At 35.2% G+C, this 65,576-nt stretch overlaps 1 protein-coding gene across 2 annotated transcripts; it reads right to left on the bottom strand.

Moving 5' to 3' along the window:
• Window positions 1-14,512: 14,512 nt before the first annotated feature.
• On the bottom strand, window positions 14,513-26,129 carry SPINK6 (serine peptidase inhibitor, Kazal type 6). Of its 2 annotated transcripts, XM_012504644.2 has the most exons (5): window positions 26,012-26,111; window positions 25,751-25,884; window positions 22,846-22,868; window positions 15,621-15,736; window positions 14,516-14,745 (listed from the first exon to the last, which is right to left on the bottom strand). In XM_012504644.2, the coding sequence occupies exons 2-5, from the start codon at window positions 25,806-25,808 to the stop codon at window positions 14,700-14,702; spliced, it is 243 nt and encodes an 80-aa protein (XP_012360098.1). In that variant the 5' UTR covers window positions 25,809-25,884; window positions 26,012-26,111; the 3' UTR covers window positions 14,516-14,699. The 2 variants fall into 2 exon arrangements, with proteins under 2 accessions (XP_003266655.1, XP_012360098.1); XM_003266607.2 differs by having other exon boundaries at window positions 14,513-14,745; window positions 25,751-26,129.
• Window positions 26,130-65,576: the final 39,447 nt, after the last annotated feature.

The following is a 65,576-nucleotide window of genomic DNA, read 5'->3' on the forward strand; positions in this document are numbered from 1 at the left end:
TCTTTGGAACCAGACATTGTGAATTTCACTTTGTTAGACACTGGATTTTTAAAAATTTTCTTTAAATGTTCTTCATCTTTGTCCCTGGATGCAATTAAATTGCTTGGAAAACGTTTGATATTTTTGTGTGTGTGAGACTTGCTTTAATGTTTTGTTAGATGAACCAGAGTAGCCTTTATTCTAGGGCCACTTGTACCCGCACACTACAGAGGCAATGCCCTACCGAACACTCCACATGCTACTCGTGTATTATGAAGTTTTTCACTCTGCTGGTAGGACCACAAAATATTTTCAGTCCTGTGTGAACTCCAAGGATTATTATCTCTGTCCCTCATTTTGGGGGTTCTTTTCTTGGCCTCGTGTAGTTTCCTAACACACACATCATGATCAACATTGAGCTGAAGACTAGAAAGGGTATCTCTGCAGAGCCCCCAACCTCTCTGATTCTGCCCTCTGAACTCTTGTCTTCACCTCATGGATATTTAAGGTCTGCTTGGGTTTCACGTTCCTCTGCTTTCACCTGAAAAATCTCCAAGGAGCAAACTGGTGCCATTTTAGTTCTCACTTCATTTATTTCTTCCCTTGAGAATCAATGTCCTGTGCCTGGTGTCCAATGTATGAGAAACACTGTTAAGTATATTTTGTCTAGTTTATTAGTCTTTTTAGGTATGAGGGTAAAACCACTCCCTCTTACTGCATCTTGGTCAAATCTAGAGTTTTATGCCAAAGACTTGGGTTTATCCTATTCTTACTATAAAGGTGATGAGAGTCATATAAAAAGCATCATGATTAAAAATAATTTCAAAGATCATTTCTTCCACTTTGTGGAAAATTACTTGAAGGGCATAAGGGTTGTGGGGCACTGGAGTGTATTTGTGAAATTATTGTCTAAATATGCAGTAATAAGTGAGAGCTTGTATCCTCAACTCACATATTAAATATTGAATCTCACAACTTATCCTCTCTAATTTATTGCATCTCATACCAGTATCATCAATAATTCAGAACCCAGAATAAAAGTCACATACCTACAGCCATAAAGTCAACGAGAAATACACTGGGGAAAGGACACCCTATTCATTAAACGGTGCTAGGAAAACTGTATAGCCATATGTAGAAAAAAGAACTGGACTTCGATCTCTCACCATAAACAAAAAATTAACAAAAAGATGAATTAAAGTATTAAATGTAAGACCTGAAACTATAAAAATTTCAGAAGAAAACCTAAGAAAAACTCTTCTGCACGTTGTCCCAGGCAAAATGTTCATAACTAAGACCTCAAAAGCAAATGCAACAATAACAAAAGTAGATCAATGGGACTAAATTAAACTAAAATATTTCTTCACAACAAAAGAAATAATCAAGAGAATGAATAGAAAACCCACAGAATGGGATAAAATATTTGCAAAGTATTCATTCAACAAAGGGTAACTCAAACAACTCAACAAGAAAAACAAACAAACAACAACAACAAACAAAAAGTGGACAAAAAACATAGGCATTTTCCAAAAGAACACATACAATTGGCCAAAAAGGCATATTTTAAAAAAGCACAACATCACTAATAATCAGAGAAATGCAAAATAAAACCACAATGAGATGCCAGCCAGAATGGCTATTATTAAAAAGTCAAAAATGAGCCGATGTTGATGAGGATGCAGAGAAAAGGGAATATTTAGACACTGTTAGTAAGAATGTAAATTAATACAACCTCTATTGAAACAGTGTGGAGATTTTCAAAGAACTAAAAAGAAAACTACAATTCAATTCAGCAATCCCGCTACTAGGTATCTACAAAAAAGAAATCATTATATCAAAAAGTTACCTGCACTTATATATTTATCGCAGCACTATTCACAATAACAAAGATATGGAATCAACCGTCAACCTAAGTGTCTATAAGTGTATGTCTGCATAAAGAAAATGGAATACTACTTAGGCATAAAACATGAAATCGTGTATTTTGCAGCAACAGGAACTGAAGACCATTATCTTAAGTGAAATCATTCAGGAACAGAAAGTCAAATACTGCATGTTCTCATGTTCTCAATTATAAGTGAGAGCTAAATAATATGTACACATGGATATAGGGAGTGGAATAATAGATACTGAAGTCTCAGAAAAGTGGGAGGGTGAGAGAGAGGTAAAGTATAAGAAGTTAACTAATGGATACAATGTACAGTACTGGGGTGGTGGTTACATTGAAAGCCCAGACTTTATCACTATGCAAAAACTCACATAACAAAAATGCAGGTGTACACCCTATATCTATTTTTTAAGTGAATATTCTCCTTTAACATATTTTTGCTTTACACAGTCTACTTACTAAACTACACACTTCTGTTCCTCTCAGTGTATTTCTACCGTGTCATATTTCTCATCTAAGCACAATAGTACAGCTGCTTCCTACAAACCACATATGTACATTGCTTATTAGCAAGTCGAAGTGAGTTTCTTTCCAGATTCTAGGATTTTAGAAACAAAAAGCTAGTGTTCTTAGAGGGGTGGGAAGGAATTCATACACAGTGATGTGTTTATGAGATTCTTATGTGTTTATGAATATAAAACAGTAAGAAAGTTTTCAGTAAGTCCCAGAAATCAACCTATAATTAGTTATGACACATATAGGAGGGGCTGGATACATCTTTAAAAACTCAGTAAGAAAGTATTTAATGACGTTGGCTTAAGCCTATAAAACTTTCCAAAGCATTGCTCATCCAACAAGATCAGTGCCACAGAATGAGTTAGATTTTATTGGGTGAGCTAACAGTTTCCTGTGAAATGAGAACTTAAGGACTGTGCTTATTAAGTCCAACTATTCATATAATAAAGTAATTTAGGTGATTGCCATTGTTACTCTGACCTGAGATTTGTGAGATTCTCTCTACTACTACCATTTTTGTTGCTCAGCAAATGACCTCATATACTTTTGTAGCAACAAAGTTGAGAGTTAATTTTCTTTATTTCTCACTACTAGTTTTTTGGCATCCACTCCTGTACCCTTACTCCATTCCTGAATATCAACACATCTCTGACTGCTATATATTTCCTATTCACATTTCATCCTTTTAGAGATTTTTAGTTTAAAAAGTCGTCTTGGTTGTATTCTTTTTTTAATGATTTAATTCACAAGTTATATTTCCCCAAGTGTTTAAAATTGTTTATATATCCATATATATATCCACATATACATATACACATACACGCATTTATATATATATATATATATATATAATTTTTAATATTAGAACACACCTTCCCCTAGTGGAAAAGCGTGAGTTTCTAAAGCAGCAGAGATAACATGGACTGAACCTAGTTCTCATGTTTTCTGTTCTATCTTTGCTGCTATGGTTTTTGTCTTAATGGGGCATTTAGTTTACAGGTCACCACATTTCTTATAATTTCTAATATCCTATCACCAGGTGCTTTACACCAGACTGGACTCTAGACATTTGATTTTTTAAAAAACTTTACTATACAGGCCAAAGTTGTTAACCATTAAATATAACAAATCTCCAATAACATTCCAATGTAAATTTGGTTATAATTTAAGTTCTTGAGCCTACATCCCATTTATTAGCATTACGTGTGTATCACTCATTGCCTTATAGATTGAGGATACAATAAATAAAAGACTAAGAATATTCCAACTCTCAAAATACCCCTACCCAAAAGAGATAAAAAAAAATAAAAGGTAAAAGTTATTAGTTCTTTGGGAAAAATAAAGCTATTTATAAAATATGTGTTACTAGCCAAGCATTCATAACAAGATTGGTAGTTATGAAATATCTATGTTGGTGCATTAAAAAAAAAGAAGAATGAACTCAAATCAATTACCAAGCTGTATAACTTAAATGACTGGACAAAGAAGGGCAATCTAAATCCAAAGCTAACTGAAGAAAGGAAAAAAGTAATGATGAAAGTAAAAATACATGAAATAGAGACTAGAAAAACAATGGAAAAAATCAACAAAACCAAAACACGGCTTTTCAAAATTGATGAAGCTTTAGATATATTGACTAAGAGAAAAAGAAAGCTCTCAAATTACTAAGATCAGAAATAAAAGTTATATATTAATACGAATCTTACAGAAATTTTTGAAAATTAAGAGAATACTATGAACAAGTGTATGCCAACAAATTAGATTAACTAAATAAAATGAATGAGTTTCTGAAAACACACAATCTACCAAAATTTAATTATGAATAAATATAAAATCTGACTAAACCTATAACTACAAGATTTAATCAGTAATCAAAACCACCTATTGAAGAAAAATTCTTGATCAGATGACTTAACTAGTGAATTCCACCAAACATTTAAAGAGGAATTAACACCATTTTTCCCAAATATTAAAAAGGAACACTGTCTAACTCTCTCTATGAGCCCTGTATTACCCTGATATTAAAGATAGGTAAAGAGAGTACACAAAAAATAGACCAATAACTTATATGAATATTGATGCAAAAATTGCTCAACAAAATACTAGCAAACCATAGTCAGCAGCATTTTTTTTTTTTTTTTTTTTTTTTTGAGAAGGAGTCTCGCTCTTTCACCCAGGCTGGAGTGCAGTGGCGCAATCTCCGCTTACTGCAGGCTCCGCCCCCCGGGGTTCACGCCATTCTCCTGCCTCAGCCTCCCACGTAGCTGGGACTACAGGCGCCCGCCACCTCGCCCGGCTAATTTTTTGTATTGTTAGTAGAGACGGGGTTTCACCGTGTTAGCCAGGATGGTCTCGATCTCCTGACCTCGTGATCCGCCCGCCTCGGCCTCCCAAAGTGCTGGGATTACAGGCGTGAGCCACCGCGCCCGGCCTCAGCAGCATATTAAAAGGATCATATACCATGACCAAGTGGGATTTATTCTTTGCTGCAAGAATGGTTCACCATATAAAGTTCAGCCAATGAAATACACTACATTAGTAGAAAAAAAGGGAGAAAAAAAGCTCATGATCATCTCAATTGATGCATATTTGACAAAATTCAACATGACTTTATGATAAAAAAAAACTCAATAAACTAGAGATACAAGGAAGCTTTCTCAACTTAATAAAGACTATATATAACAAACTCACAGCTAACATCAAACTCGGTGGATAAAGAATGAAAGCTTTTTCCTTAAGAGAGGAACAAGATAAGGATGCCTATTTTTACTACTTCTATCCAATACGGAATTGGAAGTTCTAGCCAGATAAACTAGGTAAGAAAAAGCAATAAAATACATCCAAATTTGAAAGCAAAAAATTAAATTATTTATGTTTGCGGATGACATGATCTTATATGCGGTACCCTAAAGAGTCTATAAAAGAACTTTTAAAGCTAACAAAAATATCGAAGTTGCGAGATCCAAAATCAACACACAAAAATCACTTGTTTCTCCACATTAACAACAATCCCAAAAAATGAAATAAGAGAAGTTCACTTACAATAGCATCAAACAGATTAAAATACTTAGAAATAAATTTAATAAAGAGGTGAAAGTCTTGTACATTGAAAACTACCGGTTCCGTCCTCTTCCACTGTCCCCTTGGTTCTCAGTTCCTTCGTCTGTGGGAGGAGCGGCAGTGGCCAGGCAGCTCAGCTTCACCAAGGCTTTTGGTGCACTGGGGCCTGCAGGCATCCAGCACTTGTCCTCCCAAAGGCAAAGATGCCCAAAAGAAGGTCAGCTCAGCCTAATGAAGGGGCGGTGAGGGAAGAGCCCAAGATCTGCCTAGTTGTCAGCTGAACCTGCTCCTTCAAAAGTGGAAACAAAGCCGAAAAAGGCATCAGGAAAGGATAAATCTTCAGACCAAAAAAAGTGAAAAACGAAAAAGGGAAAGCGGGAGCAAAGAGAAAACAAGCCAAAGATGTAACCAGGATATTTACCTGCTTAAAATGGAGAAACTAAAACCGAGAAGAGTCCCACTTCTAATGAAGCCAGAGAGAGAAGCCAGGTCTGATTAAAACTATATACCATGTTTTATCAGTGGTCCTTGTCTCTCTACATGTACAATCCAGAGGAATATTTTAATCAACTATTTTGTAAATGCAAGTTTTTTAATAGCTGTAGAAACATATTTAAGAAGGAGGGAATCCCACCTTCCCATTATTTAGGTGTAAGTGTCTTTTATTTAAGACGTGAAATGGTTCACTGGTAGTTATTTTGGGTACAACCAGAAACTAGTGTGGGGTATTGAATTATGGGAGGCGTTGACTGAGATGTCAGCTTAACATTCCATAGATGGTGGGTTAGTTTTTACATCCTCTAATACAACGCATACACTAAATGGCAATATGGAGTCACAGTCCTGCATTTAATGTCTTCAACATTTTAAATTACGTCTATTCCCATGTTGTTTTTCGTAGAATTGTTTGTTTCCTGAAGAAAACCACTCTTGATTATGGCTCTCCCTGTCAGAATTGTGTACACTCTGTAACATCTTTTTGGTCATGGTAGTCCTGTTTTCCTAACAACTTTGTCAATGTGCTGTGAAAGATTAAAGTTTTGAGTATGTAGTATGTGTATTAGACTGTGAATTGGTGGGACATATCTAATAACTTATCAACATGTGAAATACTGGGACTTTATAGCCTCTTATGGAAAATTTGCCTCCAAATTTTTTTTTATTTTTTATTTTTTATTATTATACTTTAGGTTTTAGGGTACATGTGCACAATGTGCAGGTTTGTTACATATGTATCCATGTGCCATGTTGGTGTGCTGCACCCATTAACTCGTCATTTAGCGTTAGGTATATCTCCTAATGCTCTCCCTCCCCCCTCCCCCCACCCCACAACAGTCCCCAGAGTGTGGTGTTCCCCTTCCTGTGTCCATGAGTTCTCATTGTTCAATTCCCACCTATGAGTGAGAACATGCGGTGTTTGGTTTTTTGTCTTTGCGATAGTTTACTGAGAATGATGGTTTCCAGTTTCATCCATGTCCCTACAAAGGATATGAACTCATCATTTTTTATAGCTGCATAGTATTCCATGGTGTATATGTGCCACATTTTCTTAATCCAGTCTATCGTTGTTGGACATTTGGGTTGGTTCCAAGTCTTTGCTATTGTGAATAGTGCTGCAATAAACATACGTGTGCATGTGTCTTTATAGCAGCATGATTTATAGTCCTTTGGGTATATACCCAGTAATGGGATGGCTGGGTCAAATGGTATTTCTAGTTCTAGATCCCTGAGGAATCGCCACACTGACTTCCACAATGGTTGAACTGGTTTACAGTCCCACCAACAGTGTAAAAGTGTTCCTATTTCTCCACATCCTCTCCAGCACCTGTTGTTTCCTGACTTTTTAATGATGGCCATTCTAACTGGTGTGAGATGGTATCTCACTGTGGTTTTGATTTGCATTTCTCTGATGGCCAGTGATGATGAGCATTTCTTCATGTGTTTTTTGGCTGCATAAATGTCTTCTTTTGAGAAGTGTCTGTTCATGTCCTTCACCCACTTTTTGATGAGGTTGTTTGTTTTTTTCTTGTAAATTTGTTTGAGTTCATTGTAGATTCTGGATATTAGCCCTTTGTCAGATGAGTAGGTTGCAAAAATTTTCTCCCATTCTGTAGGTTGCCTGTTCACTCTGATGGTAGTTTCTTTTGCTGTGCAGAAGCTCTTTAGTTTAATTCGATCCCATTTGTCGATTTTGGCTTTTGTTGCCATTGCTTTTGGTGTTTTAGACATGAAGTCCTTGCCCACGCCTATGTGCTGAATGATATTGCCTAGGTTTTCTTGTAGGATTTTAATGGTTTTAGGTCTAACATTTAAGTCTTTAATCCATCTTGAATTAATTTTTGTATAAGGTGTAAGGAAGGGATCCAGTTTCAGCTTTCTACATATGGCTAGCCAGTTTTCCCAGCACCATTTATTAAATAGGGAATCCTTTCCCCATTTCCTGTTTTTGTCAGGTTTGTCAAAGATCAGGTAGTTGTAGATATGCGGCATCATTTCTGAGGGCTCTGTTCTGTTCCATTGATCTATGTCTCTGTTGTGGTACCAGTACCATGCTGTTTTGGTTACTGTAGCCTTGTATTATAGTTTGAAGTCAGGTAGCATGATGCCTGCAGCTTTGTTCTTTTGGCTTAGGATTGACTTGGTGATGCGGGCTCTTTTTTGGTTCCATATGAACTTTAAAGTAGTTTTTTCCAATTCTGTGAAGAAAGTCATTGGTAGCTTGATGGGGATGGCATTGAATCTAATCAATAAATGGAATCCAGCATATAAACAGAACCAAAGACAAAAACCACGTGATTATCTCAATAGATGCAGAAAAGGCCTTTGACAAAATTCAACAACCCTTCATGCTAAAAACTCTCAATAAATTAGGTATTCATGGGACGTATCTCAAAATCATAAGAGCTATCTATGACAAACCCACAGCCAATATCATACTGAATGAGCAAAAACTAGAAGCATTCCCTTTGAAAACTGGCACAAGACAGGGATGCCCTCTCTCACCACTCCTATTCAACATAGTGCTGGAAGTTCTGGCCAGGGCAATCAGGCAGGAGAAGGAAATAAAGAGTATTCAATTAGGAAAAGAGGAAGTCAAATTGTCCCTGTTTGCAGATGACATGATTGTATATCTAGAAAACCCCATCATCTCAGCCCAAAATCTCCTTAAGCTGATTAGCAACTTCAGCAAAGTCTCAGGATACAAAATCAATGTACAAAAATCACAAGCATTCTTGTACACCAATCACAGACAAACAGAGAGCCAAATCATGAGTGAACTCCCATTCACAATTGCTTCAAAGAGAATAAAATACCTAGGAATCCAACTTACAAGGGATGTGAAGGACCTCTTCAAGGAGAACTACAAACCACTGCTCAATGAAATAAAAGAGGATACAAACAAATGAAAGAACATTCCATGCTCATGGGTTGGAAGAATCAATATCGTGAAAATGGCCATACTGCTCAAGGTAATTTATAGATTCTATGCTTCCAAATTTTAAGTTAGAAAGCCACTGGAATAACTTTTTTAAAAAATTACAATGCATGGCTTTTTAGATTTTCAGTTTGTATCTTAAGAATTGTGTACAAATTGAAATGTCTTTGTACTGACTTTAAACACATCCAATAAAATCTCAATTATGAAAGAAAACTACAAATCACTGTGATAGAAACTAGAGAAGACATAAATATATCACAAGACATCTTCCACTCATGGATTGGAAAAGTTATTGCTAAGCTGACAGTGCTAAGAAAGTGATGTAGAATGATTCCAAGCAGACACATAGCTCTGCTTTATTACTTGAATTCTTTTAGTATGCTCATCAAATCTGAAGGGTAGCTGCAGTGAACTAAACGGGGCCATTAAGAGTACCTGTTTTTATTAGGTCTAAATCTTCTCTAACTAAATCAGGGGAAATCTGTTCTGCCTATCTCTCCCTTTACTCAAACTGCAGAACTGATATAAACTAACATTTTAAAAAGTCACAGGTCCTAAAGCTAGAAGAGAAAAGAAAGTCCAAGAAAGAAAAGGGCAGTTCATTAGGTGTCCAGTGGAGAGTTAGTCAGCCCATTTGAACACAGGCCTTCTCAGGATTAAACGGTAGTCCCATCCCAAAATTAACATAATAGTGCACATACTGGAAATTATGGCTGCTACGTGTCACCCTCTTTAAACATTCGCTTAAGGCTTTCTTGAATTATGAGTATTTCTATTTCTGATGTCACCAAATGTATAAGACTAATCTGTCCAGTTCAACATCTACATTCATGTCACTCAATTTATCATAATTATGTGGCATATAGTTTAGAAAATGGGATTGATACTAAGTATCTTAAATTTAAATTCAGTAAATTTAAACTCAGTAAATGGGTTAGTTGACACATAGTGATGAGTTATTTCAATGTTTATCTTAGTTATTTTTTCTCTGACCTTTTTTTCCCATGTTGTACCCTTTTTAACTTGTGTGTGTGTGTGTGTGTGTGTGTGCATATTTTGCTTAAAAAAACCTTCACATCGTCGTAGACAGACAGGAAGCCTCCAGAGAACCCCTTTCACTCAAGCCTAATCATTGACACACCACATCATTTTTGTCATGAATTTAACTTCAAAAACAAGTAAGAAGAGAAAAGAAATAAGTGTCTTGGCATCAATTGTAGTGGAGGAATAAGGACAGTTAATGGTTAAAGATCTGGAATGATTTAATTTTAACAATGCTGCCATTGTCATCTGAAGGCATAATAATTAATATGGATGTTGAGATCAAATAAACTATCTTTTTATGCTTTGAAGTTTGAATAAAAACCATATGTGAAACAGCATGTTTTGTACTGGATATCACAAAAATGAGGAACATAAACAATTGCAAATATCTGACCCTGTTAACACAATCTCTCTGTGTGTGTTTTGCCATTTTTTAAAATTATACTTTAAGTTCTGGGGTACATGTGCATAACATGCAGGTTTGTTACATAGGTATACGCGTGTCATGGTGGTTTGCTGCACCCATCAACCTGTCATCTACATTAGGTATTTCTCCTAATGTTGTCTCTCCCCTATACCCTTCACCTCCCAGCAGGCCCCAGTGTGTGATGTTCCCCCCCCGTGTTTATGTGTTCTCATTGTTCAACTCCCACTTATGAGTGAGAACATGCAATGTTTGGTTTTCTGTTCTTGTGTTAGTTTGCTAAAAATGATGGTTTCCAGCTTCATCCATGTCCCTGCAAAGGATATGAACTCATCCTTTTTATGGCTGCATAGTACTCTATGGTGTATATATGCCACATTTCCTTTATCCAGTCTATCATTGATGGGCATTTGGGTTGGTTCCAAGTCTTTGCTATTGTGAACAGTGCCTCAGTAAACATATGTGTGCATGTGTCTTTATAGTAGAATGATTTATAATTCTTTGGGTGTATACCCAGTAATGGGATTGCTGGGTCAAATGGTATTTCTGGTTCTAGATGCTTGAGGAATTGCTACACTGTCTTCCACAATGGTTGAACTAATTTACACTTCCACCAACAGTGTAAAAGCATTCCTTTTTCTCCACATCCTCTCCAGCATCTGTTGTTTCCTGACTTTTTAAATGATCGCCATTCTAACTGGTGTGAGATGGTATGTCATTGTGGTTTTGATTTGCATTTCTCTAATGACCAATGATGATGAGCTTTTTTTTTTTCACGTTTGTTGGCTACATACATGTCTTCTTTTGAGAAGTGTTTGTTCATATTCTTCACCCACTTTTTGATGGGGTTGTTGGCCTTTTTCTTGTACATTTGTTTAAGTTCTTTGTAGATTCTGGATATTAGACCTTTGTCAGATGGGTAGATTGCAAAAATTTTCTCCCATTCTGTAGGTTGCCTGTTCACTCTGATGATAGTTTCTTTTGCCATGCTGAAGCTGTTTAGTTTAATTAGATCCCATTTGTCTATTTTGGCTTTTGTTGTCATTGTTTTTGGTGTTTTAGTCATGAAATCTTTGCCCATGCCTATGTCCTGAATGGTGTTGCCTAGGTTTTCTTCTAGGGTTTTTATGGTTTTGGGTCTTACATTTCAGTCTTTAATCCATTTTGAGTTAATTTTTGTGTAAGTTGTGAGGAAGGGATCCAGTTTCAGCTTTCTGCATATGGCTAGCCAGTTTTCACAACACCATTTATTAAATAGGGAGTCCTTTCCCCATTGCTTGTATTCGTCAGGTTTGTCAAAAACAAGCAAACTACAATATGCATAAATCTTAAATGTGTGTTCACCGAGATTTGAGAGTGTGGATATCTCTGTAGCCCAAATCTGTATATTTTGACTGTTGACTTCTTTTTTTATGTGACTTGCTTCTTTCCAAGAAATATAAGTCATCTAGTCTTCTGTGGTTTATTTTTATATGCTTTCCCTTCATTTCCAAAGAATAGGTCAGAATTAGACGAGAGATACTTTATGACAATTTTCAGATACAGCCCCTGACATAAGCCTGACAAAATAAATGGTGCAATTAGATTCAGATTTATATGAGAAAAGAAGAGTTAGGCAGTGTGGCAGAAGATATCATAAAAGACATTTCAGATAGGCAAAGGCAAAGTGGTGAAACTGAAACTTTTGTGTGGAAGATGGCTGGTAGGAATCTGGTCTGGCTGGTGGGGAGGGTTCCAATAGGAGATATAAGTACTTTCACCAAGGCCCAACATGGTGGCTCATGCTTGTAATCCCAGCACTTTGGGAGGCCAAGGTGGGTGGATCACTTGAGGCCAGGAGTTCGAGACCAGCCTGGCCAACAGGGTGAAACTCCGTCTCTATTAAAAATACAAAAATTAGCTGAACATAGTGGTAGGCACCTGTAGTCTCAGTTATTCAGGTGGCTGAGGCATGAGAATTGCTTGAAGGAGGGAAGTGGAGGTTTCAGTGACCTGAGATTGCACCACTGCCCTCCCACTTGGGTGACAGAGTGAGACTTTGTCTCAAAAAAAAATTAAAAAAGTACTTTCACCAATGCACAGTTATTCTATTATCAAACTATACATAATTTTCTACGTGTTTACATTAAAAGTAGCTAAATTGTTTCACAGAGTAGAAACTCAAGAAGAGATTTAGGCTTACTTTTCCTATTGAGCATGGAATTTAGTCTACAAAGAGAATGGGAAGGTGGAGAGAAACAGCTGAGATGAGCAATTCCAAAAATTGTGAACGTAGAGATAGACATTTTTAGACTAGGAAATAGAACACAAAAAGATTCTGATCATTGAAGACAATATAATGCTGAAACTGATGACAGAGCTTAATAATAACAGCCATTAACTTCTTGGCTTTTGTTATGTATTAGTGATTAAGTGCTTTACATGCATCATATCCTTAGTCTTCATCATAAAACGAGAAGGTAGATATTATTATCTCTATTTTTTAGATGAAGAAATAATGATACAAAGAAGTCTAAATGACTTGCTCAAGGGCACATAACTTACATCATAACCATGATTCACATTCTGGTCTGTGTGACTTGAGTATACTCTCTCTTATCAATGCTGTACCCAAATAATAGACTATGTGTTCATTTTTATCCGTCAAGGGGAATAATCTTTAACCATGGAACAGAATGCTCATACAGTTTTTCTAGCATAATCTAATCTATTCCCTGGCTCTTTATCTAGATACTGGACACATCTCTCAGTCTGGCCAGGTCAGTCTTCTTTAATTATGTACAATTAGGGGTAACATCTATGTGCATAAAATATATTTGAGATTTTAAAATCAGAAATATAATCTTAATATGCATTGTTAAAAACACATTTCATATATCAAGGTAAAAGAAAAAATATTAACAATAACTACAAAGTCTTCCCTGAATCAGGCTCATTCCTGTTTTACATCTTCTATTATTTGCCCATTTAGTCTTTAGTCAGTCCTCTTCAGTCACCAATGCCTTCTTGCTAAACCTTGAACAAAACAGTCATGCTCCACAACCTTAATGGCTATTTTTAGCATCTCCTTTTGCTCTTCTCCAATATATGTATTTGGCCAATTTCTTCATCTCTGAGTCTGCCACTAAAAACTACTGGAACCAACTGATTTAGTACTGCACATGGTTACCACCTTTCCCTAAGTATTTTTTATCCATATTAACATATTCTTCTTTTTTTTCTAATAGCCCTTATAACCTTCTATCTTATTATGCCATTTATTATTATATTTATTGTTTTAGTCTATTTCTTCCTGTTGGAATTTAAACATCATTAAATATTGAAGGGTCGTTGGCCCTTCTCACTACCATCCACACTGTATCCAAGGCACCTAGTACAGAATCTACCACAGAGCAGGCCCCAGTAAATCTTTGTTGCTGGAGTGATGTTTATTACATTGCAGCTAGAGATGTATTCTGTCTGAGTTTCCCCAGTAAGGTGTTACTTATAAAAGCATGCTTTACTACATGAAAGTACTCAAAGAAAGAGTTCTCAATACTTCCATGTGAATGTTCAGAATAAGATATGTATGTATCAAACTGTGGATTTTCATAGGGTTGAGGCAGCTACGTGGAGATTGAGCTTGTTATCAACAGAGCTGTGCTTTAACCTTCAGTCTTCTTTTAACTACAGCTGTTTTATTTGCCAAGTGACTGATTTTATTGAACAGTCACCATTTATTGTATATTTTGTTGCATTATATCTGGTATACCTTATGATACTGCTACTGCAGAAAACCAAATACTATATGTCTTTAGAAATTATATAGTCTAAATTTTCCATTCCAGATGCCTAAAAAATTGACCTGTAGAGAACAAATATTTTTCTTTTATATAACATGCTTTTTATGAAATTGGGAAGAATGAATATTATGTGATCTAATAAATGATAGATATTTTAAGTAACTGTAAGCATAACATATGGTCATGTTGTCAAAATCCTTCATTATAAACATGGAGATTCTAAGAATAAGAGAAAGGAAGGGATTTTCCTAAGATCTCACAATGACTGGATGGTTAACTTAGATCAGGAAAATAGGTTTCTTGATCCAAGTTTATCCCAGTTCAATTATTCTCTGTTGTATGTATATATTTTCTTGATCTCAAAGTAAGAACACAGTCAATGCTTTTGCAAAATGTACTTTATTGACAAGTGAATCAAGAGAAATAGACATACATTGAACTCCTCCAGACCCAGGCAGAGTAGGTATGTCTTTATGAATTAAAAGAATCCACTAGCAAAAGTATAAGCAGAAGTGAGAAAAGAAGGCCACAAGAGCTGGCAAGTCACCAAGAAACATTGGCTTTAACTCAGCATTTTCCAGGATGCTTTAGGCTAATCTTTCCACCACTTTTCCTACAAAAAAGAAAGACAAATATATACTCAGCGCAATATCGTAAGTACTCACCACAGAGGTTCGAAACAGGTTTAACAATGGCACCGTCCATTTAATTATTTGATTCTGTAAATTCTATTTATATGATTCAGAAAATGTTAATTAAATGCACTCTGAGGTTACGTCTGGCCTAGCTGTGGAAAGTATGAATCTTAAACAAATCTCAGAGTTTTCATAAGTCTTAGACTTTTTGGTACCAATTGTTCATTCTCCAAGAGTAAGTATGTATACCATTGAAAAGGTAGAGGTCACAGGAGAAATAATGACAAAGGGACTATAGTTCTTTTCTGACAGAAGATGTAAGAAGTTGAACCAGATATTCAGGCGTTTGACATTTTGGAGCAAGTGACACATTCAAGCCCTCTCAGTAATATGCATCTATTAATTCAAATCTCATATTACACCACTGACTTTCTCCTGAGGAAAGTTTGGTATTAATTAGTCAGATGTGTTATATGTAAGTGTAGACATATGTTCATTATGTATTGATATAGCAGGTTTTAATTAGAAACAAATGAAAACATTAAAACATATCAATATTATTAAATATAAGTTATAATGTATAAGATGTGTGAATGTTTTTGAAAACTTCTCTAAGACAATCAAAATTAATAATAACAAAGCAAAGCGATTAAGATTATGTTTTCAAATAATTTAGTATGTAATGCTTTTGTTGCTTTTGACCCATCTGTTTTCAATCAAATTGCCTGAAGCTTGTTTCTTCAGTCTTTATGGGGAGGTATGGGTGTTTTCTATAATACCTCAAAAAAGTGTCTTAGTCTTATTCTGGAAGTTTGTGTTGGCAAGGGTCAGCTTTGATGAATATAATACTTACACCATGGCCTTGCAGAAGGCACATTTATTGCCATATGTCTGGCCATCAGAGCCACAGTGTGGGTTAGATTCCCGAGTGCAGTAGACCTTGGGGTCCTGGAACTCACCACAGTCAACCTACCAAAGTAAGCAAAGTGACATTGACATCAGTGCATTCTAAGAGACCATCCTTCAGAACAGAAGCTTTAGACAGCAAACTTTAAAAACTATATATAAATAGTTGTGACATAAAGCATTCTGAAATATAAAATAGCTCTCCTTATCTAATGTATTCTACTTACCTACTTAAGTAGAATACATTAAATATACTCGAGACATTTTGTTTGAGTCACAGGAAACTCATTACAAGGAATACAGATTGTATTCAGGAGTAAATTAATGATGTAATCAAATGCTATATGGGTAAAACTTTTTGCTCCCACATTAAACTGTTCCAATTGAGAGTGGTTTTTGGTCATTAAATGACTTTTTAAACATCATATTAATGTGCTCTAACAGCACTCCTTCTGTATTGCTATCAAAACATGGATGGGCCAGGTGCGGTGGCTCACGCCTGTAATCCCAGCACTTTGGGAGGCCGAGGCGGGCAGATCACGAGGTCAGGAGATGGAGACCATCCTGGTTGACACGGTGAAATGCTGTCTCTACTAAAAATACAAAAAAAAAAATTAGCCGGGTGTGGTGGCGGGCATCTTGGGAGGCTGAGGCAGGAGAATGGCATGAACCTGGGAGACGGAGCTTGCAGTGAGCCCAGATCGCGCCACTGCACTCCAGCCTGGGCGACAGACTGAGACGCCGTCAAACAAAAACAAAAACAAAAACAAACAGACAAACAAAAAACATGGATGAACCTTACAAGGGGCACCAGACATCACCTGATGCTTGTTACTTTTCCCTGCGGATGCAATATCCATCCATAAGCTCTTGAAAACAAAATTCTAATGTGTTTATGTATATACACATAAACTAATGTATATATAGGATATGCATATATAAAGTGTATCTCTAAAGTATATATATACTCTATCTCTAAAGTATATAGATACTAAATATATCACTTATATACACATAAACTAATATATATACAGGATATGTATATATAAAGTATATCTCTAAAGTATATATATACTGTATTTCTAAAGTATATAGATACTAAATATATCTACTTACGTATATTATAAATATATATTTATATACTAAATATGTATACTTTAGAGATAGTCTTGCTATGTTGCTATATATATAAAATATATAATATATAAAGGTATACAATATATACTTTATATACAATATATACTTTATATAAAATATATATACACACTATATATATATATATTTATTTTTTTTTAGAGATAGAGTCTTCCTATGTTGCCCTGGGTAGTCTCAAACTCTTGGCCCTCAAGACATCTTCCTGCCTCAGCCTTCCAAGTCACTAAGATTATAGGTGCATCTAATGTCATTTTATTACCTTACCCTGTTTCAGAGTCTGTGGAATTTGAACTTTTGTGCTTACTACAATCATTTAGTAATGGCTGCCTAAGTTGCTGTGTTTAAAATGATTCTAAGGTTGCACTATTGTTCAGAACATATGTTATGACTGATTAATAATTATTATTATGGGCTCCACAGTAGGAATGGTAGCACCTGTGCCACTAACATATCCTTTCAACTATAGCTGTTTTTCAAAAGTAGTCTGGAGTTTTAAGATTGTTTTCAACACAATGTCAATTAAATCCATATTTGGTGTGTAAATGACATTTGAGCCATTATTTCAAGAGTAATGACAATAAGCAATAGGTTAAGCTGAACCCCTCCAAATATATCTCTGTGGAATGAAGTGACATTTACATATGGAGAGAGGAAACTTGCTTTATCTCTATCTAAAATAATACTGCCTTGTGTTTATCAATTGCTTCAAAATATTCAAGCTACTTTCACATAGATTATCTCAGTTGAGCCTAGCACAACTGAACCCATACCCAAGTATTTTCTTCCTCTGCCCCGTGGAAGAAGACTAGGAAGAGCAAAGCATTTCAATAAATGAAAGCAAATCAATCAAGTGGCATATGAACAAACTTCCATAGAACAGATAAATATCATACTCTTAAATTTTAGTGGCCTTCAATGATCTCTGAAGTAAGCTAAGAATCATGTTTTAGAACCTGTTCTGCCATTGACTGTCTGTGTTATCTTGAACAAAGGACTCGATGCCTGCACCTCAATTTTCTAAACCAAGAGACAACAAAGAACACATGTCATGCCTAATTTTCAGATTCCCAAGGTTTTTATAAGGAACAAATGTGGTCATATGAAAGTTGTAGAGAGTTAATATAGAATATTTGAAATAGTTCTGGGTTAGGAGTGTAGAAAGTAACCTTATTACAGGTCTATGCTAACTACAGTAGCTCTGAAAGATCTCTGTAACTCATAGAAAATGGTCAACACCATGAGATTAAATGGTATCTCGGATTCTTCTAGCTTTGATGGTTCAAGATTTATCAGTGAACACTTTCAGTGATGTGTTTTAAATAAAGCTGTTATGTCTTTAACTTCAGCTGGGTGAGAGAAATAGCAACTTTTACCCGAATACTTCCTCCTTTAATTTTAGAGAGCCCTCTAAACTCACTCTGTGAGACATTTTAACATGGTGGCTGGGCAGGAGAGGACCACTCTCTGTGGGCCCCAGGGGTTGGAGAAGGTGCAGAATGCTTCTGGAAATTTGAGTTTATATGGTCATTAAGTCAACTAAAGACTCAGGATTATTCATACTCAAGTCTAGCGTTTTAGGTTTACAAGTAAAACCAATGAAAATTTGCAACCACACAAACATGGATTTGGGATATAGAATAGCATCTCTTCTTTATATTACTGACAAACACTACCTATGTGGTTAAATAATTTCCATTCTTTACCATATCTGTTTTCTTAATTGCTACCAAGCTTGGCTTCCCCTCACTCTTATTTCCCTCCCCTTTCTACTCTACAGAAACTGCTCTCAAAAATACAGAATACATCTATTGGTTGTTTTAAAACTTTCATGATTTCCTTATGACATGTGCTACTCTTGATCACTCCTACCTTTTTGAAACTCTTTCCACACTTTCATTATATGTTGGTTCTCTTGTTCTCTGTTTCTTCTCTCTCTTGCTGTCTTTTCTTTTTTCCTCCAGAGTATTAATTATGGTCATTTCCTAGATAGTTTAATATACTTGGTTTTCTCTTCCTAATGACATATACTTTCCCATATGGTACTGAAAAATCCCAGAATATTTTTTATAGGTTTTTTATAAATATCTCAAACTAACTCTCAATGGTCAAATATATATACACATATATACATACATGTATGTGTGTATATATATGTATATATATGTGTATATATATAACCTTTTACTCAATAATTTCATTCATACTTAAGACGTTTATGTGCAAAATACAACTCTTTCCTTCCAAACTAGTTTTGTATTCTGTTTTTCTGTTTTTTCCATTTTTCATGATAGCAGCATTTTTTTAGATTCTCCAACCCTCCCTCAGATGGAAACATTGCCGTTTATTTTCCCTTGTGTTACCTTCTGCATGGCTTTACCTCATTTTCTTTGCCAGTTCCAAATTTACTGCCTATACCAGTTCTCAATATTTCTTGTCTGAACCAATAAAATAAGTTTTTATCTCCTTAATTTTGGCTGGGTGAAAGAAATAGCTACTTTTGCCCAAATACTTCCTCCTTTAATTTTAGACAGCCTCTAAAATCAATGTGTGAGACATTTTAACATGGTCTTTTCCTCATTTTCCTCCTAATTTCAAATTCTTTCTGCATGTGGACACAAGTTATCTTATTTGAAACTAATGTAGTTATCATATTATTTGCTTAAGTGAGAATAGCGATCACTACCTTATATTTGCTTAAGAAATTGTACCGCTCAAAGCTCTTTCACATTCACTACACAATGGCCCTCTATTGCTGATTAAAAGCAGTACACAGCCATGGAAAGCTCACTCCATATGGAGTCAGGAGTCTTGAAGTGTTGACTTCACAGCTTTACTGCTGTTGGTAGATGTAAGTCAGCTAGACCTCGTTTCTGAGGCTTTAGTTTTTCAATTTGTAATTAAGTTATAGGTACTAGATAACATTTCCAAATTGTATTTAGACATTTTGTCAGTATATTAATTTTAAGCAAAATTAAGCTAATTAGGAAAAATGAAAAACTTCAAACTCATTAGAGTCATGGAGCATTGTTTTACCAATTGTATGAAAATTCACCAATTCTTATCTTAAAATACAAGCAAAAATAAACTTAAGTATTTCAAAAAGTATTGTAACAGAAAATGGTTGCCAATCATTGCTTTTAAAAGGCTTGTTCTGTTCATTTCAATTCGAACTATTCATCTAAACAGCTCTTTAAGGATATGGTGCCCAAATACAGAGCCTGATAGGAAAATATAAAAATATTAAAGGCAATGCAGTAAGTGATTCAAAAAGCAAAATGTATTCAGTTAAAAGACCATCTTTATTCTGAAAACATGTCTTTTAAACATTTTGGTGCTATATAACAAATTACTTAATGAAACACTAGTGATGATAAATAGTAGTTTTATTTTACTCTTATTGTTATTATTGTGCCATTATCTATCTCCTTGGTAAATTAAAGAGTTGTCAGCATATTAGTCATTTACATTTACAGGGAAAATTTTACTGGAATATGATTTCCAAAAGTCTGGCAACATGATTTTGTTTAGCTTGAATAATCTTTTCAAATTAATGTGATATTTTTTGAAGTCCATAATTCAGACTGCTAACTATAATTTCCCATCAGTTGTCTCATCATGTAGAGAATTCTTGGCATGAGAAGAATGACTTCAGTGTTGGAGGAAATCTTACTTCCTTTTATCCTGGCTGGATCAGACTTGAGCAAGCATGCTCCTAATGATAGTTTCAATGTCTTCTGCTGGCATTGAAACTTCCACCCTCCCTCCAGGCATGCAAAAGAGAAATGGCAGCCTCAGTGCCATTTAAAAGTATAGGAGCTTCCCTGTCGTTTATATTTGAGTGGAGAAGAGACAGCGGCCTTGGCAGGACAGGCTTGGTTGATAACAATTCAGACAGTTAGGGCAGGAAGGGGCTTCACAGATCATTGCATTCAAATCTTCATCTTAGTGATACGGAAACAAAGGCAATGAGAAGGGAAACTACATTTTTCAAGTCACACAGCAAGTAAGTATGAATGAGGACTCCACTCATCTGTATTATCTGACTCCAGAGATAATGCTTCCCAATGCAGTTTGCCTCCTCTTACCTAGGGAAAAATGTTCAGTTTTCTTATGTATAAATATCATCTGGATAATTATTTAAAATGCAGACTCAAACTCAAACTACCTTTCTGATTATTATTCAATGTCTTGCATGATGCCTGGGGATCTGTATATTTAGCAAGCAATCCAGGTGATCATGAAGCAAGCAAACTATAAGACTTTGGCCCATCTAAAGCATAAAATCAGTAAGTAGTAAAATGTAAATGAACTTTAGAAAACACTCTGCAGTGGCACAATCTTGGCTCACTGCACCTCCACCTCCTGGGCTCAGGGGATTCTCCTGCCTCAGCCTCACAAGTAGCTGGGACTGCAGGTGCTCCACCATGCCTGGCTAATTTTTATATTTTTAGTAGAGATAGGGTTTCACCATGTTAGCCAGGCTGGTCTCTAACTCCTGGCCTCAGGTGATCTACCCACCTCAGCCTGCCCAAATGCTGGGATTACAGGCATGAGGCGCCGTCCCCGACCCTTCAGTAGGTTTTAAGGAGCCCCCAGCCTTCCTTCTCTCCTTTTGGGCCTGACCAGCTATACTGCTCCATCTCTCCCAGCCACACACCCTGCCAAGTACTACACAGGGACCCCCACCAAGGGGCCCTGCTCCATGAGATAATGTAAAATATGTCTGTGGACCAAATGCAATAAAACCTCTGTTTGTAAGAAAAAAAATCTGAGAAATCAAGGTTCAAAGAAGGGAAGTAACGTGTGTGTTAATGAGAAAACTAGGATTAAATTCCGTATTTCTTAATTCTATGAGTAATGGTTTCACTATATTTTACTAACTAATGAGATATGAAATGTGTTGGCTGGATGTTATGTCCTTTCCTTGTGTGTTTGTTTTCACGTTTAGTATAGACAATACTATCATTCTTATTTAAACATAATAATACAACTTTAAGGTATACAGTTTCATATGACAATGCCAACACACATGTGTGCATGTGTTAGGCATACACCTAAGTGCACATGCATGTACACACACACACACACACAAATGCATCATCATTTGTAAGATGCATCCTAATTTCTGAGATGCTAAAATTTAAAAAAGAACAGTCTTATATAATGCAGTGGGTATATCAGGGTTGGAAAATATTTCCAATGGCTTTTCCAACTCCAATTAGTTAGCAGTAGTGTCTAGAAATTTTCATGTCAAAGGTATAACAAGGCACACCAAGGCTAAACAAGAACTAGTGCCAAGACCAAGTAGAAATGCTTAATATGGATAAAGGAACAGGATTGGCAGAACAAATAGTACTTGTGTTGTCCTTTGACAGTTAAAATGAAAAAGATAGAAAGACATTGGTGAACTAATTTGGGGGAAGAAATCCAACGATGAAGATAACTTGTGCTCATTCCAGTTTTTAAACCAAATTTTATTAAAATTTGAGTGAATCATTCTGTGTATCCTCATTACAGAGCAGTAAACTAGTTTCCTGTCTACTTGCAGTTCTTATTTCTGTAAAAGAAATAACCTATATCCTAACTTCTTCAGAGGATGTTAATTTTTAATCAGTAACTAATACATATATAGCCTTTAACGGCTTGCCAAATACTTTCACATTGTTTACATAATTTAAATATAATTGCACTTCTATGAAGCGAATAATATTATCCCTTTTCTATAGTTGTGGAACTTGCAGCTCAGAGAAATCAATGATAGAGCACGAATTTTATCCCAGATACATCCTATTTTTATTTATATTTATTCTTCCCTAAAAAATTATGAGAAGGTATAGTTAGGTTCTTTTAAACTGACAAGAATTTAGTTAAGGAATAATAATTTCTGCTGATGTCTGCATAAGGTTTGCCTGCTCATTGTTTTTGCTCTGTTAACCATAGACAAATTTCTTTTTGGCCAGTGAAGATCAAGCCAAGCACCACCCAGGCAGAAAGAAGAGATAAAAATAGGCACTGACCTGTCCTCCCTGACTGAAGACACCTGAAAGAAAAGCACAAAATTCAAACACTGTAATTCATTGATGTACAAAAAGTGAAATTTTCAACATTAGGAAATTCCTAATATCTACTCCTGTTACTTGGCTATCTTAAAAAGTCATGGTATGCTTTTTTTGTTTGTTTTTGTTTTCTTTTTTTTTCTTCTTCTTCTTTTTCTTTCTTTTATCTGCTCACTTCTTAAGAAGGTCATATAAAGACATGAACCATGAGGAGGTAACAATTGTTGGAGGTTAGGGTGGGGTAGAAAAAAAAATGGATTAAGGATCTGGAAATTCATGTTACAGTCCTAGCCCAGTCACTAATTTACTATGGAAATTATCTTATCATTGCTGGTCTCACTTTGGAGAAGTTGAATTGGAAAGTATCCTCTACCTTTGACATTTCAAGGTTCATTTCATGCAGTTCCTCCCAAAAGCCTTTGCCACAGGCAGCTGGGAAAGAGATTAAGCTTGTAGTTTGTTCTTTGAGTTTGAAATTGCTCAACTTTTAAAACTTGGCCCAAATGTAAACTGGTAAGGAACAACTCATTCATTCCTGTGACTTATTTCTCCTTTTACATCGCTCTAAATTCCTAAAAAGGGAAAAGATCCCATATATATAGTCTTGTTTCTCTCCCTTTCCTTTCTCTTAATATTGTATGTGTAATTTTAGTTTGTGACTAATTAGTTCAGTGGTTTAAAATACTTAAAAATAAAATCCCTCAATCCAGTCTTGGAATGGGCTGCTGAGTTTTGATCTATGGCCATTTCTATGGGACTCCTGTCCCAATCCCTCTGACAGGTAAGCCCAAGGGCACCGCAATGAGAGTGTGGATTAGCTCAATCCATCTCCAATGATGGCCAACACTTATGGGATAACAACTGGAAATTCCTTAAAGCACAGTCTCTAATAATAAAGATAAGGAGAAAACAAGTTGTTGTTTTTTAATTTGAAAGAAGGTTACTGTTCATTTTTTCAGCACAGATTACCAGGCTTACTGATTTATAACTAGCAATATGGGTGATTATTAAAATGACAAATTCTTAGGGCAATCACTTAAAAATTCTATTATATAAAACCAGAGAGTTCCTTGACAGTCTATATTTTTTAAAGACTCTAAGTGGTTTTTATAGCCAGGGACAATTTATTATTATAATTTTCAGTAAGTCTCCACTGTACAAATCTGTCATCAAAAGAGGAGAGATTTGCCTAATGTCTCATAGGTAGGAATTGGCAAGGCAAAAACAGGATTAATATTCACAATGATAGAGTCCAATTTAGTACTCTTTTTATTAAACTTTATTATGGCAATAATGTTAATAAACATTTGTTAAACATGCACTATACCCCATCCACTATGTTAAGCATTGTACATGCCTTTTTCTCATTTAATTCTCCGTACAGAGATAGTCCTTTATATGTTTATTTTATATGTGAGTGAAATAAACATCAGAAAGTTCACAAAGCTGTAAAATGAAAGTGCCAGGGCTAAAATTCACTTTACTCTGTTTCAACATTAAGGCCCCTAGGCATTATGCCCTCCCAAATACTATCTAGTATGTCTGTGAAGCATCCATGCTTTGGTAAATTGTATTAGTCAACCAGATCCTGTTAAAGATCAATTAACCTTTGTCAAGAGAAAAAAAGGGAATAACAATTGATTTCTGAGACTATCTTTGCAGCTAAACTTTACATAGTCGGATCTATACTTTTCTGCCATCTCAGCAACTGATTGAACTACACATTAAGGTTATTTGGCTTTAGTAGTCAAGCTTACTCCATAATATCACAGGAATCCTTTACCCATTTTTTTTCTATTTCTAAGTGTATTTGTTCATGTAATTATGACCAGCTACAGATTGGCTTCTCTATCAGCTAAATCTCATTGAATTTTTTTTACTTGTACAGCCATTTAAAATCTTGCATAGTAGTAAAATTCATCTGCTACTGTCACAGAAAATGATACATAAGATATGGAGGGTCCCAGGGCTTAGTTTTATTTCTATTATTTTACAAACGAGAAAATATCTCAGAAAATTATGATGTTTCTTTAAGTGACACAGGCCATTAATAGAAGAGATGAAACTGGTCTTGGGTCTAAAAACTAGCATTTGCTTTGTACCCTACAACGTGAAAGAGTAGAATAATAAGGAAGGAAAGAAATAGCTTATGATGGACCTGCTCATTCCAATGGTTCTGTCATAAAAAACATAATCTTGAAGTATGATTGTGCTTTGAACCTCACTAAAGTGTCCAAAGATATTCTCCTTCTTGAAGATTATTTAGCTCACCAGAGACATACGTTTCTGCATTCTAAGTTTCAATTACATATTTTCAAAGATTTTTCTCATTGAGTTTCCAATTTCCCCATTGTCTTAATTTAATTATTTGAATTTCTTTGTAATAAAAACTAAGGGGAGGAAAATAGTCCTTTATTCTGGAAAGCAGAACCAATATTTAATGCAATTATCCATCCTCCAATCTAGTTTTATGGAACAAACATTAAATGTGATGGCAAGAGAATCAGATTCAAATTCCAGATTCTAACTGCTAGTTGCAAGTCTTTTGCTGATTTTCTTAATTTTTCTGTTCCACAGTTTCTTATATGAAAAACAGAGATAGAAATACCTTATTGTGAGTCTCAGAGACAATGCATAAAATCCCTTGGTACATGCCTAGAATATAGTATATGCTCAACAAATCACAGTAATTTGTATAATTATTACCATAATCATTGTCATCATCACAATCATTATCATCATTATGATAATCTCTCAGAATTGGTCTTTTACATCAAAATCATTAGGATTTAAAATATGATAAACAACTACTCATCATATCCAGGTCAGTATAAATATGGGATCTTAATTTTAAGAAAAAACTTACCTGTTAAAAAGCAGAAAAGAGCCAGAGAGAGGAGCAGAAAGATGCCTGACAGCTTCATTGTGTCAGTTAGCTCACTCAGATCAAGGCTGCTTTGTCCAGCTCAGGTTCTCTGTCAAGACAATTCCCAGAAAGCCCTAAAATACATTCAGACCACATGAGTCCTATGCAGTTTATGCATTTATTGGGGCCTGTCAACGCATTAAAAAAATGCTTCATGCTCCCCATCAATCTTAAAAATTAGAACAATTATGTATGTTGCACCTCAGATCTTATTAATAGAGGATGTCATTTTCTACTGGTAGCCTACATTTTCCTAACAACCAATACATCCTCCAGGCTCTTCTCTCTAAAGTTTCACTACATTATAGGGATGATTCACTGGTTGAGTTCCACTTGATTCTTATATTTCTTTCAGACAGGTCCTACATGTCTGTGGTCCAAGTGAGTAACCACAGGATAATGGAATCTTGGGTGTAACTTGTATTTTTAGAGTCCAGATCATCCAAGGTGTACCTAAAGGAGACAGATATTCCACACTGTAGCTAGAACTGCATTAGAAGAAGCATTTTCTGAGCAGGAATCAGCTTATTAATTTTTAAATCATTATTGCAGTCAAATGCCAGTGGTTGTCCAGTTTTGAGTCAAAATAAATAGGGGAGTCAATTATTTTCTTTAATTTGTAACAAAAATTTGTTTTTTAAAGTTACTGAATTTAATTTTCTTTCTTTTTTTTTTTTTTTTTTTTTTGAGATGGAGTCTTTCTCTGTTGCCCAGGCTGGAGTGCAGTGGTGCGATCTCAGCTTACTGCAGCCTCTGCCTCCCAGGTTCAAGTGATTCTCCTGCCTCAGCCTCCCGAGTAGCTGGGACTACAGGTGCCCGCCACCATGCCCGGCTAATTTTTGTATTCTTAGTAGAGACGGGGTTTCACCATGTTGGCCAGGCTGGTCTCAAACTCCTGACCTCATGATCCGCCTGCCTCGGCCTTCCAAAGTGTTGGGATTATAGGCGTGAACCACTGTGCCTGGCCTGATTTGAATTTTTGAAATGAGCAATATATTTCCTTTCACTTTTCATATAAAAGTTAGATGAATCACATTATCTTTCATGGCCAATTTAATTGCAAGATAGATCAAAGAGTGCGATGCCATAACCTTCTCTCAGGAAACAACAACAAAAAAGAATGGTTGTAGTGATAACAAGAATGTCTACCTCAAATCATAAATTGCTATTTAAAATATCATGAAGGAAATCATCTTAAAGTCCTTTACAGAAAGATGTAGGTCAGATGTTAAAAGTATTCAAAGACACCACTGAAAAACCTTAAAAACTGTATTTAAAATTTTCTTGAACCTTTTATGGGAAAAGGAGTCAAAATATTTAGAAAAACAAAACATGGGAAATTGCTTAAGTCATGAAATTTAAAAACAGCAGTTGTACAATTTACCCACTTGCGAACTTTAAGTATGTTTTCTCATTCATATGAGCTAATATAAAGATCAGTTCCTAAAACTAAAGCATTGCATAGCATGGTTTTACGTACTGCTGTGACCTTCCTCCCTCTTTCCATTGTACTTCCTATGTTTCTTCCTTCTTTGACCACCTTTTTTTCCCTCCTTCTGTGACTAGAATGTACAGAATTAGTCTAATAATAATCTTATGTCCAAAAGTGGCAAAAGTTTGAAAGCATAAACAAATAATAATTAAAAAAAACAACGTAACAGTGGTAGTCGATCATATGCCATCATTAAATTCATGGTGATGTTTCTAAACTTCCTGTTTAAACTTCTTCCTGTCTCCCCAGAGTTTCATTTTTGGTCCTTGCTTCTCATATTCACCTCTACACTCTCAGTCACTGTTCACCTAAATATTACCTTCTCCCTATCTTCCAGTCTTTCTTTCCCTGCTTTCCTCTGATCTTCAAGAGTTCTTTTTTAATAGGTGTTTTTTTTATAGAATTATTTTTATTTAGAATGATTCTATCCTCTTTTTCAGAATGTTTTCAATTCTCTATCCTCAACACTTACACTACCTACCACAAAAACGCTTAAGAACATGAAAGCACAAATTAAGTATTGGCTCTGGATAGACATAGGGAAGGAAATATTATATCATAAATATATATAGTTTAAGAAAGAATCTGGCCCCTAATGATTGAATCATCCTTTTCCTTAGGTTTCTGAGGCCATATGAAAGTTTTTGGTTTTGTTTTAATACAACCTAAAGTAAAAGGTAAGAAACATTCTCTGGGAAATCACTTAATTGGCTCTTTAAATAAGAAGGTGAAATACTAGAAGTTAATAAATTAAAGGCAATTATTCACAGACTGCATACAATTATAGTCGTTTGGCTTCACAGTAAGTAAAAGACAGCAGTTTGAATTTTGTTTTATGTAATACCCTGAATAAAAATAGGAAAAGTTTAAAAAATCTTAACATTAAAGAATAAGTAAACGTCAATATACTGAATCAGGCAAAAGCAAAAAGGAAACAGAAAAAATAAAAGAAAGGGAGATGTGGGAGAATGCAGTAGAAGCTATGGCTCTTATATAGACATACTAGAGTGCATTCCCAACATACGTACAGTGGTCTTCCAAAATATAGCTATGCATACATTTTTATGTAAAGACACAAACCCTATAAGAATATATTTTCAATGTAAAATTTATTATATAAACAATATACATTTACTAAAAAATTACTATTCATGGTAGTATATAAAATCATCTGCATTTCATTTAATACACATGCAAGGGAATTTAAGGTAAATTTTAATTCTATCATTTTTTGCTGCCAGCTATATATATAATATTATTTCATTTATTGAAATGCAGCTTCATTGCTTTCAGAATGCTTAGCTCTGAATCCAAGGAGATACATATATCTGTGCCTGTGTGTTTTAACATTTTACTTGTTCATATACATTTTCCTTTTCCCACCATTGCTTATATATATTGTAAAATGTATGATTTTGAAATGTCACTTCTCAGACAGCTATGTAGTCTATTTTCTCTCAAACCCCTGAACCTTTCCACCATTTAGCATAGGGGATGAAATAGAGGCTTTTTTTGTTAAATAAAAAAAGGACAGCCACCACCTTAATCCAAGAAAGTATTAATCGAGGAAGTCAGTGCTTGCCATTGAATTATAAAGTGGTCTTTGTTAACATCCTTAGCTGTACAATAGACTAAAGTCAAGCATTTTTTATTTGCAACAATCCAATCTTTATTCAGAGTGAAGATTGTTTTTCTTAGAACTTTCATTGGACCACTTAGGAAAAGAGGAGAACTGTTTCCTAAGGACTAAGAGGAGGGGTTCGGGAAGAGAAGAAAAAGGGGGTTTTTGAGCTTAGACTTCATTGTCCTGGTTTAGTTCAAATTCCTTGGCTGTTGGAAGCATCTAAAGCATTATTCAACATATCATGGGTAAAACAGAGTGGGCAATATCGAGGAAGATATCCAAGTATTTGGACTTTATAGCAGTCTTATAGGAGTCTGTCATGTTGCAATGAAGATCAGAAAAAGCAACTGAAATCCATAGTCCCCAAGATAGTCAAGTGCTGGGAGGGCTCAAGAACAAGAAGCGTTTTTATTTCAGAACAAGGGACTTTGAGCTAAGAGACATTACAATTGATAGATTGATGGGGGGAGTCATATAACTCAGCAGAGTATGATAACACATGAAACAGATAACAGGGAGCTGGGGAATGGAGAACCAGGTCCTCTATGATACAGTGACCATAGGAGTTGTATTACACTGCAAAAATTCCTGGAGAGATAGAAGTCAATATCTAGGGACCAACTGGTAAGAAATACCTCACCAGGTGCCAATGTCATGCAAATGTCATGAAGTTATGTAAGCTTTGTCCTGGATTCAAATGTTATATTTGGGGGGAAAAAAGAGAATAAAAAGGGAGAACCATAGAGACACACTAAATTTGTAAAATGTGAGTGCTTAGTGGGAGAGATTTTTTTTTCAAGTGGTATCTGTTGTACTTTCAACCATGCTCAGCAATTAATAGCCATTCAGAAAACCTTTGTTGAATGACTGAGATTGAAATACCTTTAATTAATAACATATTTTCTGATATTACATTGAAATGAAGATAACAATTAAACATAAACACTTTATTTTTTGACACTTGTAAATTTTAGCTTATATAAAATTTGATCTACTCTACTTGATGGATTAGATTCAATTATTATTAATGTTTTGGCAGAAAAAAACAAAACATAGATTCTTTTATTGTCATCTTAGAAAACATTTACCTCAATCTTCCACTCAATATCTAAAAATGGCCTAAAGTTCTGCTGAGAAATACACATTGTGGTTCTGTGATAGATTAGAATGAACGCAGACTTTGAGTCCAGATAGATGTGGGGTGCGCATTCTACTTCTGCCAAATCTCTATGATATGGGGGATGTTAATTAACCTTTCTGAGTTTTGGTATTCTTAACAAGAGTAGGTTTCTGGGTTATTTTCATACATCGTATGCCTATTTCACTAACATTCTTTGATTATAAACGCTTTTAGTTTTTTAACTAAACTTTGCATTCAGTCCCTCAAGATTGCTTAGGCTTGACTGTGTCTTCACTTTAGCAATCCTTTCCACCTTTGTATCAACTGAAAATTTAATAAGTATGTCTTCTTGATTATCATCTATGTCATTGCAAAAGTGCTGAACAAAGCAATCTCAAAGATATTTCACCAACTTATTTCCAAGTTACTCTACTGAAATCAATATTCATATATTGTATGGCATGGTACCAAGCTTCTTCTCATCCTTGTGAAATACAATGAAGGAAGTTTGGCCAAGACTTGCTTGTAATGAATTTATGTGGACTACCAGTCATCCTCACCTTCTTTCCTAAATGCTCATATTATCATATGTCCTGCTCTTCCCCATCATAGACTCTACACCTCTTCCAAAATAAGCTCTTCCTCATTTCTCATTTATTTTCATTACATATCTATTTGCCTACCTGAACTCACAGCGTTGCCTTTGCCTGGGATGTTATTTTCTTTAATCATTATATCTCTCAATTCTATATATCAAACAATAAAAAGTCCAAATTATGTTACTCTTCACAGAACATTTCTTTATCCTCCAAGGCAGACATTCTAAACTGGTAGCATAGAGACAAACCCAGGCTTGTTAATAAAGTTTATTTAGCCTATGCTGTGATTTTAAATGTCTTTCTAAATAATCTACAGCTTTTAAATTTGAATATTTAAGAAAAATAGGCCAGGTGCGGTGGGTCACACCTGTAATCCTAGTACTTTGGGAGGCTGAGGCAGGTGGATCATTTGAGGTCAGGAGTTTGAGACCACCCTGGCCAACATGAAAAAACCCATCTCTACTAAAAATACAGAAAAAATTAGCTGGCTATGGTGGTGCACACCAGTAATCCCAGCTACTTGGGAGGCTGAGACACAAAAATCGCCTGAACCTGGGAGGCAGAGGTTGCAGTAAGCTGAGATTGTGCCACTACACTCCAGCCTGGGTAACAGAGTGAGACTCTATCTCAAAAAAAAAAAAAAAAAAAAAATAGAAAGAAAAAAGAAAAAAAAGAAAAATAGAAGTAAAACAGAAGATTTTTCTGAAAATATTTGGGCACTTCATTGCCATGGCAAATGTCAGCTGGAGTTTAGTGGTACATGCCTCATTTAAATGTGCTCTTATTTCACTCTTTTGCCCCTCTTATTGTTGGCCCTTGGAGGCATTTGAGTTTGAGAATCCTGCCCTTTGACACTAATAATACTTCTTAATTCTCAGAATATGTGTATTTACTTTTCTTGTGAAACTGTTCTACATTATAAAATTATGCCTATATGGTATCTCCTCTATTTGTCTAGATGCTCTTTATGAGCAGAATCTGTACTTTATTAATCTTTAATTCTTCAAATTTTCATCTAATATTTAGCAATTACTGCATAAATATTTATTCAAAAAATATGATTAAAAAATAATTACCACTATATGATTATCAGGGATTATTAGTAACTATTCTGACATTTTCCAAAATTTATCTTCTTCCTTATTTTAAACATGTGTATATTTGCCCAGCTCCAGTTTTCTATCATTGCTTTCATTTCTTTGATTTCTTACTAACATATTTTAACAAAATTGCAGTCTCACTTGGGAATATCTATATTCTCATCTGTTTCCTAATGAGATAAAAGGAAAAATTTCTAATACTCACTGGCTCTTGCACAATAGTACATTTCAGTAAGTACATAATTGGAAGTCAGTTTTTCCAATTTGTAGATTATCGAGTGACAGTTCTCTCTCTGTCCAATTCATATAAACTGTGTTATTCATCACTTCTGCTCCCCCATTTATCCTCCCTTCAGATCCCATTTCACCAGGATCAAAGCAATCTACATTTCTCTAAATTATGTTTACTACAATGGAAATCGAACTACATCACAAAGTGTAGTTTGCAATATAAAACTTTTGAAAGTTAACAGATATTATAAATATTAATAAAGCATTCAGTAGTTTATATTTCATTCAAAATCTCTTTCTTCTTAATTTGCTTTCTTTTGTATGTTTTTGGATATTTCTTCTTAAATTCATTTATTAAAGTTGGATTTCGTACATGTGTTTTGTGGTAGGTCTCAAATCTCTTTGCTTTTAAGTTTTAGTGTTTTAGCTTAACGTTAATTCAGAGAATTATTCAGGAAGAGATTAGTTTAGCATAGCCTTAGGAACATGACAAAAGGATGCCATGATCCCTAGGTTTAGAAAAAACTAGGTCACAGTGACTTTGTTTTCTTCGTTGACAGTGTAAATAGACTGATGGTATAAGGTATCTGCAGATACAATGGATTTGAACATCAGCAAGGCATTAGATAAGCTCTTGTGCTGTCTTTGTAAATGGATAAAGATACATGGGTAGACTACTACACTTGACTGAACAACTGAACAAAAAAGTGCCAATAGATTAATTAATATAACCAAGAGGAATAGAATCTTGTCCCAGTCAGTATGTTTATAACTAACCTAAATGATCATATATAAAGCAGGCTATAAATACAATATCAGAGCTCTGCTTTCCTCTCTTTTTGTGGTTCATTTTCTTCACATACATAGAAAGCCATTAATCACGTTTCATCGTGTTCATTTTGACTCATCATCATTTTTAATATATAAAGATCTTTTTGACTCCTGACATAGAATCACACCCTCATTGATTACATCCGAATCTGGATTTTTAAAATGAATATTTTTAAGATAAGATTATTTAAAAGATCAAAGAGAGTGAGAGTTACAAGGTAATCCAAAGCTGGGTGCAGTGGCTCATGCCTGTAATCCCAATACTTTGGGAGCCTGAGGTCAGGAGTTTGAGACCAGCCTGGCCAACATGGTGAAAGCCCATCTCTACTAAAAATACAACAAAAAAAAAAATTAGCCAGGCACGGTGGCAAGCATCTGTAATCTCAGCTACTCAGAAGGCTGAGGCAGGAGAATCCCTTGAGTCCAGGAGGCGGAGGTTGCAATGAGCCAAGATCGCACCACTGCACTCCTGCCTGGGCAACAGAGGAAGACACCATCTCAAAAAAAAAAAAAAAAAAAAAGTTTAGGTGGGATTTCTGTGTATATACCAAAAATACTTGAAAAGGAGTCTCAAAGAAATATTTGTTCATATATATTCTTAGTAGCGTTATTTATAGTAGCTAAAATGTAGAAGCAACTCAAGTGTCTTTCAACAGATAAATGGATAAGCAAAATGTGAAAATAATGTGTATATATAACACCTTTATATATCCTTGTTATTATATATATGTTTCTATACACACGCATATTTATGCAGAGAAAAATGCAATATTATTCAGCTGTAAAAAGGAAGGAAGTTCTTACGTATTCTATAACATGGATGAATCTTGAGAACAGTATGCTAAGCGAAATAAGCCAGTCACAATAAGACAAATTTTGTATTATTCCACTTTTATGAAGTACTCAGAATGGTCAAAATTGGAGAGACAGAAAGTATCATGGTAGTTTCCAGGGCCTGGGGAAAGTGGGTAATGCAGGTTATTGTTTAATAGGTATAGAGTTTCAGTTGAGGAAGACGTAGTATAATAGTTCTGGAAATGGATGGTAGTGATAGTTGCATACACAATGAACACACTTAATGCCACTGAACTGTTGAACTGGACACTTGAAAATGATTAAGATAGTGAATACTAAGTTATGTGCATTTTGTCATAATTAAAAACTTTTTTTTTTTTTTGAGACAGTCTCGCTCTCGTCGCCTAGGCTGGCATGCAATGGCGTGATCTCAGTTCACTGCAACCTCCACTTCCCAGGTTCAAGCGATTCTCCCGCCTCAGGCTCCCAGAGTAGCTGGGATTACAGGCACCCCCCACCACGTCCAGCTAATTTTTTTGTGTTTTTAGTTGAGACAGGGTTTCACCATGTTGGCCAGGCTGGTCTTGAACTCCCGACTTCAGGTGATCCACCTGCCTCGGCCTCCCAAACTACTGGGATTACAGGTGTGAGCCACCACGCCCAGCCTAAAAACAAAATTTTTAAAAGGTCCAGGTTAGATAATGGGGAAAGTGTTCAAAGAATCAAGCTAAATTCTATTAATAATTTTGTGATCATTTATCTCCCTCTTCTTAGAACTTTTATAAATTTGTTCCACAGAGGTGAATACTAAGTTGCTCTGTTACATTATTTACTGACTGATTCATGCTTAGTCTATAGCATGAGATTATAATGATCTTAAAGCAGAACATGTGCTTCTTTCATTCTTCTCTTAAATTCTACTACTGATTTTCCTGGGCTGAGTCTGAGGTTATACAATATGTCTTGAGTGAAAAAATACAAACTGTTTTAATATTTATTTAAATTTTTATTTGATCTTTTACTTTTTATAGAGACAGGGTCTTGCTATGCTGCCCAAGCTGGCCTCAAACTTCTGGCCTCAAGCAATCCTCTAGCCTTGGCCTCCCAAAGTGCTGGGATTATAGGCCTTAGCCACTATGCCTAGCCATTTTTTATTTGTTAGTCTTTTTGCTATCTTATGTGAACTGCCTTCTAATTTTCTATGCTATTCTTTGTGGCAGTTTTTCAATGGTTTCTAAAGGTTTGTTTGTTTTTAATTCTTCTGTGTTCTCATACCAATTTGCACATGGCTTGAATATAGTACTTACACTGTGTTATCCCTGTACTCAAGAAGCTCACGGTTTAGCAAATCGAATACATACAATATAATTCAAACATAATGGGATAACATCCTAGAAAACAGAATGTGCCCGAAGAGCTGTGAATACATAAATAAAGAATCAATTACTTTTGCTAACACAATGTCATCAGAGAAAGCCCCATTTAAAAGATTTGCACAGGTATGAATCTTGAAGGCTAAATAAGAGTTCTGTGGCAAAATAAGACTGCTTCTAGATAGAATAGTAATGTTCACTGTTGGAGAAGAGGAGGACACATACGCAGAAAGAAAATTAAACTATCGCCCATGAAAATAGACATGAGTGTGTGAAGAATGTTGATTGCATTAACACCAAATAGTTCAGCAGGTCAGAGCACTGGATATCAGGTAAAGATGGTTGAAAAGGAGACTGAAAAGAGGCCAGTAAGTACAAAATAGGTCATGCAACACCATGCTGTTTTCAGTAAGTACGGTGGCCCAAAGTGAAATGAGAGCTAGGTCTAAGTCATACAGTAGTAAAAATTCTTGCCAACATACTGACTTTCCCTACTGTCTTAAATCAGAACATAATAAATGTCAATACTACCCTCTGGAAAAATGTAATGGAAAATAAACAAGGTAGAATTGCATATTGGTAACAGTGAGAGAAAAAAAAGAAATAGTTTCATCCCAACTACATGTCTGGCTTTTCCCCTTCCCTTTGAAGTTTAATTATAAGCATCAGAGGAAGCCTCTTAAATGTTTGCTAAGACACTGAAATATGAGAGGGAAAGTTTGCCAAAGTCTTTTAAAATCACAAGGAAGCAGTAATGCCCAGATCAGGTGATTTACTTTAAGCAAATTGTTATTAGGTTTTTCCTCAACTTTGGGAATAAAAATCCTCTGTGATATCTTTATTTCTAAATTTAAAAATTCCCATTATGTCTGCTACACAAATTCTCCCCCAAGCCTATCATCTCTGGTCTGGCCAAGCCACCCCAAGGAAAAATAACTGGGTGTGCCTTCCCATTGTTTAACTAAGCTTGCTCAATAAAATTAAAGAGCTTTAGCTTGTGATTCAAAGTTCTTCTGCAATATGGCATACTTCTCTTCTTACTCCATCTCCCAGTTTCCCTTCCAGTTATCAGAGACTTGAACCACTAGTACTTTTCAGTACTTTTGCCGATTAATATTTTCTCTGCTAAAGCACATTTTGCTATCTCTACCTCTCAGAATCTAACTCAATTTTCCTGACTAATCTAAAATGAAGCCTATTCTCAAATGTGTTCTGCAGTTATCCAAGAAGGAATCAATAAATCTTTCCTTCTTTTTTCTTTTTTTATTTAATAGAGACAGAGTCTCGCTCTGTCGCTCAGGCTGGAGTGCAGTGGCGCGATCTTGGCTCACTGCCAACCTCCGCCGTCTGGGTTCAAGCGATTCTCTTACCTTAGCCTCTTGAGTAGCTGGGACTACAGGCACGCACCACTATGTCTGGCTAAATTTTTTTTTTTTTTTTGGATTTTTATTAGAGACGGGATTTCGCCATGTTGTCCAAGCTGTTCTCAAACTCCTGACCTCAGGTGATCCACCAGCCTCAGCTTCCCAAAGTGCTGGGATTACAGGCGTGAGCCACCGTGCCCGGCCAATCTCTTTTTTTTGACTTAAGATTAAGTATAACATTTTATCTTTCATGGCATATAGCCTGTGGCATGAGTATATGTCCTACTAATAAGTTATTTATTACTTAAAATACAATATTGCCTGTAAGGGTAGCGTTTACTTGATACATGCCAGTATCCTTTACAGCCACTAGAACAAGTAACAAAAGCAAAATAACTACTTTGGGTGGAATCATCAATGCCTGCATGATTTAATTTATAAAGCTAGCACGACCCAATAACTCCCTTATCTCCATACCCTAATGCAGGTAAATTTTGCACTGTGCCTTTTATTACAAATGTTTTACTTAGGGTAATCCCAGCTGATACAACAAATAACCCCTTTCTGTAATAATTTGTAGAGGATAGAAGTCTGTTTCTCAATTGCATAAAGTCCCCATGATTGTCCCTAATTCATAGGCAGTTTGCCTTCAGGCAGTGATGGAGATACCCAGTCTCCTTTCATTTCTGGCTCTTCCATTTTCAATACATGGCTCAAATTTGCCCTGCTCATTTGCATCAAAGTGGTGAGAAGAATAAAATATTGTGATTCTTTAAAGGTGGCTTAAAAGTGAAATACAACATTTTTGTTCATCGTTGCTGAGAATTAGGCATATAGTAACACCATATGCAAAAAGGACAGAGAAATAGGTTCCCTTATTAGACTTCCAATTCCCAGAAATGTTCTATATTATAGTTTTGCAGTATGAGTTTTGTAGACAATTAGGCCCTGTGACCAACAAGACACTGTGCACACCCTTTTGTCCACATGTGGGACATACCCTGCCCCTCAAAGGAGACCAACTAAAGTCTTATCCAGTCATTGCAACCACCAGAAAGTTCAGGGTTTCTAAAAGTAGCTCTTTATGGAGACCTATCAACTCCTCACCCCTCCCCCATGCTTTTTATAGAGTAGAGGAATATGAACAGGATAATCATAATTTAAACTCTCATTTAAAAAAAGTGTAATGAGATACATGTAGATGTCATTGGCACGTAGCACTGATAAAAATTGCTTACTTGGAAGGGTAGAGACCCCCTGGTCTGGCAGTGGCATATATCCTTTGATAAGACTCTGATTCTGTTACTGAAAATTAATGCACTTGTCAGTTGTTCTTGGTCGTTTCTGGCTGTGCCCTCTGATAGGCTCTTGCGCTTCTACCAAAAACCAAACTGAGATAAAGTTAGAAAACCACATTTACTTTTTGGGGCTGTACTACTTTCAGAGGCTGCTTGTTTATGGTCATTTTCTGGGTCTTGAAAATTTATTGAAGGTCATAGGTTCTTTAATCTTGGCTTATTGTTTATCCGACAATATAAATCCCTCAACATTTAGAGCGTTCCTTAACTGTTTGTTTTATTTTTTTTCCATACACCAGTAACTATTTTTAAAGTGTCCTAAGTTCTTTCTAGCCACAATTCTGAAGCTTACCTTTTGTTTTTCTTTATTCTTCTACCTGTTTCTAAATTTAATGGTAGATAGTTTGTGGCCATCTGAAACTATAAGCTTAGGTGAGAAGTCAACAGTCTTAATATGATCATGGCAACAAACCTGAAAACCTTTTTTAAACTCAGAAAATACATATGGTTTTTGTTACTAAAAGCATTTCTTACTTTTGGGTGTCTAGGAGAAAACAGCTTTTAAATTTCCTTTACAGCATCACATTTCTTAGTATTCTCTACATTTCCTTTAATTTCTAATTACAAGTCTCCAAATACCTGCCTAAGTTCTTTTTCTTATCCTATCATGTAAAATAAGAAAATAAAAGCCAAAATACACTTTCACTCTGACTCTTTCCAATCTTTTCCTCTAGAATGATAGGCTTAGGCAGCACATGATCCGACTTTTAATTTATCACAGTGTGGCAATTTTAACACTGTCTCAAAACTGATTATACTCCTTTCATTGAGAAGTGAAGTCCATAGTTAATGCCCCTGAATCTGGATAGGCTTAGGATTGTGTTAGTCACTAGACTGTGTCAAAAGGGAGGGTAGATCATACAAAGCCACAGAGGATGCACCTGGCTGTCTGGGAACCCCTGCTGTCAGGATGCTCCCTCTTGGTGTGCACCTTTCTGGACTGTAGCCACCATGCTATGGTGGATTATTTCCATCCATGTATATTCTTTGATGAAATGTCTACTTCAAATCTCTTATACATGATAACATTCATTTACATTTGGTTAAGTTTCAAGAGCATTATCCAAATTCTTCTTTATCAAATATGTCCTTTGAAAGTACCTTCTCCACCCTGTAACTTGTTTTTTTCAATTAGAGTTTTTTCAAAAAACAGAAGTTTTTAATTTTGATGAAGTCTGATTTACAAAATGTTCTTTAATGGATGGTGTTTTTCATGTCATATCTAATAATTTTATCTACTCTAAAATCATAATTTTTAAAGTCATATAGTTTTGATTTTAGTTCAGGGATCCATTTTGAATTAATGTTTTTATAATTGACGTTCATTGTTTTTGTCTATGTACATTCAATTATTTCCACAGCATTTGTTGAAAATCATTTTTTTCCACTGAATTGTCTTTAGATCTTTTTATAAAATCATTTTTATATGTATATGGATCTATTTTTGGACCTTCTATTCCGATCTTTTGATCAATTTTTCTGTCTTGACTCCAATGATATACTGTCTTGATATCTATAGCTTTATAATTAGTCCTGAAAAATGGTAATGTTAGTTTTAACACTGTTCTCCTTTTCAAAGTTGTTTTGACTATTCTAGGACTTTTAGATTTCCATATGAATTTTATAATAATCTTGTCAATTTCTGCATAAAACCTTGCTAGAATTTTAGTAAGAATTGCACTGAACGTATAAATCAATTTGGAGGAGAATTGATATTTAGCAAAAATGATTTTTTGACCCATGAAAAAGGCATATCTTTCTATTTATTTAAGTTTCCTTTAATTTACCTCACAATATTTTTTTAAAAATTTTAATTATAGGACATTTACAACCTCAACAGATTTCATATTTTTGATGCTGTTGCAATTATTTTCATTTAAATTTCTGATTGCTCTTAGTTTATAGAAATACAATTTGTTTTAAAAGTAGAATGGTGGTTACAAGAGGCTGGTGGAGGCAGTTAGGTGGGGAAAGGGAACATGATCAAAGTTTCAGTAAGAGAGGAGGAATTAGCTTTAGTGAGCTATTGCACAAAACGGTGACTATAATAACTTATAATGCATTGCATATTCCAGAATTTCTAAAAGATTAGATTTTAAAATGTTTTCACAACAAAAAAATAAGTATGTGAGATGATGGATTTGTTAATTAGCTTGATTTAATCATTCCACAATGTAAACATCATATTATACCCTATAAATACATATATTGCCATCGTCGATTAAAAATAAAACTGTAAAATGAAATACAATGTATTTTGTATGTTGTTGCCATATCCTCTAATGTATTTTGTTATTATATCTTCCAACCTGGCTAACCTCACTTGTTAGATCTAGTATCCTTTTTTGTGGATTGCATCACATTTCCTACAGAGACCATCATTTCATCTTCAAATAAAGAAAGTTGCAGTATTATTTCTTACTTTCCCATCTGAAAGTTTTGTTCTGTTCTTTCTTTTTTTCTCTCTCTCTCTTGTCTTATTGTGCTGGCTAAAACCTCCAGTAAAATATTGAAAAGAAGTAGTGAGAGTGGAAATCTTTGTCTTGTACTTGTTTAAAGGGGGAAAACATTAGAGTTTTCATAATTATGATGTTTGCCACAAGTTTTCTATAGCTGCCTTTTATCCAGTTAAGAAAATTCCCTTCCATATGTAATTTGCAGGGAGTTATTGCTGTTGTTGTTTGCTTTAACAAGAAATTGATGTTGAATTTTAGTCAAATGTGTTTTTGTTTTTCACTAGTAATCACATGGTTTTTCTTTTCTAGTTTGCTAATACCTTGAGTTATATTGATTGAATTTTAAATGTCAATCAACATTGCATTTCTGCCTGAGCCCCAATTGTTCATTATTAATTGTCCCTGTTATATATTGTTGGATTCTATTTGCTGAAATTTCGTTTAGGACATTCTTCTCTGTTCATGAGGGACATTTATCTGCAGTAGTTGCTTTTCTTATTTATCATTTTAATGTCCTTTTTTTTATTTGTTAGTAGGTTAATGGCAACTTTATAGAATAATTTAGTAAGTGTTCTGTTTTCATTAATATTATATGTGAATGTGTATAGAATCAGTATTTTTTATTTAAATTTTTGGTAGAATTAACCAGTGATGGCACCAGAGCCAATGAGTTTCTTATCAGAGATTTCTATCTAGAAACTCAATTAATTTAAGAGATGTAGGACTATATAAATTAATTTCTTCTTGAGTGAATTTTGGTAGTTTATGTCTTTAAAGGAATTCTTCCATTTCAACTAAATTAACAAAATAGTTGATATAATTTTTTCATAATGTTTCCTTATTATTATTTTAATTTATGTAAGAACTCTAGGGTTGTTACCTCTGTCATTCTTCTTATTGGTGATTTGTGTCTTCTTTTTTTTTCTGATTGGTCACTGGACGTTTATCAGTTTTGCTGATCTCAAAGAACTACCTTTTGGTTTCATTGATCTGTTTCTACTGCTTTTCTGTTTTCTATTTAATTGTTTTCCCCCTTTGCGATTTATGATTTCTTTTTTATGCTTATCTTGTTAGGATTTCCTCATTTTTTCCAGTTTCTCGCAATGTAACTTGAGATTATTGATTTCAGATCTTCCTTCTTTTAATAAAAGAAAATGTTCAGGGTTAGTCTTTGGTAGGGACTTGGAGACCTCTTCCACAGTAACAGAGAAGAGTACAGTATGGATGCCGATGTGCTGGTGGGAAGCGGTTGTAGATCTTTTGGAATTGCTTCTATATTCTCAGTCACAAAGGAAGCTTTCTTATCTGAGAATGAGGATGCTAAAGGAAATAAATTTAATGTTCTTTGGCTTGTATTCAGCTTTACTTCCTATTAATATTGACAACTTTCACTTTACTTTTTTCATTTAATTGTTATATTTTTCACATATTTTGTATGTTTTTTAATTTTTAAATTAGTTTTTGTAATGTGGTTTTTTAATACCTTTTCATCTTCTTGTACAAGGAGACATTATAGTACGAAGTTTATTGTAATGATTGCTGTTTGAATTATGTCATTTTGCTATTTAAAGTTTTTAAAAAGCAGATTTAGTGCTCTACTTGTCACAGGCTAAAGATTTGAGCTTTAGTATCTCAGACAAGAGTTGTAACTCAAACCTCAGATCATATTGCAAAACATAAGAATACTTGAGGAAAAGTAAGCAAAGTAGAAAAACTGATTTTTAAAGTCTTTTTCTCTATAAAATAAGCTATTCCCCAACTTCTTTACATGAGTATGTCACTTTAAAAAGTGAATTTACTGTGCTATCTCATTTTGAATATCACAATTCTGTGAGTTGCTTATTAGGTACAAGCTCATTTTACCCATGAGTAAACTGATGCTTAGCAAGATTAAATGAATTCTCCAAAGTCGTACAGAAAGTGAGCTGAAGAACTGGATCAGAATGCTGATTCTTCTTATTGTGCAATATCTGGCTCATGATATTAGATATAGATAATATACCTATAGCTAATATAGATATTAGACAGTAGTATTTCCTAGAATCAGTCCAAAAGCACCCAATTGACACAATATCAGCTTGCCTAGAATTTACATTCTTATATTGAAGACAAAAGAAGTAGTCACTTAACCATATAATTATAAATGTCTTAGGTAGGAGAAGTAGAGAGTCCCAGGAAAGAGTATAATGACTTCTCCCCTTAGTCAAGGGCCATTCTGTAAGAGTCAGTTTCACAGAAAAAAAGATACAAACTTCTGCTTGACTGCTTAGGAGGCAACTTTGCGATATGTGCATTTCCTCTCCTAACACTTGGTCATAATGCTAACAAGTCATAGTTTCCCTTGGAACATTGATGAAGGAGGAGATTGAGTAATCATAAAGCTAAGTTATTATTATGCAAAAAGTATACCTTTGGCATATTTATATTTTCTTAATAGTCTTATGTGTCCCTTCCTCATTGCCAGAAAATGTTCAGCCAACTGAAGAAACTGAGCAAGGCCCCCACCACCACCACAACACACATATTCTTTTATTATTACTTTTAGTCATACAGGAATTTTCTGAAAAAGAAAAGTTAGGAAGGGTCATTTCATTATTCTAAGGTATATACATTTTTCGTTTGATGGTCTCCGTTTTTCCTAAAATTCATTATATCCAAAACTAAATTTCTTTTGATCTCTACTGAATCTGTTTACTTAATGAATGTGACATTGGAAGGGATATACTTCACCTCAGAGTTATATTAGGTTTATATGTCTATAATATCCAGTCATTAAAATGGCATAATCTTCTTTAGTACAGGTTGAGCATGCATAATCTGAAAAATCTGAAATTCAAAATGATCTAAAATCTGGAGCTTTTTGAGCCCCAACATGGAGCTCAAAAGAAAATGCTCATTGGAGCATTTCAGATAACAGATTTTTGGATTAAGTATGCTCAACCACTGGGTTTTCTGAAAGTATTCCCAAATCCAAAAAACTAAACCCAAATTCCCAAACGCTCCTCATCCCAAATATTTCATATAAGGTATACTGAACCTGAAATATTTTTAAGTAAGAAGAAATTATAAATCATTGTTTGCAGAAGCCTGATTTCAAAGGTCTTACAGAAATAGTATGGATGTCTATTAGATCACAAAATGTGGAAAATCTTGAATATACCTATTTTTATTTGATTTTTGTGTATGGTCTAAGATAAGGGTTCAACCTTATTCTTTTCATGAGGAAATCCAGGTTTTTCAGCCCCATCTACTAAAGAGATTATCCCTTCCCTCTCATGACCTTTTGATTCTCGTCTTCCTATTCTGCTCCATTGAAAGGTTTCTGTTTTTAAGCCAGTTCTACACACTCTTTTGATCACTATAGCCTTGTAACATAACTTTAAGTAAGAAAGTGTTACACCTCTTTATTTTTCTTTCTCAGAATTATTTTGACGATTCGATGACTTTCGTGGTTCCAGACAAATTTTAGGATTTTTCTTCTATTTCTGTGAAGAATTTCATTGGAATTTTTATAGAAATTGTGTTAATTCTGTATATTGTTTTGGGTATTACAAACATTTTAACAATATTCTTCTTCTAATCCATGAGTAAGGGGTATCTTTTTATTTATTTGTGTCTTCACTTTTTTCCATCAATGTTTTGTAGTTTACAGTGTATAATCTTTCACATTTTTGCTTAAATTTCTTGCTAAGTATTTTTTATGCTTTTGAAAATGGGATTGCTCTCTTCATTTATTTTTCATGTAGGTTATGATTTGTGTACAGATATGCAATTAATTTTTGTATGTCAATTTTGTATATAGTAATTTTACTAAATTCATTGATTCATTCTAACTGCTTTTTTGTGGAGTATTTGGGGTTTTCTACATTTAGAATCTTGTCATTTGCCATTAGAAATAACTTTACTTTTTTTTATTTGTATGCCTTTTTCTTTTTTGTTCTAGTCTGATTACTCTTTGTAGTATTTCCAGTACTGTAATATGTTTGAACCAAAGTGATGAGAGTGGGCATCCTTGCCTGGTACTGGATCCTAGAGGAAAAGCTTAGTTATTCCCCATTGATTATAATGTTAGCTGTGGTTTTCTCAAAGATGGTTTTTAGTATGTGGAGGAACTTTCCTTCTATACCTAAACTATAGAGAGCTTTGAATCAATAAATAATGTTCAACTTTGTGAAATGCTTTTTCTGCATCAATTGAGATGGTAAAGAAGTTTTTTATCTTCTATTCTGTTAATGTGACGTATTACAGTGATTGATTTGTGTATGGTAAACCAGGCTTACTTGCCAAGGACAAATCCCACTTGGTCATAATGTACTTTTTTTTTTTTTTTTTCTAGACAGAGTCTCTCTCTGTCACCAGGCAGAGTGCAGTGGCACGATCTCGGCTCACTGCAACGTCCGCCTCCAGGGTTCAAGCAATTCTCCTGCCTCAGCCTCCCGAGTAGCTGGGATTACAGGCACCTGCCACTGCGCCCTGCTACTTTTCGTAGTTTTAGTAGAGATGGCGTTTCACCATGTTGGCCACGTTGGTCTCGATCTCTTGACCTCGTGATCTGCCAGCCTCGGCCTCCCCAAGTGCTGGATTTACAGGCGTGAACCACCGTGCCATGTTGTTGAATTCCTTTTGACAATATTTTACTGAGAATTTTTGAATCAATGTTCATCAGAGAATCGCTTGTCTTTTTTTTTTTTATTGTGGTATCTTTGACTTTGGTATCGAGCTGGTGATACAAGGACTCATATAATGAGTTTGGGAGTATTTCCTTAGTTCTATTTTAGGAAGAATTTAAGAAAGATTCGTATTAATTCTGTTTTAATATTTGCTAAAATTTAGCTACAAAGCCATCTTGTCCTGAGCTTTTCTTCATTGGGAGGTTTTAATTATCACTTCAGTCTCCTTATTTGTTAATGAACTTTTCAGACTTTCTACTTTTTCTGACTCAATCTTCGTAGGCTGTATTTACTAAGAAATTATTTTCTCTATTGTCTCTTATTATCAATTCTATTTTTGATGGATCTATTGTAATACCTTCCAAGTATAAGGCCTGAAACCCCAAAGCTCTTAGAAGAAAACATAGAAGAAAAACTCTTTAATGTTGGCCTTGGCAATGATTTTTTGGATATCATACCAAAAGGAAAAAGAAAAAATTGATACAAATTGGGCTACCTCAAACTAAAAAACTTCTTCACAGCAAAGGAAACAATAAACAAAATGAATAAGAACCTACATATTAAGAGAAAGTATTTGTAAACCATATATCTGATAAAAAATTAATATCCAAAATACATAAAGGGGCCATGTGCATTGGCTCATGCCTATAATCTTAACAGTTTTGGAGGCTGAGGCGGGCAGATCGCTTGAGCCCAGGGGTTCTAGCCAGCCTGGGCAACATGGTGAGATCCCGTCTCTACAAAACATACAAAAATTAGCAGGATGTGGTAGCACATGCCAATAGTCCCTACTACCTGGGAGGCTGAGGTGGGAGGATCACCTGAGCCCAAGGAGGTGGAGGCTGCAATGAGCCATGATTGTGTCAGTGCACTGCACTTCAGCCTGGGAGCCTGGGTGACAGAGTGAGATCCCATCTCAAATATATATATGTGTGTGTATATATATATATATATATGTATTTGTGCATATATATATAAATATATATAGTCAAAAATACAAGAAGTAACAAGTTTTGGTAAGGGTATGGAGAAAAGGGAGCCCTGAAACATTGTTGGTGGGACTGTAGATTAATAGGCCATTATGGAAAACTGTACAGAAGTTCCAAAAGAAATTAAAAATAGAACTACCATATAACCCAGCAGTCCCTCTTCTGAGTATATACCCAAAAAAGGAAGAAATCATGACCTTGTAAAGATATCTGCACTTTCATGTTCATTGCAACCTTATTCACAATAGCCAAGATATGTGAAGAACCTAAGTGTTCATTGATGGATGACTGGATTAAAATCACTGTGGCACACGTATGAATGTATAGAATATTATTCAGCCCTTAAAACAAATGAAGTCTTGCCATTTACCACAAAATGAATGAGTCTGGAGGGCATTATGCTAAGTGAAATAAGCCAGACCCAAAAATAAAAGTATTGCATGATGTCGTTTATATGTGAAACTCAAAATAATTCAAATACACAGAAATAGAGAACAAAACAGTGTTTATCAGGGGTAAGTTTGGTGTGGAAGGGTATGAAAATACAGAGATGTAGGTCAAAATATTAAAAAAATAGCCCATATGTAGGATAAATAAGTCTAGAGATCTAATATACAACATGAGAACTACGGGTAATAAAATTACCCATTACTACATTGGGATTTATGCTGAATTAGTAGATTTTAGCTATTATTGCCACACACACACAAAAATGTTTACACATAATACACACATACACACATAAAACGCAAACAAAGTTATCATAGAACAAAAATCATTTTATTTGTTGAAATTAAATGAAAAACTTTGGAAATGAAAAGCTGAAATTGTCTCTGTGTGTGGACAGTATGATCTTAAATATAGAAAACTCTAAAGATGCCACAAAGAAAACTACTAGAAAAGATAAACAAATTTAGTAGAGTGGCAGCATACAAAATGAACATACAAAAATTAGTATTTATAAACTAATAATGAACTATCCAAAAAAATTTTTTAATCCCATCCACAATAGCAACCAAAAAAGAAAACACTTAGGTGTAAATTTAATCAAGGAGGTGAAAGATTTATATACAGAAAACTATAAAACAGTGATGAAAGAAATTGAAGAAAAAATAGAGAAATACCTGTGTTCATGGATTGGAAGAATTAGTATTGTGAAAATGTTTATACAACCCAGAATGATCTAAACATTCAATATAAAAATTCCAGTTTTTTTATATAGAAACAGAGAAAACAACTCTTAAACTCGTATGGAGCCACAAAAGACCGTGAAAAGCCAAAGCAATACTGAGCAAAAAGAATGAAGCTGGAGGCATCACACTACCTGACTTCAAAATATATTATAAAGCTATTTTATGCCAGCACCATGCTATAAAGACAGCATGGAACTGGCATAAAAACAGATACATCAACCAATGGAACAGAATAGACAGATCAAAAATAAACCCACACATTTTTATCTAATTGATTTTTGAAATAAAATTAAAAATATGCAATGGAGAAAGAAAAAGGAGAGTCTCTTCAATAAATGGTGCTGGGAAAATGGAATATTTGCCTGATGAAAAGTAAAATTGGATTCTTATCTCATACTATATATAAAAATGAACTCAAAATGAGTTAAAGATTTATATGTAAGTCTTGAAACCGTAAAACTAGAAGGAAACAGGGGAAGAGCTTTATAACATTGGTATGAGCAATGATTTTTTTATCTGAACTCTAAGCAAAGGCAACAAAAGCAAAAGTATTAATACAAATGAGATTGCATCAAATCTGAAAGTTTCTGCACGGCCAAGGAAAAAATAGAGTAAAGAGACAACCCACAGAATGGGGGGAAAAAATATTCACAAACCATGCATCTAACAAAGGGTTAGTATTCCAAAATACATAAGGAATTCAAGCAACTAAATAGCAAGAAAACAAATAATCTGATTAAAAATTGGCAAAGGACCTGAACCAACATTTCTCAAAAGAAGGCATACAAATTGCAAACACGTTTATATTTAAATGCTCTACATCACTAATTAGGGAAATGCAAATTAAAACTAGAATAAGATATGACTTCACACCTGTTAGAATGGCTATTATAACAATGAAAGATAAGAAGTGCTGGCAAGGAGGTGAAGAAAACAGAACCTTTGTACACTCCTATTGGGAATGTAAATTAGTACAGTCATTATGGAAAACAGGATGGAGGTTCCTCAAAAAACTAAAAATGGAACTACTATATGATCCAGCAATCCCACTCTGGGTATATAGCCAAAGGAATTAAGCCAACACGTGGAAGAGGTATCTGCATGCTGTATTCATTACAGCATTGTTTGCAATAGAAAAAATATGTAAACAGTCTATATGTCCATCAACAAATTAATGGATGAAGAAAATGTGATATATTTCCAAGTGTGATATACAATGGAATACTATTCATCTTTTAAAAAGAAGGAAACTCTGTCATTTGCAGCAATATGTACAGAATTGGAGAACATTATATTAAGTGAAATAAGCCAGGCACAGAAAAAAACTGTACCTAAATACAGTTATGCATCGAAGAAATGTACCTAAACACAGTTATGGCATATATGCCAAGCCCACAGCTAACATCATACTTAATGGTGAAAAGCTGAAAGCTTTTCCTCTGAGACATGGAATAGGACAGAGATGCCCACTTTCACCACATACACTTAAATGCAGAATGTTAAAAGGTCAAGTTCATAGAAGTAGAAGTAGAGAGTAGTATGCTGGTTACCAGAAGCTAGAAGTGGGGTTGGGGAGGAAGGAATGAGGAGGTGTTTATCAAATTGTACAAAGTTTCAGTTACACAAAATAATAGGCTTATAAAATCTACTGCACAGAAGGATGGCTATAGTTAATAAAAGCATGTTGCCTATTTAAAGATAGCTAAGAAAGTAAATTTGCAATGTCATACCACAAAAAATAAGTGAAGTGATGGATATGTGAATTAGATGGATTTAATCATTCCACTTTGTATACATATAACAAAACATCACATTACACCCCGTAAGTGTACACAATTGTGATTTGTTGAAAATAATAATAAAAATAAATCAGTAAATTTTAAATTAAAGAAAATTAACTGTGGCTTAGATTTGTCTTGTTTTTTTTTTCTTTTTTTTATTATTATACTTTAGGTTTTAGGGTACATGTGCACAATGTGCAGGTTTGTTACATATGTATCCATGTGCCATGTTGTTTGTTGTTTTGCTGCACTCATTAACTCGTCATTTAGCATTAGGTATATCTCCTAATGCTGTCCCTCCCCCCTTCCCCCACCCCACAACAGTCCCCCGAGTGTGATGTTCCCCTTCCTGTGTCCATGAGTTCTCATTGTTCAATTCCCATCTGTGAGTGAAAACATGCGGTGTTTGGTTTTTTGTCCTTGCGATAGCTTACTGAGAGTGATGGTTTCCAGTATCATCCATGTCCCTACAAAGGACATGAACTCATCATTTTTTATGGCTGCATAATATTCCATGGTGTATATGTGCCACATTTTCTTAATCCAGTCTATCGTTGTTGGACATTTGGGTTGGTTCCAAGTCTTTGCTATTGTGAATAGTGCCGCAATAAACATACGTATGCGTGTGTCTTTATAGCAGCATGATTTATAGTCCTTTGGGTATATACCCAGTAAAGGGATGGCTGGGTCAAATGATATTTCTAGTTCTAGATCCCTGAGGAATCGCCACACTGACTTCCACAATGGTTGAACTAGTTTACAGTCCCACCAACAATGTAAAAGTGTTCCTATTTCTCCACATCCTCTCCAGCACCTGTTGTTTCCTGACTTTTTAATGATGGCCATTCTAACTGGTGTGAGATGGTATCTCACTCTGGTTTTGATTTGCATTACTCTGATAGCCAGTGATGATGAGCATTTTTTCATGTGTTTTTTGGCTGCATAAATGTCTTCTTTTGAGAAGTGTCTGTTCATGTCCTTTGCCCACTTTTTGATGAGGTTGTTTGTTTTTTTCTTGTAAATTTGTTTGAGTTCATTGTAGATTCTGGATATTAGTCCTTTGTCAGATGAGTAGGTTGCAAAAATTTTCTCCCATTCTGTAGGTTGCCTGTTCACTCTGATGGTAGTTTCTTTTGCCGTCCAGAAGCTCTTTAGTTTAATTAGATCCGATTTGTCAATTTTGGCTTTTGTTGCCATTGCTTTTGGTGTTTTAGACATGAAGTCCTTGCCCATGCCTATGTCCTAAATGGTCTTGCCTAGGTTTTCTTGTAGGATTTTAATGGTTTTAGGTCTAACATTTAAGTCTTTAATCCATCTTGAATTAATTTTTCTATAAGGTGTAAGGAAGGGATCCAGTTTCAGCTTTCTACATATGGCTAGCCAGTTTTCCCAGCACCATTTATTAAATAGGGAATCCTTTCCCCATTTCTTGTGTTTGTCAGGTTTGTCAAAGTTCAGATAGTTGTAGATATGCGGCATTATTTCTGAGGGCTCTGTTCTGTTCCATTGATCTATGTCTCTGTTGTGGTACCAGTACCATACTGTTTTGGTTACTGTAGCCTTGTAGTATAGTTTGAAGTCAGGTAGCGTGATGCCTCCAGCTTTGTTCTTTTGGCTTAGGACTGACTTGGCGATGCGGGCTCTTTTTTGGTTCCATATGAACTTTAAAGTAGTTTTTTCCAATTCTGTGAAGAAAGTCATTGGTAGCTTGATGGGGATGGCATTGAATCTATAAATTACCTTGGGCAGTATGGCCATTTTCACAATATTGATTCTTCCAACCCATGAGCATGGAATGTTCTTCCATTTGTTTGTATCCTCTTTTATTTCATTGAGCAGTGGTTTGTAGTTCTCCTTGAAGAGGTCCTTCACATCCCTTGTAAGTTGGATTCCTAGGTATTTTATTCTCTTTGAAGCAATTGTGAATGGGAGTTCACTCATGATTTGGCTCTCTGTTTGTCTGTTATTGGTATATAAGAATGCTTGTGATTTTTGTACATTGATTTTGTATCCTGAGACTTTGCTGAAGTTGCTAATCAGCTTAAGGAGATTTTGGGCTGAGATGATGGGGTTTTCTAGATATACAATCATGTCATCTGCAAACAGGGACAATTTGACTTCCTCTTTTCCTAATTGAATACCCTTTATTTCCTTCTCCTGCCTGATTGCTCTGGCCAGAACTTCCAACACTATGTTGAATTGGAGTGGTGAGAGAGGGCATCCCTGTCTTGTGCCAGTTTTCAAAGGGAATGCTTCCAGTTTTTGCCCATTCAGTATGATATTGGCTGTGGGTTTGTCATAGATAGCTCTTATTATTTTGAGATACATCCCATCAATACCTAATTTATTGAGAGTTTTTAGCATGAAGGGTTGTTGAATTTTGTCAAAGGCCTTTTCTGCATCTATTGAGATAATCATGTGGTTTTTGTCTTTGGTTCTGTTTATATGCTGGATTACATTTATTGATTTGTGTATGTTGAACCAGCCTTGCATCCCAGGGATGAAGCCCACCTGATCATGGTGTATAAGCTTTTTGATGTGCTGCTGGATTCGGTTTGCCAGTATTTTTTTTTATTATTATTATACTTTAGGTTTTAGGGTACATGTGCACAATGTGCAGGTTTGTTACATATGTATCCATGTGCCATGTTGATTTCCTGCAACCATTAACTCGTCATTTAGCATTAGGTATATCTCCTAATGCTGTCCCTCCCCCCTCCCCCCACCCCACAACAGTCCCCGGAATGTGATGTTCCCCTTCCTGTGTCCATGAGTTCTCATTGTTCAATTCCCACCTATGAGTGAGAACATGCGGTGTTTGTTTTTTTGTCCTTGTGATAGTTTACTGAGAGTGATGTTTTCCAGTTTCATCCATGTCCCTACAAAGGACACGAACTCATCATTTTTTATGGCTGCATAGTATTCCATGGTGTATATATGCCACATTTTCTTAATCCAGTCTATCGTTGTTGGACATTTGGGTTGGTTCCAACTCTTTGCTATTGTGAATAGTGCCGCAATAAACATACGTGTGCATGTGTCTTTATAGCAGCATGACTTATAGACCTTTGGGTATATACCCAGTAAAGGGATGGCTGGGTCAAATGGTATTTCTAGTTCTAGATCCCTGAGGAATCGCCACACTGACTTCCACAATGGTTGAACTAGTTTACAGTCCCACCAACAGTGTAAAAGTGTTCCTATTTCTCCACATCCTCTCCAGCACCTGTTGTTTCCTGCTTTTTTAATGATGGCCATTCTAACTGGTATGAGATGGTATCTCACTGTGGTTTTGATTTGCATTTCTCTGATGGCCAGTGATGATGAGCATTTCTTCATGTGTTTTTTGGCTGCATAAATGTCTTCTTTTGAGAAGTGTCTGTTCATGTCCTTTGCCCACTTTTTGATGGGGTTGTTTTTTTCTTGTAAATTTGTTTGAGTTCATTGTAGATTCTGGATATTAGCCCTTTGTCAGATGAGTAGGTTGCAAAAATTTTCTCCCATTCTGTCGGTTGCCTGTTCACTCTGATGGTAGTTTCTTTTGCTGTGCAGAAGCTCTTTAGTTAAATTAGATCCGATTTGTCAATTTTGGCTTTTGTTGCCATTGCTTTTGGTGTTTTAGACATGAAGTCCTTGCCAGTATTTTATTGAGGATTTTTGCATCAATGTTCATCAAGGATATTGGTCTGAAATTCTCTTTTTTGGTTGTGTCTCTGCCAGGCTTTGGTATCAGGACGATGCTGGCCTCATAAAATGTGTTAGGGAGGATTCCCTTTTTTTCTATCGATTGGAATAGTTTCAGAAGGAATGGTACCAGTTCCTCCTTGTACCTCTGGTAGAATTCGGCTGTGAATCCATCAGGTCCTGGACTCTTTTTGGTTGGTAAGCTATTGATTATTGCCACAATTTCAGAGCCTTTTATTGGTCTATTCAGAGATTCAACTTCTTCCTGGTTTAGTCTTGGGAGGGTGTATTTGTCGAGGAATTTATCCATTTCTTCTAGATTTTCTAGTTTATTTGCATAGAGGTGTTTGTAGTATTCTCTGATGGTAGATTGTATTTCTGTGGGATTGGTGGTGATATCCCCTTTATCATTTTTTATTGCATCTATTTGATTCTACTCTCTTTTCTTCTTTATTAGTCTTGCTAGCGGTCTATCAATTTTGTTGATCTTTTCAAAAAACTGGCTCCTGGATTCATTAATTTTTGAAGGGTTTTTTGTATCTCTATTTCCTTCAGTTCTGCTCTGATTTTAGTTATTTCTAGCCTTCTGCTAGCTTTTTAATATGTTTGCTCTTGCTTTTCTAGTTCTTTTAATTGTGGTGTTAGGGTGTCAATTTTGGATCTTTCCTGCTTTCTCTTGTGGGCATTTAGTGCTATAAATTTCCCTCTACACACTGCTTTGAATGTGTCCCAGAGATTCTGGTATGTTGTGTCTTTGTTCTCGTTGGTTTCAAAAAACATCTTTTTTTCTGCCTTCATTTCATTATGTACCCATTAGTCATTCAGGAGCAGGTTGTTCAGTTTCCATGTAGTTGAGCGGTTTTGAGTGATTTTCTTAATCCTGAGTTCTAGTTTGATTGCACTGTGGTCTGAGAGACAGTTTGTTATAATTTCTGTTCTTTTACATTTGCTGAGGTGAGCTTTACTTCCAACTATGTGGTCAATTTTGGAATAGGTGTGGTGTGGTGCTGAAAAAAATGTATATTCTGTTGATTTGGGGTGGAGAGTTCTGTAGATGTCTATTAGGTCCACTTTGTGCAGAGCTGAGTTCAATTCCTGGATATCCTTGTTAACTTTCTGTCTCGATCTGTCTAATGTTGACAGTGGGGTGTTAAAATCTCCCATTATTATTGTGTGGGAGTTTAAGTCCCTTTGTAGGTCACTCAGGACTTGCTTTATGAATCTGGGTGCTCCTGTGTTGGGTGCATATATATTTAGGATAGTTAGCTCTTCTCGTTGAATTGATCCCTTTACCATTATGTAATGGCCTTCTTTGTCTCTTTTGATCTTTGTTGGTTTAAAGTCTATTTTATCAGAGACTAGGATTGCAACCCCTGCCTTTTTTTGTTTTCCATTTGCTTGATAGATCTTCCTCCATCCCTTTATTTTGAGTCTATGTGTGTCTCTGCACATGAGATGGATTTCCTGAATACAGCACACTGATGGCTCTTGACTCCTTATCCAGTTTGCTAGTCTGTGTCTTTTAATTGGAGCATTTAGCCCATTTACATTTAAAGTTAATATTGTTATGTGTGAATTTGATCCTGTCATTATGATGTTAGTTGGTTATTTTGCTCATTAGTTGATGCAGTTTCATCCTAGCCTTGATGGTCTTTACAATTTGACATGTTTTTGCGGTGGCTGGTACCAGTTGTTCCTTTCCATGTTTAGTGCTTCCTTCAGGAGCTCTTTTTGGGCAGGTCTGTTGGTGACAAAATCACTCAGCGTTTGCTTGTCTGTAAAGTATTTTATTTCTCCTTCACTTATGAAGCTTAGTTTGGCTGTATATGAAATTCTGGGTTGAAAATTCTTTTCTTTAAGAATGTTGAATATCGGCCCCCACTCTCTTCTGGCTTGTAGAGTTTCTGCCGAGAGATCAGCTGTTAGTCTGATGGGCTTCCCTTTGTGGGTAACCCGACCTTTCTCTCTGGCTGCCCTTAACATTTTTTCCTTCATTTCAACTTTGGTGAATCTGACAATTATGTGTCTTGGAGTTGCTCTTCTCGAGGAGTATCTTTGTGGCGTTCTCTGTATTTCCTGAATCTGAATGTTGGCCTGCCTTGCTAGATTGGGGAAGTTCTCCTGGATAATATCTTGCAGAGTGTTTTCCAACTTGGTTCCATTCTCCCCGTCATTTTCAGGTACACCAATCAGACGTAGGTTTGGTCTTTTCACATAGTCCCAAATTTCTTGGAGGCTTTGTTCGTTTCTTTTTATTCTTTTTTCTCTAAACTTCCCTTCTCGCTTCATTTCATTCATTTCATCTTATGTTATTTTAAATAACAATGACTTTCTGGCAGCCTACATAGGCCCATATCTAACTCATTCCAAATTTTTGCTTGGAAAATACATGGAAAACAGTTTACACAAGTCTGTCTCTCTGAATTAACTTTCTCAGAGTAAAAATAAGCTAATCAGAAAGAAGGAAAAACTCCGTAGGATTAGAAGAATAATATTTAGTCCATTTGTTTGTTACAAATATTCCATTAGTTAGAAATATTTCCCAATACCCTCATCCAATGTGACACCTGAATAAACATCAAGGCTGAGTATGTTAGGAGCTTTCATCTTCCTGGGGAGAAGGATATTACCATGTTAGATGATGAGAAATCTGCAGCTCATAGAGATCTAGCAATTTCCCCAAAATCACATTGTTATATGACAAGTTGGCCAAAAGTATTGTCAAAGTTGTTGGTCTAAAGAGCGATGCTTTACTGCCACCTTATGGGCAAATAGGGTTTGCTACAAGTCCTACAAGAGTTCATTATAGTTCAACTTGGGCTTCGAGAGTGTCTTTCGCAGATGAACTAAAGTGTCTCGTATGTCATACTAAGATGTTTATTTCTATTATAACTAACCAAGGATAGTGATTTTTAACAGGTAATATTTAAATGGAAAATTATGGTCAGAAGAATAGATTGGAACCTGTGATAACAGTTAAGATGAATAGTAAAATAACATTAAAATGAGATGACTTGAATTAAATAAATGTTCATGAGTTTGATCAATATGTAAGCTGATGTAAGGAATATACATTTATAGTATATTAAAATTGAGTTTGAGTGAAAAGGGGCTTAGAGAAAGTGATAGCATTAATTTTCATTACATCAAAACATGTGTAAAGCAAATTTAGAAAAACATAGGATCCATATTAGATAGATTGACTTTCAAGATTCCACAAGAGCCAGTGAAATTAAGATGTCCAGTGTCTGCTTCGCAAAGAAGATATTTATGAGGCCAACAAACATGAAAAACGCTCATGAGCACTGATCATTAGAGAAATGCAATTCTAAACCACAATGAAATACCATCTCATGCCAGTCAGAATGGTGATTAGTAAAAAGTCAGGAAACAATAGATGCTGGTGAGGCTGTGGAGAAATAGAAACTCTTTTACACTGTTGGTGGGAATGTAAATTAGTTCAACCACTGTGAAAGATGGTATGGTGATTCCTCAATGATCTAGAACCAGAAATACCCTTTGACCCAGCAATCCCATTACTGGGTATACACCCAAAGGACTATAAATCATTCTACCATAAAGACACATGCACATATATGTTTACTGCAGCACTATTTACAATAGCAAAGTCATGGAACCAACCCAAACGCCCATCAGTGATAGACTGGATAAAGAAAATGTAGTACATATACACCATGGAATACTATGCAGACATAAAAATGAATTCGATCATGCCATTTGAAGGGGCGTGGATGAAGCTGGAAGCCATCATCTTCAGCAAACTAACACAGAAACAGAAAGTCAAGCACCACATGTTCTCACTCATAAGTGGGAGTTGAACAATGAGAACATATGGACACAGGGAGAGGAACAACACACACTGGGGTGGTTGTGGGTTGAGAGGCAAGGGGAGGGAGAGCATTCGGACAAACACCTAATGCATGCAGGTCTTAAAATCTAGATGATGGGTTGATAGGTGCAGCAAACCACCATGACACATGTATACCTATGTAACAAACCTGCACATTCTGCATGTGTATCCCAGAACTTAGAGTAAAATAAAAAAATAAAATAAAATAAAATAAAATAGTCAAATTCATAGAAGCAGAGAATAAAATAATAGTTTCCAGGGACTAGGGGGAAGGAGAAATGGGGAGTTGTTGTTCATGGTTTTAAAATTTTGATTATGTAAGAATAAGTTCTGAGGATCTACTATACAACATAGTGCCCATAGTTAACAATACAGTGTTGTGCACTTAAAAACTTATTGAGGGTAGATCTCATTAATTTTTCTTCCAACAACAGCAGCAATATATATATATATATATATATATATATATATATGTATATATATATATACATGTATATATATATATATATATGTATATATATATAGATGTCCAGTGTCTGATGTTAAGAATATGGGTACAGTCTCATGATGTGGATAAGTGAGTTATACGTATATAGGCAACAGAGTAATACAGATGTGAGTGGGTTTGTCATGCAGAGGAAGCAGGGTGGGTGGAAGATGGCAATAACTAAAACCTGGGGCTAATCAATAACCAAAGGACAAAATATACAGGGAATCAGAGGGAGGAATTTGAAATCACCTGCCAAAGGCAGAGGGAGAGAGAGAGAGAAAGAATGAGAACACAGGCAGTGACTGTCAGAGCTAGGACCACAAAAGGGGGAAGTTCCTTTTATGTTAGCAGTCATAAGAGACCTGTGAAAATTATCCTTAGGGGTTGCGCTGGAAGGAGGCCGTCTTGCATTTAGATGCATGCTGATCTCTTTTACACCTTTGGGAATGCCTACTATCACATGACAGAAAAAAAATATTTTTACTGATCTTTCTACTGTTACCCATTGACAGTTTAAGTCAGTGCTTTCTTATCCACTAAAAAGATTTGTAGTATTACAGAGCACAAATGTTGTCCGTTGGAATTTTTACAAAAAGTAGAATAATGACAATGTATTCTAGTATAGAGTTTAGGAGATATCATAGGAAAAAGAAGTATAAAAAATAAGTACAATGGCATGATAAAAGATAAAATCAACTTCTACTTTCAAACTATATGATGCAAGAAAAACCAGATAATATGAGACCAATGGACAGATCCATCCTCTGACTCATGTTTACTTAAAACAATTGAGTCTTTTAAACATGATATGAGCATATTTTCCTCTCACCATTGTGTGTATAATATCTAGTTCCCAATTTGTATAGAAATAGAGAAAATCTTTCTGTATGATTTTTAGCTTAGGAAAATGACCATAGATATTCTCCTTAAGAGAAGAATCACATCCACAGACAGGCCTGATAGTCAGTTTCTTGCTTAGAATATTTTATTGAAGACTCAAATCCATGTCTGTACCAGATTATTGCTTGCCTCCTCAGCCATCCAAGACAAACTGGTTATCTAAGTGGAATCTGCCAAAGGAGACTTGATATCCTTAAGCATCAGGGAGATTCAGCACAATCCATAATTTTTCAACCAAATTGTATGTTGGCTCTTCCTACAAGAAAAGTTATTATTATTATTTTTTAAAAGGATGGCTTTGGAAATATTAAATGAAAAGTTTCATATTTTTAGATTAAGTCAGCTAGATGAGTATGTGGCATTAAAAAACTGAGTAATTAATCACTAAGCTTTAACATGGTAGAAAAGAAATTTTTCATGGTAGTAAGAGCTAGAGTCTGAAGCCAAAGAATCTGTAAATTTTTCTCTTAGCAGCCACTTGGTGATATTGATCAAATTTTTTATTTTCTTAGCATCGATTTTTTCCTTATATATTTTCTTCCTCTTTTCCTCTCTCTTTTCTTCTTTTATTTTCTTTTTTTTTGGTAAGATATTATGATAATAATCACAGTCTTATGCTTCATAGTAGCATCTAGCCTGTTAGGTACTAAGATTGTTTCTGGCTGTTTCTGAGAGAGGCTAGTTCTACAAATAATACATTAAATTCAGCACTTACACAATAGCGTTGCAAAAGGTACATCTGTTGGAATATACATTTCCATCAGATCCACAGTGAGGTTTGTAGTCCATGGTACATGCCTCAGAATACCTGGTACACTGAATCTGCCCCATCAGAAACAAACAAACAAACAAACACGTTTTATCTTTCAAATCATTAAACCATAGAAAACAAACTTTTAAAAGATCTTAAAAGATCATTCATTCCAAAATTCCATATGCAAAAAATATAGCTGCTGCAGCTTACATACTCTGTCTCCACAAGGCTGGGAGTCTTGTCACAGCTAGGGACAGCTCAGTCCAGTTTAGGCCCTCCCTCTCACTAATTCCCTATATCTAAGTGAAGAATACACCTTGTGGATTCTATCTGGTACTTCATTTCTGAGTCAGTCCTCCTCCTCATCATACTGTCATCCACTTTATTCAGGCCCTCAATATGTCTTGTTCAAACGACCCCAATTGTCTGCCAATTATCTGCCCATTCTCTATGTTTATCTGAAGTTTCAATCACTCTCCACACTGATGCCAGACTGATCTTTTACAAATTAAAATAGATATTGCTCTTCAAATACTTAACTGATTCTCCATTAGGAGTTAATCCTCTCCTGACTCATGCTTATCTCTTCAGTTTTGTCTGCAATGTCTTCTACATCTTACTCTAATTAAACCTCAAGACTGAGTTCCCAAGTATTTCCTGTCCCTGGATACCTTTATGCTTTTGCTCTTGCTGTTTTCCTTTCTTGCCTGACCTTTACCAACTGTATCTATCAGGACAATTCCCACTCCTTCTTTAAATGTCATTTTAACTACTTTTAGAACAGTTTCACAATGATACTTCTCTTTCTCACCCATCAAATTTGGTTAGGTGCCCGTCCTAAACATGAACTGTCTTTATTGTCACAACCCCATGTTTACAATTGTCTTATATCACATTTTAAACTCTATTAGAATTATTGACACTCCACCCACCTAGCTTTTTACCCCTGAATTAATTGTGTCTACACTTGTTTTTAAATTTTTTCATACCTTATTTATAACTTTTTTATTGTTATGAGTGTCTTTGAGTTCCTAATTTTCCTTGAAATCCTCACCTTAACCTTCTAGTTAATTGCAATGTTAGAAAATAACTATATGGATAGCAATATATTCCAATAAAGGGCTATAAGTAAGGTTTGTGAACTCTTCCTCTGCTATATTTCAGATCTGCTTAGGTTGGCCAGATGCCTTATCTATGAATATAAATAGTCATAGGTAATTTTTAGAATATGTATTTTTAAATATTTGTTTTCTTTGAAAGTGAGGCATATTATAATATTTTACATTAAGAATTAATAAAATTTCTGCATATACTTACACATTCACCTTCATGAAGTTTTCTGAGTTGAAATTCTTGATCTCTGGAAGAGAAGATTTTATTGAATGCATAATGTGATAATTTGAGATTTCATAGTCTATAGAGTAAAATAGTCATATGTTATTTCTTTGTTGTCTGACCTAGACTGAGAATGAGAAGTTCTTGTTGAATAACTATCCCAGTTGGCTAATGTTGATAGTATACATCTTTAATATATGAACATTTTTGAATCAAGTAAGAATATAAAAACATAAAATCAACACTAAAAGTAGATTGAGCATTTTTTTTAAATCCCGTGAATATTCAATGAGAATCTAAGGCATAATATAGTGTGAAAACATTCTTAACTTTGCAATTAAGAAAAAGAAAATACGCCCAAATCTTTCTCTGCCACTTAAAGTCTGTACAATTTTGGTATAGTCACTTCTTTCTAAATATTAGATTTCTGCTCTTTAAAAACAAGATATGAGATAATATAATTTTAATCTCTTCTGGTTGCATTAGTGTGTGAGCTAACATGTACTGAGAGACCTTATTCTGGATAACACTTGCTGTTACACTTGACTTTAAATTTTCAAAAGGACTAGAAAATAGGATACAAGATGGAAGAAAAAGATAAGAAAAAAGGAGCTTACTTCTATAAAGCACTCTGTGTTGGCTGCTTAGCTAAGATTTGGCATGCTTTATCACAGTGAATCCTAAATTCTATTATAATTTCTGTCCTAGAGATAAGAACACTGAAGCTTGTAGTAACTTGGGTATTTGCATAATCTACAAAGTGGAGTCTGGATTTTAAGCTGAATATTTGACACCAAAGCCCATGATTTTAACCATGAATCATAAAGTATTGAATTCATACTACTGGAAGGCTGGTAATAATCATTGTTTCATTCTTCTAAAGTCTCAGATCTTGTTAAAAGTAAAGACTTAATATTAAACTTGTAGTGCTAGTAGTGGTGGGGATGTGCTAATTCCAACTATTCATTTGTACTATCATTCTCTTCCCTCAACTTTTCTAGATGATCATGAGAGGAAACACAAATTCTAAAGGATAGATCAAAGTCATATATTTCCATATAAGTTCACAAGGTTTTATGTGTCTATGGCTAACAGCCTAAATAGAAATAGCTATCCTCAAAATTCTCCTGTGGAAGAAGAAAAGTATAGGAGATTCATGAAAATGTGACCAATATATATTTCCTGCTTGAGACTGTTTCCTTAAATGCAATATGGGTATCAAATACATATAGGTAACAGCTAATACCCCAAAGATAGTGTATAATGTGAATGAGAATTTGGTTGAATAACAAATATATTATATATATATATATAAATATAATATATGTACAAAAGTAATTGCAGTTTTTGCCATTACTTCCAACAAGTACACATACATACACATATATATATGTTTACATATGTAAATCCACATATACACATATATGTATATTTCTTTAGAGATATAGCTAAGCTTTTCTTTTTCATAACTTTAACAGAGCAATGTCCATGGGGTATTGAAGAAGCACACAAAAAGTGGCATTTGTCAAGCCATGTTTTAAAAGACCAAGAAGATTTTGGCCAGTGTGGGCTTTATGATCATAAAAAAAGAAGAGTTGGGGCTTCAGATTGAGTATAACACTTACTGGTTTTGCATGCAAAACATGCATTCATTACTGTAAGTTTTCTGATCTGTGCCACATATTGGTCTCCAGTCTCTTGGACATGCAGTCTTTAAGCCTTTAATGTATCTGGAACAGTTCACCTATAGTTGGAACAAAAAATAATGCTCTGTATTCCCATTATAAAATTCTGTTCTTATATGAAGATGTTGAAGGGGAAGGAAGTGGAAAGAAAACTAGCCTCTTCAGCTTTTCAACAAACACATCTGGAAGAACTTCTATGGACCAGGTGTTGTGCTACAGAAATAAACAGACCAGAACATGCCCTAAATAATAAGGGAATTTTCTGTTTAACAAGGAAATATCAATCTCTCCTTTAAGGGTTCTAATGAAAGTCTAAAAGAATAAGGAAGGTGAAAAATGCTCAGAAAATTTAAAATGCTATACAAAGATAAAAGTTTACTCTATCTGCGGTCTTTTGCAAAGAGGTTCCTTGTGCAAGCTTTAGAGAAGGAAATACCACCAGGAAGGTGCAGAGCAGACACATTTTTACCTCCAGAGGAGTTACGTGAATCCACTGTGAGCCAGATTAGCTACCTTTACAGCTCTATTTACACATTCACTATGACTTCATTTTTACAAATACCACACAGAGAAGGTTGCACTCACCTTTGTCCCTTTTGTTTGATCACCAGAAGAGAGCGAAGCAAGAGTCAATTGAAGAGGAGGAGTTGGAGAAAGAACAAATTGCACAGTTAGAAGTGCAAAGCTAAATCCCCATTGTTCACAGTAACCAAAACCCATTTCCTAGCAACAGTCCTTGCCCAGCCCAGCCCTAAAGGAGGCCATTTCTTTAGGCAAGTTCAAACTCAGGATGAAGATAGAGATGCATGTGGCTCTGATTAAAAAAAAAAAAAAATCCAGTGAGGAAAGCTCTGCTTATTGAGCAAGGGCTGTCACAGATGTCCAGGAGTTCCTATGGGCATTCTCTGAGTAGGATGGGATGAGTTTTGGTCCCAAAGCTTTATAGGTTGTTTCTGAAAGGGCAAGTCATAAACCTGAGGGATCCTGATCAGGAATGGAACATACAGCCACAATCCTTTTATTCCTCTTCTCAGTCTCTCTTCCTCACACTAAAGATCTGACCCAACTCACTTTTGTTAATCAGACCAATTCAAACAGATGCCTTCTAAATTTTCTTTAGACATTAACATATATAATTTAATGAAGGCTGAATATATTCCAGTTAACACAAACGCGTGACTATTGGAAAGAAACCCTGACTTGCCAGATGGCGAGGTAGCCCAAGCAGTGGCTGCTAGAGCAAGGATGGCAAAAGCAGTGAAGCCCTTCGTAGTGATGGTGAATGCCAGTGATGGAGATATGCTGCTCTGAGCCAAGGAGTCCAGAGAGAGAAGAGTGCTCTATCCCATACAGGTATAAATACACACACAAGGCAGGGTCCCTCCCACATCCAAGATTGACCTTTTCAATGATGATTGTCTGTTAACTGAAAATAGGGTATTTGTTTCATTTGTCAAGGAAAACCACATACCAAGCCACATGGCATTTCAACATGCCAAAGGTCTTGTTGCAATTTGATCTCCAATATGCAAATGTTGGGAGGTGAGGCCTAGTAGGAGGGGTTTGGGCCTTGGAGGACCCCAAAATATATGTATTTCTCATGAATAGATTAATGTCCTCCCTTGGGAGTGAGTGGGTTCTCACTAATGCAGGACTGGATTAGTTACCAGAAAGCAGGTGTTATAAAATTTAGTTCAACTTCCTAGATTTTCTCTCTTCCTTGCTCTCTTGCCATGAGATCTCTTTGAACATGCCACTCACTTTTATTCTTCTCTACCATGTTTTGACCTAGAATGTAGCCTCACCAGAAGAAAAAAAAAAAAAAAAAAAATTTTCTTTATAATTTACCTAGCCTCAAATATTCTGTATAGCAAAACAAAATGAACGAAGACAGCTAATCTGAGGGTAAGCATCCCTACCAGAAGGTCCTGAGTAAACCCTTACAGCTGGAGCTCATCCAGCTGCTTCTTCTGAGTGTATAGGAATGGCTAAAGAATGATGTGACATTTCCTGTTCAACTCTGCCTGTTCTATGAACAAAGGCTAGAACATAAGCAAATATGTTTAGGAGCTCATTTTTAGAGATCTTAGCAGTAGAATTTCTGGCAACTTTTTTTACTTAAACTATAGCAACAAAGTTGATTCCAAAGTAATAATGTAATAGCTGACAACCTTTCATTGTATAACTGACCCTGTGGATTTCTTTCCTGTAAGTCAAGGCATTGGAATTCACTTTTTATCACTAACCCCATTGCTGTATGCTGATTAAATCTACAGGTGTACTTTCTTCTACCTCATATCCTGTAGATATAAAATTGAAATATTCTACAAATAAGCAGAAGTGACCATTTCTGCAGATAATTAACAATTTTTCTAAGATCACTGAATACAAATTCCATTCCTTTTGCCTGAAAACACAATCAGATAGACAATATTATTTATACAGAGAACACAAGACTAGGATTCATGAGGCTAAAGGATGTGGTGTAAAGAACATGAGATTACAAGCCATTCACTTAAATTTTTATTTCTGATTTATACTCACTTAGGTTTGCTGAAAAAATCACTGTTCCTCTTAGCTTCAGGATCTCCGTATATTAAGGATATTGGATAAATTATCTCTAAGTCTCTTGCAGTTCTGTCAATCCAGGATTTTATCAACCTTAAAGAAATACCTTTTCCTGATTGAGATCTTTGTCAACTACACATTATGTATTTAGCTAATAAAAAACAATTAATTAGTTGAAAGTACAATGTTAATTACAAAAAAAAAATACAGTTAACAGGATATTTTTTCTGGGGTCATGCTACTCTTTGTCCTTCTTTCTAGCTGCAGCTTATCTAATATTTCCGAGAACCACCTCATGATTATAGCTTTCTTCAGGGGGAGATGGGTACATTTCATAAGTTCATATTTCATGGAGCTAGCTTATTTCCAACAATGCCAGCTGTTTCCATCAGTGCTAACAATTTTTAATTTGTACCTGGAAGAGAATGCAGAATCCCTCGGTTCTTTGAAAAATAAGTTCCATTCTCTATCCTTGTAGAGGCTTTATGTTACTGATCAGAACTGAGAGTGTCTGTCCTAAATATTACTCCCTTTTAAAATTCTTATCTTAAAGGTCTAAGTTTACTCAACAACTTTTAATGAGCAATTGCTTCATTCCCAGCATTGTATTCAGCAGTAGGAATAAAATCAATAATAAGCTGTCTCTTTTTAAAGAAGTCACATTCCAGTAAGACAGACCAACTTGTAAATAAGTAACTAGTAAATAGCGACAGTGGGTAATATAGGTGTAAGAACAGGGTGTTATAGGAGCATAACAAATGAATAAATAATTCACATTCATATGGGGAAGTAGGTCATGGAAGGCTTTTAGAATAAAGCAGCATCTTTACTGAGATGAAAAAAATAGTATAGAGTTTGGGGAGACAAAATTTCTAAAGTGGAAAGAAAAAGGGGAAGAGAAGGAGCAAGGATGGATAGAGTGGTTATGTTAGGAAGAAGGGACATGTGGAAACAATTTCAAGAAAATCATTCAAGTGTAGACAGGAAAGAGAGCAACACAAGTGTTGAGGCTGAAGAGGTACACAGAGAATTCATGTGTCAGAAGAAGCCACTTCAAGGTTTTAAGCACAATACCATCAAATCCTAATTTTAGGTAATTAACCACAGGGGAGAAAGGAATGAAGGAGGAAAGAGTACAGCACTGAGATCTGTTATAAAGCTGTTGTAGTCAATCAGGAAAGAAGGATGACAGCTGGAACCAAATGTTTATCAAATTTGGTGATTACATGAAGGATAAAACGGAAAGAGGAAGACAAAGAGAATGCATAGATTTCAGGTTTGCCTAGTTTTGTTTTGTTCTAATGAAGTTTGGCTGCTGCGTAGGATTTTTTAACCAATTTGAGTTGGGAAATTGAACAGATCTGTGTTTAGAAGTGGTCATTTGAAAACAAACAAATTGTAAAAGATACAGCCCTTGTGTTGCTCTCCTTCCCTTCTACACGTGCCTCCTCTTCCTAACACAACCACTTTATCCATTCTTGGTCCTTCTCTTCCCCTTTTTCC

This window comes from Nomascus leucogenys, chromosome 2 (assembly GCF_006542625.1).
Source record: "Nomascus leucogenys isolate Asia chromosome 2, Asia_NLE_v1, whole genome shotgun sequence".
Lineage (NCBI taxonomy): Eukaryota > Metazoa > Chordata > Mammalia > Primates > Hylobatidae > Nomascus > Nomascus leucogenys.

What these genes read in the sequence shown, in the direction of transcription:
- SPINK6 (XM_003266607.2), bottom strand. Translation starts at nt 25,808, where the DNA reads ATGAAGCTGTCAGGCATCTTTCTGCTCCTCTCTCTGGCTCTTTTCTGC. An exon ending in TCTTTTCTGCTTTTTAACAG is followed by an intron (nt 22,869 to 25,750) that starts GTAAGTTTTTTC and finishes CTTTTCTTTCAG; the next exon opens with GTGTCTTCAGTCAGGGAGGA. An exon ending in TCTTCAGTCAGGGAGGACAG is followed by an intron (nt 15,737 to 22,845) that starts GTCAGTGCCTAT and finishes TTACTTTGGTAG; the next exon opens with GTTGACTGTGGTGAGTTCCA.